We start from the raw sequence: 60948 nt of genomic DNA on the forward strand, positions 1-60948 counted from the left end.
CCAACGCGCCGGGATAATCACACAACGCGCACACGTCCGATAATGACACGTCCAATTCGCAAACTAATGACTCATTTGAACCGATTCGTTTTAATGAATGGTAACAACTTCTCTTTCCAACACTGAACTCACGGGACGTTTAATCAGTGTATAACTAATCGGTAACACTTTACAATAAGGTTCCATTTATTACATACATTACATAAAAAGTACAGTTTTAAGCTTTAAAACAAATAAAACCACTTGTTCGACTCATTGTTGTATGACTACTTCCACACAGTGTTATCAGAAATCGATAAGAGAATCGTTAAAAAATCGGATCGATAAGCAGAATCGTTAGTGGCATTGATATTGATAAAATCTTATCAATTCCCATCCCTAGTTCTTTCCCTGCAGTTTTTTGAAAACCGGGACATTTTCATCACTTTATAAAAAACAGCCAGGACGGCCAGGACAGGACGTGAAAACAGGATATGTCCTGGGAAAACAGGACTGTTGGTGACCCTAGTAGGCAGTTATCTTGGACATAAACAGTTATCTTGGACATAAACATTTCTCTCACCGGACTGTTGTCCTGCCAGGCGGTTCATAAGGTAGGATTTCCCCGTACGGTAGAGTCCCACCACAGACACTACCACTACCGGCTCATTTATCCCATCCAGAATGTCTTTGGCCTGTTTCCTAACACACAGCTTCCCATTTTCATCATTTTCAATGAGACACACCGGAGCGGACATGAGCCCGCCACACGCCATGACTCTGCGAAAGAAAACAACAAGACGCAAGATAAAAACAAAAGTAAAACAAAGCCATTCGCGCGATTTTATAACCTTCATATAAAAAATATTAAATCTGAATGTTTCATACCTTATTGATGGAGCAAGGAGACTGCCTGACAGCGAGGAGATTTGTTGTTTTAACAGTAGGCTAGGCTATGGTTCTTTATTTTTAAACTGCACAACCCAGTTGGACTGAGGCTCCTCCCGTTGTTAAATTTGTTATTCTGAGTCATTACCAGACACGCTCTCTTAGAGAATAATGATGCTGCCAAGTGAAAGTGAAAGTATGCACACTTGGGTGGGTTGAGTTCGCTCACGTTCAGGTTTCACAGAAATCACCCGTTTTATTTAACCTGCAAAACAAAGACTCTGGACCTGTACCATGTCAGGCACTGATAGGGAACCTGATACCTTTCGCTTTTTTTAGTAGCCTGCAGGAAAAAGAACTATAGGCCGATGTTATACTTTGCACAAAAATATTGTTCCGATGTCTCGAACAATTGCATTCAGTCGTATGAAGCTCGTTTATTTAAGTAAAAGGCAGCACTCTCTGTATTCCTCAAACACCAGGTAAACTACATTTTGACATCTCACTGAATGAATAATCTGCTGTCCTACATTTCTAAGAAGCTGCTCACTGCAGAGCAACGGGTGGGTCTTGTGTAGCCCCTCCTCGTTTGAGCTTTAGCGAGGAGGAGTGAATGTAACTTAATTTGGGCCTAATGTGGAGCTAGAATAACCAACCACACCTATATGGGCCTAACGCCGCCTTCACACTGGCAGTTGAAATCAGCTCCGATAAGGCTCCGAAACGACCGGAAGTCATTCATTTCCTATGGAGATTCGCAGACCGCATGCGAATGAGTCCGAAACGGTTCCGACCGAGCGCGGTGCGAAGAAAATCGTGTCCGTTGGTCATCCGGATGCGTTCAAAAAATTGAACTCTTGCGAAAAGCTACGGACGGTTCCTATCCGACAATTCCAGCGGAAGTTAGCGTTGCTATGATACTGATAAACAAACCTGAATTCTTTATATCGTTATAAATCGTTATAAATCGTTATAAAATCATTATTTATTTTATTAAAAGTTAAGTTGTAATGTCATTTTTTTATTTTCATTGCTAACGTCATTAGGGCAGTTAATACAATTAACTTTGTAGGCAGACATCGAACTAAATGTGATATAGTGGTATAAATTATACCACTATATCACATTTTTTAGCCGACCTGATCATGACTATGGAGGGATTATTGGGTCAGATTGAAAACTAAAAGTCTAAAACTAAAAGTCTTAAACGAAAACCAAAAGTCTAAGTCGAAAACTAAAAGTCTAAGTCGAAAATGAATTTGGTATTTAGGATTGGGCATTTGGTATTTAGGATTGGGCATTTGGTATTTAGGATTGGGCATTTGGTATTTAGGATAGGGCATTTCGTATTTAGGATTGGGCATTTGGTCATTTAGCCATTTAGGATTTAGGATTGGGCATTTAGGGATTTAGGATTGGGCATTTAATCATTTAGCCATTTAGGATTGGGCATTTGAGGATTGAGGATTGAGGAGTGTATGCAAATAAGAAGGCGTGGCCCAAATACTGGAGGCTGGGTTTGAAATGGCTGGTGCAGATGCACCTTATGGACAGCAGAGGGAGCTCCAGTGCTAAGGAGCACACTGTAATGAAACCGAACAGAGCGAGTGAGCAGGTCATGGTCTGGAGCGAGGACTGTACTTTATAATGTGATAACTTCAACTTAATGACAGCGTTGTATAGGGGTACTGGAACGGTACATGTATTCCTATTGAACCGAAACGGTAGCCTACGGGCGTCACGGTTCGGTGCACGAATTTACACGGAGAATATACGGTATAAAAATAAACAAAACTCTAAATAGCAATACATTTCGCTCTATTCGCGTTTGGTGTGAAGGCAGCATAATAAACAGGCTGCGATGTCAAGATTGCAATGCTGGAGTGTGTGTGTGCGCGCACGCGCGAGAGAGAGAGAGAGTGTGTGTGTGAGAGAGAGAGAGGGGGGAGGCGCGGGCGCGATCGAACTAGGTGTGTGTGTGTGTGTGTGTGTGAGAGAGAGAGAGAGAGAGTGTGTGTGTGTGTGTCTGTGTGTGTGTGTGTGTGATTTTGGTTGGGTGACAGTTGTAGGTTACAGTTTGACAAGATTTTAGAGTGTGACAAAGGCACAATGTTGTATTTTATTGCGAGTGTATACAAATATACACACTTTGCAGTTTGAACTTTGCGCACACACTCCAACATTGCAATCTTGACATCGCAGCCTGTTTATTATGCTGCGTTCACACCAAACGCGAATAGAGCGAAATGTATCGCTATTTAGAGTTTTGTTTATTTTTATACCGTATATTCTCCGTGTAAATTCGTGCACCGAACCGTGACGCCCGTAGGCTACCGTTTCGGTTCAATAGGAATACATGTACGTTCCAGTACCCCTATACAACGCTGTCATTAAGTTGAAGTTATCACATTATAAAGTACAGTCCTCGCTCCAGACCATGACCTGCTCACTCGCTCTGTTTTGGTTTCATTACAGTGTGCTCCTTAGCACTGGAGCTCCCTCTGCTGTCCATAAGGTGCATCTGCACCAGCCATTTCAAACCCAGCCTCCAGTATTTGGGCCACGCCTTCTTATTTGCATACACTCCTCAATCCTCAATCCTCAAATGCCCAATCCTAAATGGCTAAATGATTAAATGCCCAATCCTAAATCCCCAATCCTAAATCCTAAATGGCTAAATGACCAAATGCCCAATCCTAAATACGAAATGCCCAATCCTAAATACCAAATGCCCAATCCTAAATACCAAATTCATTTTCGACTTAGACTTTTAGTTTCAAACTTAGACTTTTGGTTTTCGTTTAAGACTTTTAGTTTTAGACTTTTAGTTTTCAATCTGACCCAATAATCCCTCCATAGGCTATCACCTGCTGTTAGCATCCCATTGACTCCCGTTCGTTTTGGCGTCACTTTGACAGCGAATAACTTTACATCTGAGGCGTCCAAAGACTCCATTTGTCCATTATTTATTTCTAAAGAAACACGACAATGTATAAAAGGCTCCATTACTTTGTATCTTACGTTATGGCCCCGTAGAAGCCATTCTTGTAAAAATAGGCTAACGATTGCGTCATAACCACGGGACGCTCTGTCGCACAGTAGAGAAATTACCGTATAGACAGAAGTAGAAGCTCGTAGGCAATCGTTTACTGTCTATGAGGCAATCGGGTGGACATGGAGGCATAAAGTCAAGGGAGAAGCCCATAGATAGAGAGTTCATAAAAGCAACGGGACAAAATATCTTAACAACAGATTTGTTTCAGATTTCAATTCAGATTTGTCCCGACACAGCTACTAGAAGGTCAGAACGGTTGCTCACGTGACAACTACGTCGTCAAGCTCAGTTTGAGCCTGCGCAGAACGCTTGGCTATCAGGAAGTAAGTGCCCATGTTGGGCTTCAACTCTCTCCGTTGAAATCAACGGGGTCGCTGTGTCCATTTCTTTTACTGTCTATGTTTTCACTGTGTAGTACGACGTCCGTTGGGGGCGTATTGCGTATTACGGAGCTGATTTCAACTGCCAGTGTGACGCCGCCTTCACACTGGCAGTTGAAATCAGCTGCCTACAATTTAATTGTATTAACTGCCCTAATGACGTTAGCAAATCATGAAAATAAAAAAATGACATGACAACTGAACTTTTAATAAAATAAATAATGATTTTATAACGATAAGAATTCAGGTTTGTTTATCAGTATCATAGCAACGCTAACTTCCGCTGGAATTGTCGGATAGGAACCGTCCGTAGCTTTTCGCAAGAGTTCAATTTTTTTAACGCATCCGGATGACCAACGGACACGATTTTCTTCGCACCGCACTCGGTCGGACCCGTTTCGGACTTATTTGCATGCGGTCTGCGAATCTCCATAGGAAATGAATGACTTCCGGTCGTTTCGGAGCCGTATCGGAGCTGATTTCAACTGCCAGTGTGAAGGCGGCCTGAAGGCGGCGTAACCCTATATGGGGAGAACTCCCACCCACTCACATTAAACTTCCGGGGTCTGAACTGGTTGCAGTTCCACTCTAGGTCCATATGAGGGCGCTCACAGGCGGAGTGCAGAATGAATGGAGGTCTATGGAGCAATACCCCTAAAAAATCCACTTTTCTCAGGATATAATTTGTCTAGTAATTTGAATGTTGTATTTGAAAGAAGATGCAACAAAATTACACATTACTGGGTGTTAGATTTTTTAGTCACTTATTTGCTTTAAAAAGTCTTTTAAAATGTCAATGACGTCATACACATCGTACGACCAGAAACCTGCTTTACGGCAATCCTTCATTCACTGGTGCTTTCGCGCAAGACAGACTTGAGAAGCCGCGAAATTTAAAAATACTACTGTTATTGTGTCACGAAATGTAGTTTTAATAGTTTTTCAGTCGACAATGTAGTTGTTTAAAGCTCAAATCTGTGGTTTATTTATAAAGATAGCGCCTATTTAAAAGTTTGATCTGACGTTTTCGGAGTTGTGAGGACCAGTCTTTCACCGGGTCTCAGCGCTCTGCACCCCGCCTGGAACAGCCTTTCCTCGGCTAGTGCTTCTGACGTTTGCCGCTGGCTCTGATGTCACTAGTAGTGGTTAAACATGAGATATAATTCGTCTTGTGTATCCCGGGCGATCTTTGGTATCATTAATCGTATCATTTGTTCCCTGGCAAATCGTTTTGGCTGAGGGCAAAGTGAAGTTTCATAACTTTATATTTTGGCTATTTTAACGTTGTATCCTGCTGTGTCTGAATGGTTTACTTTATTTCTTGTCTTGTATAACTTATTATACCTTTTAGGCTACTTATACTGTTATAATGTCTTTTACTGATCAATAAAACTGAAATTGAACAAAAATAGACAGGGTTGTGTCATTTTATTTTATATAGCCTTTTCATTACTATTTTATTTCCATCATCCGTCTAAATCCTATACTCTAAGTCTGCCAGTCTACAGTTGAGTCGATAATTCTAACTTGTTTTCTTCACTGCGCAGCTTAAATGACAGACAGACTTGAGTAATTGTCCTTTAAATGCTCTTTATTACGGCCGGGAGTTCTCGAGCAGTTCTCAGAATCTCAACTAAAAAGAAGAATACAACCAGCTTTATAGGATAAAGCCAGACACATCAAAATAGAATCACCATGACTAACATGTCAAGCTCTATCAATATGATTGGTTAAATTGTTTAAAGCCCCCCCTCCCCCTCCCCCCTCCCCCTTTATCATCAAAAAACATTGTAAGGGGTTAATATTTCAATCAATCATTTCACAATACATCCATTTTCAAAGTTCCTTTGAGCAAGGTTACATTGAGTCAAAAGTTTGTTAGAAGGTTAGATCATATCGAAAGTTCGTCTGATGTCTACATCCAATAAAAGGAAGTACGATTTATTTTGGTTTATTGTTAGATCTAGAATGGAAAATTAGTCACCATCAGACATAAAAATGAGAAGTGTGATAAAAGTCTATCATAAGATGCTTAATCTAAAATCAGATTTTTATGGTTAGTAACATCATTAATCTTATCTATTAAAAATCCACCACACGGGTCAACACTGTAAATATTGACTCTTCACACATGTTTTCCCAATAAAACAATTAAAACTTATGAAATCCGTTTTGTTTTACAGTAGACTATAGCTACTATAGAAATATGTGAAAGAAAAACTATAAATACTGAAGCAACAAACTTTGCCCAGTACAAAATTTATTTCACTGCATGGCGCTGCCAAAACTTTGAGACACCCCTTGCTGCAGACTGTGGCCCTGTCCCAAATGGCGCACTTCATGTGGACTTTCGGTCTCATGGACTTAAATTGCGCGTGCTCGCCGAGTCTACGAGTCCGTAGGCCGTCCCATTTAGCATTTTAACGGTCTGAAGTGTGCTCAGCAGCGCCCCCTTTGTACCCTTGAAGCGGTCTTCCGCGAAGCCCGCATAGATGCAGGCTCCACGCACTTTAACTACCCAGAAATCCTTGCGAAAGGCCAATCAGACAACGGATGGGAGGAGATTTCGCTCACGGACAATTGTTAACATGGCTGAGAAGAAAATATGTAAGTGTAATTATCATTACGGTTTTCATGACAAGTTTATACAAACATTATGATCATCGACAAGTGGTTGATGTCTCAAACATAGGCTAATAATAGCGAGCTGAATAATACGATCGCATTATGATTCATTAAATAAATAGAACAGAATGTCAGGGCTTTACTGAGTCATATGTAAACACAACAACAATTGGCAGCATATTTCCCCGAACCTGTAGCTCCTGTCCATAACAACAATCAGACCGTCTTCCTGTTTCTGGCGTGGCGATCGAGTCTGTCCCAAAAATAACTCTCAATGCACCCTCGCGCTAAGGGCCCTATAGGTCTGCACTACATGACGTCACCGAAGTGTGGACTCTGAGGAAGTCCACAAGTCCGGAGTGTGCCATTTGGGACAGGGCCTGTAGCGCGATGACATTACGTATTCACGTCATGTATGTGCTACCACGCATGCGCAAAGTATGACGTATCGTCTGCTTATAATACGCATGTGTGCACATGCAGTTCATTTCAATCACTTCCGGTGTTGTGCCGAATTTCGACCCCCTGCTAAATTCTTACCCCCCTCGTTGAAGTCAGTACCTGGTTGCCTAATCCCAACCCCGTCCCTAATCCTAACCCCTCCCCCACAACTAATCCTAAACCTACCAATGCTAGGGGGGTAATAATTTGGCGGGGGTCGAAATTCGACACAACACCGGGGATGGATTCGATGGGAGTAAGTCAATAAGCATTATTTATGCTGTTTTAACAATTGTGCTTTTGTGTTAATGGCTTTTAATTATAAGAGATGCCATAGAGCGCGTCATAAATGTTTTATATTTAAAAAAAGTTATGACATGTTTTATGATATATGTTAGCATTCAAAATGACAGGGTTTCAGCGAGTCTTAAAATGATATGTAAAAGTCTTAATTCGCCTTTAAACAAATTAAGGCTTGAAAGATGTCTTCAAATAGAGCAGAAAGACTTAAATTAATGAAGTCATGTAGTTTATTGATGCATGCATTGCAAAAGAAATGTTGTTCTTCAGTATCAGATCATACTGTAGTTACATTCCTGAAGTGTATGTACTGAAAGTTATGTTAAATAAATTTGTGGTAAAATGAATTAAAAAGTAATGGAGTTGATTGTATTTTGCTTTCACTGAGGTGCAAGATTCTCAGGGACGTTGTCAGCAAGTCCAAATTCAGAGTAGAGGCCCACTTTATATGGATGGACGGTATAATGGACGGAAGTTCTTTCAATCTAAGTTGTGATACTGTAAAAGGTACTTGAGAATGTCTGTCTTTCCGTCCATCTATTTATATCTGTCTGTCTGTCTGTCTGTGCAATCTATCCATCTATCTGTCTGTTCTCTATCTATCTATCTGACTGTCTACCCATCTATCTCTATCTGTCATGTCTATCTGTCTGTCTGTGTCTGATAGACTGTATTGCCTTCAAAAATTTCAGCTTGAAAACTACTTTGAGCTTCAAACCGAAAACCTTCAAACTTCAAGCTTTTAAAACTATTTCAAACTTTCATGCTAGGCTTTCTCAAACCAACCTCGACAAACTTTTTTTTAACTAGTTTATGTTGTTTATAAACAAAGTAAGTCTCTTAGGTACTTTACAGACCTATAATATGTTTAAAATATTTTTTTAAAGAAATTCCTTGTAGGACTCTACTATGTTAAAGCCTTTCTTCAAAATGATTCAATATTGTTTGTTCTGTAGTTTATCTAAGGTGTTGTGAACTGGAGTGCATTTTCCAGACAATATAAGCAAGAGTTCCGTGCACTGCCCTACTCATTCACCCTGTGCTTGCACTGCACTGCAATATACAAGGACTGCCCACCTGGGTATGGAGATGGCAGAAGGGGAGTCCTGCGTGGATTTTATTCCGATATGGAGGTTGAGGGCTATTGCTCAGTTGATTGTTTTTTGGGCGAAGGTATAATGCATGTATTAAATTGTATGAAATAATCCCGAAAAAAGCACAACCACGGCAGAGATGGCAAGTACAGCAGCTGCTGGAATTAGCTGAGGGTGACGTCAGGGGCGTTGCTAGACCCATTTTACTGGGGCACGTGCCCCAGTATAAATCTGCTGTGCCCCAGTAAATCTGAAGTTTGAGTTTAACAATTTATTTTATTTGTCGGTGTATTTAATAGAAATTATATTATAGGGTAATATAAATGATCAATTTGCAACGCAGTAATAAACCAATCAATGCTTGTAAAAGCAACGCAGTTTAACCGAAACAGAAGCTGACCCACGCGACAGAAATCCGCGCGTGTCTGTGTTTCCTAGCAACAGCAGCGCCACACATCTGAGCACACCGAAGTCCGGTGTTGGCACGCGAGGTAGGCTATGAAAACATGACGAAACAAAAGTTTCTAAGGGACTGTTCGTTATTTATTTAACTTGAGGAGATTTGAGATCTGTAGTCAAAAAAGACTTGACCCTCCCTTCGCCAGCAATAATTTTTTATATGACCCTCCAAAATGATTGTGAAAAAAGGCATGACCCTCCCCGATAATTTATTGATTAGGCTACTTTTCTGGTTTGCGCTTGGCAAAGATGTTCAGATAGCCATTCCATGATAAACGACTAAACTCCTGCTTTCTCATCTTGCTGTAATGATACACCAAACCTACAATTCGGTTCGTAGCCTATCACAATTTTTGATTTGGAAAAAATAATCATGTTTTCGGTGCTGATGCAGTGGTGACGCGTTCATGTAAAATGTAAGGGTGGCGCTGCTAATAAAGTATCTTAAAGCTGCCACAAAGAACCAGCAAAAGTAACGATTATGAATAATATAGCAAGGGGACATTTTAATTGTTTATTAATAAACAAGTCTTTGTCAGTGTCGGTTGCAAATATAAAGGTGACGATGCTGACTCGCGATCTTCACAATAGTGAAAGCGCCAGAGAGAAATGCACATTTCGGATTACATAAGCAGAGAGCAGTCTGTCTGTTTTCTTTCGTTTTGAATTGTTCTGTTAAAAAGTAGACATGTCAAGCTTTCTATATATTTATCAGATCTGTGAGGCAAGTAGCCTACTACAGCCTAATTTAATGTTTCGGTTAATTTATTTGACAAGAGTCCAGTTCACGCGCAGGCGCCTCCGTGTCATGATGATTTTCTACTATTTACTTCTTATATATTAAATCCAGACAATTTGTTGATGAAACATTGATTAAAATTAAGATATAATTTATAAAAAACGAAATTCACTTTAAAGAAAGGCTTTCTACAAAACAACACTTAATGAAGTGGTCAAAATCATGTCTGGCCATGTCTCCCGATATATTGCGTAGGCTATACTTTTCATAATTAACATAGATGGAAAAAAAAACATTATAATATGAAAATGCGCTTATTATGGCTACAACACATATACAGACTCTATTTGTACAAATTGCTGCACATTTATTAAATTCTGAATTTTGCACACAAGTTGAAAGGCATTTGTTTCTGCATATTAAAACATATCTGCAACATTTATCAAGTTCACTGATAATTGGGCATGCATTTATTAATCATTATGATACTAAAATCATAATAAAGTAGTAGGCTTCCCTTTCAATAGTCCAAATTCGCGGTGGCGCTGCCATTTTCGTCTTTCTTCTGTGGATTTCTTCAGCTCCTGGTTGGTCAAATTCAGATAGATCGACACATCGGCTCATTCAACCGCACAGCGGACACACCTCACGAATTAAAGCCTACAGCTCCCGAACTTTTTAGACATGTTTAAAAATTATCGTGAGGTCGAGAGGTTCGGCTCGGCTCGTATCTTCCTAGCACACGATATGAGCCGCAACATGCGAGCACAACCGATTTCCACGCGATTTCTCCCGAGTGAAAAAAAAATCATCTGCGAGCTCGTAAAACAGCAACAACAAAAAAAAAACGCACAGTGTAAGCCCGCATTGGAGTATGAATATATAAACAGGCGTTTCAGTATTAAATGCATTTTCTGATAATTTATATTTCATGTTTAGACAGCAAATGTGACATCCATAACGCTGGAATTGCCCAATTTTAAAGAATTTATCCTCAACTAGTTTTTTTGGTGTAGGTCTATTTTATTATGTTAACTTCAAATAATACTAATAGTAATTAAAAAATGTGGTAGCCCTATGTCCAACACATCACACTCCACTGTTATGGGGGCAATTTCAGTAGATTTACTCACTAACATTGTTGTGGAAACACAATAAGAATGGAAACTGAAATATGGTAGGATCGTGCTACTACAGCGCACATTATATCAGCTGCAGTTCTGGCGCCTCAGTCCCAATACTGTAAAACTCGACGTACATTCACATCACATGTTAATGCAGCGGTAGAGTTACACTCACAGGCTGCACTTATTCGCAATCACAAAAGTTCATTATTTGCTCGTGCTTTAAAGCTTTGCCGGGTAAACCATTACTTTGGCGTTCTGTTCTAATACACTTTTTCTGAGACCGTACTGAAGTGCGCGCGCACTGTCAAACAGCGCCAAACTAGATTTTTGTTGGATCAGACCATAGATAAAGCGATAGGGGGCCGAGACCGAGAGAGCTACATAAAGCTACATGGAAAAAATATGCACCAAACAAGCCACTTTGAAATGTAGCTGTTTTGATGAATACAAAAGTTGGGTGACCCTCCCCTATATAAAAAAGTTGGATGACCCTCCCCTCAACAAAGAATAAAAAGACATGACCCTCCCCTATTTTCCTCCGGTGGCCCTTTCCATAAATACCGAAAGGTCCCTAAATAATACAAATAATCTTAAAAGTAAAATTGAGTCAGAGTCAAGTGATTGACCGTTTTGCCAAAATGAAGCATAGGCGGTAGCCGTAGCCTACAGTTTAATGCTCAACAAATAAGTCAACTTAGTTTGGACTTGGCTGGGGAACTTTGTTTTCTTTTAGAATATACATGCTCTTTATTTTATATAGTATATAGTAACTCTTAATTGATTTATTGAAATGTTAATTGTAAATTCTTGAAAAATATAAAGGCTAATTATTCATTATTAACATTGTGTAATGTAGAAGAATGCAAATGTGCAAGAAAGTTTTCTCTCCGTTTTCAATTTTCTAAAGTTTTCTATTTTCATACAGTGTTGCCTTTTATGGCACAAAGAAAAAAGAAATTCGTGTAACATGATTTTAAAGCTATTGTTATCCAATTTGTTGGCATTCAAACACCTTAAAATGCACATATGTAGGTCCGAGAAATCCAAATTTTCTCGGGGGAGCATGCCCCCGAACCCCCCTAAGTTACTCTACTCAACATGGTGTTTTTGAAACAAACAAATTTACCTATCGGTAAGCCCCGCCCTACTTAGTTACGCATGCTATCTCAGACAAACAATGGGGGACCTGTGCCCCAGTAGAGCTTAATGTCTAGCAACGCCCCTGGGTGACGTTAAAGGGATACTCCACCCAAAAATGAAAATTCTTTCATCATTTACTCACCCTCAAGTTGTTGCAAACCTGTATGAGTTTCTTTCTTCTGCTGAACACAAAGGAAGATATTTTGGAACCAAACAGTTGTTTGGCACCATTGACTTCCATAGTAGAAAAAAAAAATACTATGGAAGAAGTCAATGGTTCCAAAGTTCCAATCGTTCTTCAAAATATCTTCCTTTGTGTTCAGCAGAAGAAAGAAACTCACACAACTCAGGTCCGTAGCCAGCCTATTGAAAGGGGGGGTTCTTTTTTTCAAAAAGTGGAAATTTTTGCAGTTTTTTTCCTCCTTTTGTATTTAATTATGAGGTTCAAATACTTAATTTTGGTGACCTTTTATGCACTAATTTGTGCTGGATTAGCTTGTCTGCTGGTTAATGAGCACGCTTTTTGATGCACCTAAAATATTTTATTATTATAATTACTCTACGTTTATATGGCTATTATATTGTAGTCTATTGAGTGGATAAAATATAGAAATCCTTTTAATAAAAAAAATAAAAATAAATACATATACAGTATATATAATATATATATATATATATATATATATATATATATAACTCCACCCCCAGGTGAGAAGGATATTACCCCTCTAGGGGGGTCCGGTATGGCGTTATATATGTGCCTCATTCCTGAGCGAGTAATTGTACGTTTTGAGCACAGAGAACTATATTTTGCAAGCACATTGCATTATATTTTGAACAGAAATCAACAATCGCAAAAAAAAAATTCGTTTGAGCAAAGAAAAAACGATTCCGTGCTCAATAAATGTATTTGCTATTATCCATATTAACGTGCAATAATAACCCCTCTCACGCAGTTTACTCAGGTGCTCTCTCACAAACTTATTCTCTGCGCTCCTGTCAAGTTCCTCTCTCTCTCTCTCAACCTCTTAATTCTGTGCGCGCTCAACTCTTGACACACGCGCGCTCAACTCTTGACACACGCGCGCTCAACTCTTGACACACGCGCGCTCAACTCTTGATACACACGCGCGCTCAACTCTTGATACACACGCGCGCTCAACTCTTGATACACGCGCGCTCAACTCTTGACACACGCGCGCTCAACTCTTGACACACGCGCGCTCAACTCTTGACACACGCGCGCTCAACTCTTGATACACGCGCGCTCAACTCTTGACACACGCGTGCTCAACTCTTGACACACGCGCGCTCAACTCTTGATACACACGCGCGCTCAACTCTTGACACACGCGCGCTCAACTCTTGACACACGCGCGCTCAACTCTTGATACACACGCGCGCTCAACTTGCAACAGCGTTACAAGTGTGCCACAAAATCAACCAATCAGAAAATTAAAGGTCAATTGTGATTGGCTGTGGGTCTCCAATCACCACTCAGCACAAAGAAGAACAAAAAAAATGTATGGACAGATGTCTTCTCTAGTATGGAATGCCAAAGCTGACTTAATTAAAAATAAATAAATACATAAATAAATAAATATTCGAAGAAATGCAAAAAAGCAAAAATACATAAATAAATATACAAAGAAATGTAAAAAAATTTTTTTTAAAAATGAGTATTTATACTTTTATTTCCTTATTTATGTATAATTGTATTTTTTTCACACATTTTTTATTTTTTATTTATACATTTATTTATTTCCACATTTATTTATTTATACATTTATATATTTTATTGTATTATATAATTGATTTCCAGGGACGTTCAGCATCATATACTGCATGTCAAGTTCTTAATATTAATCGATAAACTACCCAGTTATTATAATAATAAGGCACTATGGCTGTTATCAGTAAAATAAAATTAACAAAAGTCATTAAGTCATTAAAAGTCAAAATCTTAATACAGAGGAGAATGTTTTTACACTGCAATTACAATTGCATAAAAGTCGTTATGAGATTAATGTTAAAAATAAAACATTTGAATATAGAAATATGAAATGATGGAATCAATTAAATTGTATGTTTAAATATGAAACTAAAACAGCCAGTAGGTGGCGTTAAGTCACTGTCTTAAACGAGTGAGTCATATCATTAATTCAGACCGATTCATTCAAATACTGAACTTCAGGGAAAAACACCACGTTTTATGTTCAACTGTACAGCTCAGGTATCAAAATTATGGCGGGGCGACGTGGCACCAACATTAATAAAAAATGTCAGCATTTAAAAATGCTGTAAAAAAGCCCATGTATGAGACAATTTTATTATAATTTTTTCCCCGAACTGAATGAATCAGTATTTGAATGAATCAGTCTGAATTAATGATATGACTCACTCGTTTAAGACAGTGACTTAACGCCACCTACTGGCTGTTTTAGTTTCATATTTAAACGTACAATTTAATTGATTCCATCATTTCATATTTCTATATTCAAATGTTTTATTTTTAACATTAATCTCATAATGACTTTTATGCAATTGTAATTGCAGTGTAAAAACATTCTCCTCTGTATTAAGATTTTGACTTTTAATAAGGCCTTATTATTATAATAACTGAGTAGTTTATCGATTAATATTAAGAACTGGACATGCAGTATATGATGCTGATCGCCCCTGGAAATCAATTTATATAATACAATAAAATATATAAATGTATAAATAAATAAATGTGGAAATAAATAAAAGTGGAAATAAATAAATGTATAAATAAAAAATAAAAAATGTGTGAAAAAAATACAATTATACATAAATAGGGAAATAAAAGTATAAATACTCATTTATTTGTATTTTTTTTTACATTTCTTTGTATATTTATTTATGTATTTTTGCTTTTTTGCATTTCTTCGTATATTTATTTATTTATGTATTTATTTATTTTTAATTAAGTCAGCTTTGGCATTCCATACTAGAGAAGACATCTGTCCATACATTTTTTTTTCTTCTTCTTTGTGCTGCGTGGTGATTGGAGACCCACAGCCAATCACAATTGACCTTTAATTTTCCGATTGGTTGATTTTGTGGCACACTTGTAACGCTGTTGCAAGTTGAGCGCGCGTGTGTATCAAGAGTTGAGCGCGCGTGTGTCAAGAGTTGAGCACGCGTGTGTATCAAGAGTTGAGCACGCGTGTGTATCAAGAGTTGAGCGCGCGTGTGTCAAGAGTTGAGCACGCGTGTGTATCAAGAGTTGAGCGCGCGTGTGTCAAGAGTTGAGCGCGCGTGTGTATCAAGAGTTGAGCGCGCGTGTGTATCAAGAGTTGAGCGCGCGTGTGTCAAGAGTTGAGCGCGCGTGTGTCAAGAGTTGAGCGCGCACAGAATTAAGAGGTTGAGAGAGAGAGAGAGGAACTTGACAGGAGCGCAGAGAATAAGTTTGTGAGAGAGCACCTGAGTAAACTGCGTGAGAGGGGTTATTATTGCACGTTAATATGGATAATAGCAAATACATTTATTGAGCACGGAATCGTTTTTTCTTTGCTCAAACGAATTTTTTTTGCGATTGTTAATTTCTGTTCAAAATATAATGAAATGTGCTTGCAAAATATAGTTCTCTGTGCTCAAAACTTACAATTACTCGCTCAGGAATGAGGCACATATATAACGCCATAGCCTACGGGCTTGCAACTTGAGGGTGAGTAAATGATGAAAGAATTTTCATTTTTGGGTGGAGTATCCCTTTAAGAGACAGCAGACAAACGGCTAGCAGTGACAGCAGCCGCAATCCACCTGTCACTCAAGTGGCCGCGCCCTTAATTATGCAGAACTTTAAGGCTTAATATAATTTAAATGGATGAGTTGTAAAAAAATTCACCCCCCTCACAGTTGTCATGAAGGGCAAAATTAGCTATATAGACCAAAACCACTTTTTGCTCCAGGCTGTAAACATATTTTTTTCAGCTGTAAAGTTGGGCATTTTAACATGGAGGAGATACAGATTTGACTCACTTTTGCTGCCAGCCTCAAGCGGCCAGTCGATGAATTGCAGTTTAATTCACTTCCGTGTTGGTTTCAAGAGAGAGGTTGGGTTGCCGTTTGTTTGAAACGCGTGCTTGCCTTTGCCCACAGCTGAGGAAAATTACCGGTGACCAGGTGTGTTTCTGTCTTACTTTATCTATAATTAACCTTTTTGAGGTTTTCTTTTGCAAAATCTTTATTACATGGGTCATTATACGAAAACGTGCCATTTTGTGTCCCTCAGAAAAAAAATCTCTGTAAATCTTAATAAACCATAAAACAAGTAAAATATTTTATAATTTAGTTTCCATAATATGTCTCATAATATAAGAATAAATCAATTTCTGATTCTTTTAAAGGATTTTAATCACATTTTTGTGCAAAGCATCTTGCAGAAATGTTGAAAATGCCCTGTCCCTCAGTATGATTTTTCTACTTCTACTTGCTATCAATGCCAAAAAAAGTCAAACTATTATAAAAAAAACACATACTTATATAAAGTGTCAGTTCATTAGTTATGAATGGATTTTATTCTTAACATGTGTCAAATTTAGAAAAAAAACACAATTTAGTCGGGTACCTAGGTTCGCGTCAACCCTGTTACTTTTTATGAAAACACCTCTTTAAAGATAATGGACTATTCCAAAAGTTGCATCAGTTCCAGGAAATGACATCATCTGCCTTTCACGAAGTTGATGGTAGAAGACAAGTAAGTGTTCTCTTCTTTTAATGATTTTTTTTTAGTTTATGTAATGTCTGAAAGATGGGGACACGCTCATTGTGCCAGCCCTGTTACCAGAAAAGCATACGTTAAAACGTTATTTGTACATATTTAAAAATGTACATATATAACAACATTTAAGCCTCTCATTAAGGCACATTATGTAGTGTTATTACCTATACCTCATGGCTAGTAATGGCCGCCAATAACATTTTTCGTCAACCCTGTTACCATTCCAGGGTAACAGGGTTGACGAAAGTATATGCTTTGTGTGTCTTACCCATGTTGTATACCCAAGACGGGTTAAATCAAGGGCAACTGGACTTGGTACTTCCATATTTGAAGATATTTTGCCTCTCATCCAAGGGGTTTCTTCAGTTCTAAATGACTGATGGGGAGTGCCAGGTATTTGAACCTATGTGGGGTTGTCACCCCTGAGCCAACCCTTCTTGGATAACTATGACCTGGATAACTGAGAATTTTCACAGACGTACTTTTCTTACTAATAGTATTTACATAATATACATGTTTTTACAGTTTTCATCCCTAAAAATCATGTTTTGTATTTATCTATACTGATACACACAAGTGCATTGGGTTTTATAAATGTGCTTTATAAACCAAAAGTCATTATTATTTTTATTATGAGAAGTCAATAAATGAACAAGGTTGCTGTTAAAGTGTTTTATGTATTTGATTTGATTTTGTTAGGATGCCTCTTTCTGCAGCTGAGAAACCAACGCTATCTGACGACCAATTCGTACGAATTTGTACGAGTGATTAAAAGGTGGCTAATTCGTAAGAATTCATACGACCTCACGTGATGGGTAGGTTTAGGGGCGGGGTCAGGGGTAGGTCATTCGTACGAATTTGGCAACTTGTAAAATATGTACGATTTAGCAAAAATCTTACTAATTCACTCGTACGCATTGTTACGAATTAGCCACCTCGTAAAATTCGTACGAATTGCCGTGAGATTGGGTTGGAGAAACAGCGCAGATACAGACAGCGTAGAGATGCTGATCCTGAGAGACAAGAAGCATATTTAGGAAAAGAGAGGGCAAAATGGAGAAAGGACAGAGACACAGGGAAAAAGCGGCCCGAATAGATATTTCTGGCCAGCCCGTGAGGACTGCATCTGGTGATGAAATTTTAAGAATGATTCCTGCTCCTCTTAATGTGACAGCACGGCACGTAGAAATATGGAAAGACATCTGGTCAAAACTTGTTGGGTAGGCAGACAGGAATGTTAAATTAAGTGATTATTAGTGGCTTTTGTTTATTCTGTTAAGGCCAAACATCTTCAACAGTTAGCTTTTCCTTTACCGAGTCCTTTTTCTCCGGTCCTAAGCGCCAGTACTTAAAACGTTGTTGTGGACGTAGTTGAGGACTAACGACTGTCTGCTGGGCGGGAATGGTTAAAGGGTTAGTTCACCCCAAAATGAAAATTCTGTCAGTAATTACTCACCCTCATGTTGTTCCAACCCCGTAAGACTCTGTGGGCCTTGAGTCAGTTCACGTAGTGTAACTGCGCAGCGCTTCTGTTTGAACGTCACACGCATCACACACATGACCAGCGTCGGCCAACAGTGAGCCTGCGTGTGACGTACAGCAGCACAGAAGCGCTCTCGAGGCCCAAAGAGAAGGAAATGAATAGTTAAATAAATTCGTTATTTTTGTTTGTTTTTTTACGCACAAAAAGTATTCTCGTCGCTTGATAAACTTAAGATTGAGCAACTGCAGTCACTTGGACTATTTTAACGATGTCTTTCATAACTTTTCTGGGCCGGCCAGTTTCGATCCCTTAGAAGCATGGGGGAGATATCCAGCTCTCAGATTTAATCAAAATATCTTAATTTGTGTTCCGAAGATGAACGAAAGTCTTACGGGTCTGGAACAACACGAGGGTGAGTAATTACTGACAGAATTTACATTTTGGGGTGAACTATCCTTTTAACAAAATAAATCGCTGCATCACCACTCACCCTCAGGATAGAAGCAGGAAATGGCCACTATGAAATGTGTCTAATCTTTAAACCCAATTTCTCTAGACATAAGATTTTTAACCAGTTTACTTCCTCTATTTTACAACACACTCACCAAATGCCTACATAATCATTATATGATCTGCATTTTGTTTTTTTTATACTTTTTTATAGTGGCCTTTAGTAAGTGATCGTTAGTGGTTTTTGCTTATTCTGTTAAGGCCAAACATGTTCAATTGATCATTTAATTGCAATGTAATTTTAATGTTTTTTTAATAAAACAATTGGTTTAGATTTACATTAGCAGAATCATCATAATTTTGCATAATTTTTATGCTAAAATATCTCAATAGATCTGTCTCCAAAATATGCTGATTAGTCATGTTGAATTAAAGGTTTATGAATGTCCAATTAAGACTCCATTACACCCATAACTGTAACTCAAACAAGCAGTAGAACCAATACGGTAACTCTTGTCAACCCTGTTAGTGATGTGTCAACCCTGTTACTTGTATACTATTCTAATATCATTTAAAAAATGAAAATAAAAATGTAATCAACTAATTGTATGTTTAGTAAGAGAGGCTAATAATCCACTCAAAGTTGAATTGAGGTGTTTTATTTTTGTTTCCATACATTTTTCTTAAAGGGGTCATATAATGGTACATGCACTTTTACAAGTTGATTGTACTGAAATGTGTGTTGGCAGTGCCTGTACACAAACATCATAAAATGATAAAAATCCATCCAGTGTTTTTGTTTTAATCTCCTTATGTGTTTTCCCCTGCCTCAAATCGAGCCGTTCGACCGTGTGACGTCACACGGTCGGACGCCCCTCCCGCGATTGTTGATTGACAGCCGGGTTTCAACACAGACCCGCCCTCGCTCGTGAGCCAGCTGCCAATCATAGTCTGCGCGGACCGGCGCGGTCATTGTTGATATGCTGGAGCACTGTCTATGAGCAGAATGGCGTCTAAGCGATTGTGGTGTTCTGTTCTTGGGTGTAATAACGAACACAGCAGTCATTTTAATGTTCCTTAATCCGAACCGCTGAAGACGCAGTGGCTGAGTTTGTTTTCGAAGGGAATATTCCCCACGAGCAACGTCAATGCTCTCATGTTTGCGCGAATCATTTCACACACCAGACTGCTTTATAAACAAGGAGGGTCAGTATAAAGCTGGTTTTGCTAAGAAGCTGCTCCTGGACCGGTACCAACTATTCGTGTTCCTGCTGAACCTCCAAAATAACTGAAGTGAGTGTAACGTTTTATTAATCTTTAATATTTATATTAATCTTTGCAAATCGCTAGATGCACGCTTCACAATGAATGCGTCTAAGGTTTACACTCAGGGTACATTACGGCATGTTTTCTATGTACAACGTTCTCAATATAATTCATAATCCCACGTCTACGCGTTATGGTTATTGTGTTACAAACGGTGTACGCACAGAATAGAGAGGCGGGGTGAGCAAAGCTCATTATCATTTAAAGTCATATGCACTGAAACGGCGTGCTGAAAACAGAGCTGTTTTTGACCAGGTAAAATAAGTGTTCTCTTACGAGAGGTTCTCTCGTATTGCGTAAGCTAGCTTACGCTGCGGGAAAGATTCATCTTTGCTGAGATATTGAAGCCAAAAATTATTTCATAATTTGTATCCATACACAACGCAGTTCCTCTGCGGCAGACCTAGAGCAGGCTAGCTAGCAGCTCATTGGTTCGCTCAGAGAGAACTGCTTAAGCCTATGGGAGAGCGGGGCTGAACCCGCTTCCAATGAGAGGCGCCCGCGCGCTCATTGCGTCATGGCCCGCCAGAATGGGCGTGGCTATGGTGTATATAACAGTCTCTCCCAGGCTTATATGTTGATTCATTTCATCTTCAGCAAGCTGCACGCTTCTGCTGTCCTGAGAAAAGCCGTCGCCGTCGAAAAGGCATCACTCTAGCGAGCTCCCGGACCCTGAAGAAGCCGGCCGTCTTCGCCACCTTCAGCCGCCCTGCAAGCTAGCGCCATCCGACGACTGTATCCTTCTCTATTATATCTAAAAGAGCCGAGCTTCTTTTTAAAGATGTCTCGTTTTTCCTGCGGCTCTTGCCGCGCTCGTCTCGAGGACGGAGACCGCCATGTCATCTGCGCTCTCTGCCTGGGACTCGAGCACGCAGAACTCGCCCTCGCGGATGGAGGATGCGACTTCTGTGAGAGCCTGCCGTTGTCGTCCCTGCGGGCACGACTTCTGGCAGCAAAATCCGCTCCCGCGCCGCCTTCCTCTTCGCCGCGTAAGAAAAAACGCCGCTCCCAGAGGCCGCCGGAGCCCCCAGCGGAACAATGCGGGCTGCCGCCTCCCGCTTCCCGCTCTCCCTCCCCGCCCCTGCCGGACATACAGTTGCCGCCGAGTGGCCGCTCTGTCGCTTCCGATGACGCCGCGGAGGAGAAGGACTCCTGTTCACTGCTCGCTTCTGACAGTGAAGAATGGTCATCTCTCGGATCCACGAGAGAATCGGCGGGGATCCGCGCCGGGATAGAGGAGGAACTAATGCGCCTCCTCGCACAGGCCGTCGAACGCCTCGGTCTCGAGTGGTCTCCTCCACCCGAGCAGGCCCCGAACCGGATGGACGGCAGCTTTTTTCATCGGCGCTCGACCCCCGCGTGCAACCGGGCCGCTCCATTCCTGCCTGAACTTCACGCAGAGCTGACGAAGTCCTGGAATGCCCCGCTCTCGGCTAGAAACCGCTCTGATATATCCGCCTCGCTGCGCTCGGTGGACGGAGCCGCCGAGAAAGGCTACTCAGCCATGCCGCCCGTCGAGGACTTGGTCGCCGCACACCTCTGCCCGCCCTCTGCTAGATGGCACTCTTCCCCCACGCTTCCTTCGAAAGCTTGCAGAGCGACCTCGAGCTTTCATGCTCGCGCCTACGCCGCCGCCTGTCAGGCCGCCGCAGCGCTACATTCAATGTCTGTCCTCCAAGTTTTACAGAGCGATATTCTCCGTGAGTGGGCCGAAGGCGGTAGAAACCCCTCCCCCGCTGTCACGGATCTGAGAAGTGCTACGGACCTCGCCCTTCGCGCCACTAAAGCCGCCGCACAAGCTCTGGGGAGATGCATGGCCAGCCTTTGTGTTGCCGAGAGACACTTATGGCTCACGCTCGCCGACATGGGAGATTCTGAGCGCGCCGCGTTTCTTAACGCGCCCCTCTCCCCGACGGGCCTTTTTGGATCTGCTGTCACGGGAATCGTCGATCGCTTTTCTGAGGTCCAGAAAGCTACTCAGGCGATGAATTTGTTTCTGCCCCGCCGCGCTAGCTCTTCCGCGGGCCGCTCTCGCGAGCCTCCTGCCAGAGCTCCACCACAGCGCCCCCCTCCGCAGACTCAAACAGCCCAGCGCAGACAGGGCGGCCGCCCTCGCTCTCGCTCTGACAGCCGCCGCAGACCGCCGCCCCCACGAGGCCCGCGACCTAAGATCACGCTGAAGCCTGATCATCAGAAGTCTGCCTAGCAAAGTCAAGAAAACGACGGTGCTCTCCCGCTGCGGCCGGACCGCCGTCAAAGCTTCGCCCTCTGCCAGTCCCCGTTATTTCGCCGACTGCTGTAGTGTTGACCGCCACAAACAAGCCGGTGTCCCAGCCCGCTTGCGAGCGACAAAAAGCCGTTTTTACGGCTACCCAGAGAAATCTCAAAAAGAGAAAATTTGCCAGTTGTGTAGAAAACGTGCCCACAATCATGTGCTCACCCATACACACAAGCATAACATACCCCGTGTCTCTATCAGAGCCCCATCACATGAAACGGGCACAGCCCGCTCTAATATCAGAGAACATAAACACGCCCACGAGCTCGTGCGCGTGTCCCCTCTCTGCTCGCTCTGTTTCACGGCCCATAGACTCCTCTCTGAGTGCAAATCCCGTTGCCACACACATTCAAAGCGCGCCCACACACTGTGTCCAGCCCGCTATGTGCAGCAATCAGGGCGATATAGCCATTCGGCCACTAGCCGCATGCTCCAAAACGTGGGAAGCCATTCCAGGCATTTCCCCGTGGGTGCTAAGCATTATAAAGAACGGCTATCTGCTACAGTTTTCGCCACCGCCCGCCTCGTGCGCGCGCGCGGCTCGAATCTACTGTCAGCCCGCTGGCCGCCGGCACGCTCCGCTCAGAAATTGCGACGCTGTTGCAAAAGGGCGCCATAGAGAGAGTCCCACCATCTATGACCGAGTCGGGGTTTTACGGCCGTTATTTTCTGGTTCCCAAGAAAGACGGCGGCCTCAGACCGATTTTAGATCTCAGGTCTTTGAACAAAGTGCTCATGAAGAGACCGTTCAAGATGCTCACTACCAGGAAACTCCTCGCGCAGGTGCGTCAGGGGGACTGGTTCATCTCTCTAGACCTGAAAGACGCCTATTTTCAGATCCAGATAAATCCCCGTCACAGGCCATTCTTACGTTTCGCCTTCGAGGGTCATGTTTATCAATACGCCGTTCTCCCGTTCGGCTTATCTCTGGCGCCCCGCACATTTACGAAGTGCATGGATACGGCGCTCGCCCCCCTGCGGAGCCAGGGGCTGCGCATATTGAATTATCTGGACGACTGGCTGATTTTGGCCCAATCACAGACGGAGCTTCTGTCGCACCGCGCAGTTCTCCTCGACCATCTGAAAACGCTGGGCCTCTCTGTCAACTGGACAAAGAGCTCCCTTCAACCCAGTCAATCGATTTCCTTTCTAGGAATAGATTTGAACTCGGTCACGATGACGGCTCGCCTGTCTACACAGCGCGCGCGCAGTGTACAGCGACTGGCCGCCTCGTTTCAGATGGGCACCCGCTCACCTCTGAAAACGTTTCAGAGGATGCTGGGTTACATGGCCTCAGCCTCCGCTGTGCTTCAGCTGGGCCTTCTGCACATGCGTCCGCTTCAGCTTTGGTTAAACAGCCGTGTACCCCACCGCGCGTGGAACACGGGCCGCCAGCTGATCAGAGTTACGCAGACATGTCTCACGGCGCTGCAGCCATGGACAGTAGCAGAATGGTTCCGACAAGGCGTCACGATGGGGACCTTTTCTCGCCGAAAAGTCATCTCGACAGATGCATCCAACACGGGTTGGGGTGCAGTCTGCGAGGGCTCACCGGCCTTCGGCCATTGGTCGACACAGGAAAGCCCCTTACACATAAACTGTCTGGAAATGCTTGCGGTCGAGAACGCGCTTTCGCGCTTCCTCCCGCTCATTCGGGGACACCACGTCCTGATCCGTTCGGACAACATGGCTGTGGTCTCCTATCTCAACCGTCAGGGCGGTGTCAGGTCCAGGAATCTCTTCCTACTGACACACCGCATTTTAGTTTGGTCTCAGAGCCGCCTGCTCTCGCTCAGAGCGACGCATGTGCCGGGCCATCTGAACGACGGCCCAGACATACTGTCCAGGAACCTCATCTCCTCAGGAGAATGGTCCCTGAACACACAAACGGTCCAAATACTGTGGCGGCTATTCGGCAGAGCAGAAGTGGACCTCTGCGCTAGCCCAGGAATGGCCTCGCCGCCCGCTCTATGCATTCCCTCCGATCGCTCTGCTACCACAGGTAATTCAGAGGATCAGGGACACACGCCACTCGGTGCTCCTCATAGCCCCGCGTTGGGAGAGTCAGAATTGGGTTCCGGAGCTCACTCAGCTGTCGCAGACAGCCCCTTGGCCCATCCCAGTCAGAGCAGATCTCCTCTCTCAGGCTCTGGCACGATCTGGCACCCCCATCCACGGCGCTGGGCGCTACATGCATGGGTGATCAACGACTATTCGTTGATTTGCCAGAAGGAGTAAGAAACACTATCATACAGGCTAGAGCACCTTCCATGAGAAGGCTCTATGCGTCTAAATGGTCTGTGTTCTCAAAATGGTGCACCGACAAACATCTGGACCCACGGTCATGCGAGGTGCCGTCTTTGCTTGTTTTCCTTCAAGAGATGCTGGACAAGGGCAGGTCCCCCTCCACTCTCAAGGTTTACGTGGCAGCCGTCGCGGCGTTCTCTGAACCCCGACGCGCTCAGTCCCTGGGCAAAGACGAGTTAGTCATCCGCTTCCTCAGGGGAGCTAAGAGGATGAACCCTCCCGCCCCCCTTCGGTTCCTATCTGGGATCTTTCTATAGTTCTCGAAGCTATGAAAGCACCCCCGTTCGAACCGCTCGAGTCTGTGGACCTAAAATACCTCTCGCTCAAAACCGTTTTTCTGACGGCTCTGTCCTCAGTAAAACGCGTGGGGGATCTTCACGCGCTCTCATCCAGCGCCGCGTGTCTCGAGTTTGGTCCGAATGATTCTGTTGTCATTCTCAAACCTAGACATGGCTATGTCCCGAAGGCGATTGGTACCCCGTTCAGGGCTCAGATTATTTCCCTATCGGCTCTGCCTTCATCCGATAGTGAGCGCGACGCCAATCTCCTCTGCCCGGTGCGGGCTCTGAGATTGTACACTACGCGCGCTGCCGCGTTCAGACGCGCTGAGCAGCTTTTCGTGTCGTTTGGGGGGCGCACCAAAGGTCTGGCCGCCTCTAAACAGACACTGTCTAGATGGATAGTGGACGCTATCGCCTCTGCTTACGCATCTAAATGCCTGCCCTGCCCTCTGGGCATCAGGGCGCACTCCACTAGAGGCATGGCCTCATCGTGGGCATGGTCCTTTGGAATTTCCATTCATGACATCTGTGTGGCCGCGGGATGGGCCTCCCCGTCCACTTTTGTCAGGTTTTACAACTTGGAAGTTCCCGCCTTGCAGGCAAAATTACTAGCTGTCTAAACGACCAGCTCCCTAAGAAGCTGCATTACTGGGAGTCCCTCACACAACCGGTTCGCCCCTTGTGCTCTCCTTAAATGCTTATACACTTCATGTGCCCGCTCTGCCGGCCTCTTACATGCTTATGTATACACTTCATGTGCCCGCTCTGCCGGCCTCATAATACATTCACTCCACGTTAAAAATCCCCCGGTATCACCCTGGGATTCATGAGTGGATTCATAGCGCGCACGGCGTTGACCAGGTGTTCCCGCAGCGTAAGCTAGCTTACGCAATACGAGAGAACCTCTCGTAAGAGAACGAATCGGTTACCTAACGTAACCTCGGTTCTCTCTAGAAGAGGGAACGAGTATTGCGTTCCCGGCCGTGCTTGCGCTACTAGCGTTTCGCTTCACGCTGAAATAAATCAACATATAAGCCTGGGAGAGACTGTTATATACACCATAGCCACGCCCCTTCTGGCGGGCCATGACGCAATGAGCGCGCGGGCGCCTCTCATTGGAAGCGGGTTCAGCCCCGCTCTCCCATAGGCTTAAGCAGTTCTCTCTGAGCGAACCAATGAGCTGCTAGCTAGCCTGCTCTAGGTCTGCCGCAGAGGAACTGCGTTGTGTATGGATACAAATTATGAAATAATTTTTGGCTTCAATATCTCAGCAAAGATGAATCTTTCCCGCAGCGTAAGCTAGCTTACGCAATACTCGTTCCCTCTTCTAGAGAGAACCGAGGTTACGTTAGGTAACCGATTCGTTTTCTTACAATACTAATGAGAATTTTTAATTAAAGTATATTACAAAGTTTTAATTCAGACTCTAAAGAATCATATTAGCTTGTACAAAAATGGCATTATATGACCCCTTTAAAACAGAAGATGCTGGGAGAGTGTCATTTGCAAACGAACGTATTCATCCACTAAAAAAATAAAACTTTCAATATTCTCAATTCACAAACACTCTTAATGTAACAAGGGGGGGTTTATCTTTCACGGTATATCAGATTTGTTCTATTTATGTATTTAAAACCTTTTCAAAAAGTAATTATTATGTCGGTAACAGGGTTGACCAAACACACACATTTACGTTGGTTATATGAAAAAAGTAAAAAAAATAAGATAGCCTGAGATGGCACGGCATATTTTCCTGAGCGGTAATGATCTACTTCATCCAAAAAGGGGCTTAAAGATTTTCAAAACAGTACTTTGAAAATCAAACATTAAAAGTGGGAAATGGCACGTTTTCGGATAATGACCCACATATCTAGACAGAAATCCACATTAGCACAGTAGCACTTCACTTAGGGCCTATATTTAAAATACAATATATAATGTTAACAAATGTTAAATAATCTTACTTAGTATAATTAATTGGTTCAATTTAAAACAGTTAGACGAAACGTTAATTATATCCATATTTAAATCAATATGGGACCAACTTTTACCTTAAATTCTCCTACTCCTTCACTTTCTGCAGACCTGCAGCATCATGATTTCCCGGAAATTCCCCTCATTAACTCTGGGAGGCAGGGCACTTTTGAGACGGAGCTGCCCACTACAAACACCACCCTTAAATATTATGCCCACTGCTCGAAGTTCAGTCAGAACCATCTGAGACACAAAGAAACAAGCAGCGGTAAGTTCTATATTTTTTTATAATCTTTTTTTTATTTTTATTTACTTTAGCAGACACAGGGTGTTTCTTCAACTTGGCTAATATATTGTCTGAATATAAACGTCTGGCTTTCTAACTCAAATAAACGTATAATCTTTGTAATTTACAAGTTTGTAAAATGCCTTTCATATTTCAAGATTGATTTGAATATTTTAAGACTGAAAGTGCACAGGCCATTAGCCATTAAAATCTTTTCATACATTTGAAAAGTTGCACACAAAAAACTGCAATTAGTTTTAATAAAATACAGTCACTGGGACACAGAATTGAGCAAAAAACTGAAGAAACACCCAATATTTTTAGTTTAGTTGTTTGAATGATTTTATTTAACTTAGTAAAAAGTTATTTTAGAAATATTTATCTTTTGAAAGAATAAGCCAATAACATCTCTTTGGTGTTTCAGGCCAAACTCTAATGATAAATTATACATGTTCATATTGTAGCCTATGTCTCTGTTTTGAAAACAAAAAGTGCTGTAAATAAGACTGTAGCCAGGGAGCAGCACATACACTATTAGAGGTGAAATATAACATAAACTTCCATAACAAAAAACAAATGAGTAACTATAACTGTGGGAAAAAAATTCTGTCTAAATAAATAATGAATAATCGTGCGCTTGTTTAATTATTCTACAGAGCCCATGTGCAGGGTTTCTGCAGATGCAGATTTTTGTTGTCAGCAAGTGAACGGAATCAGAAAACATTTTCACTTTCACTCTCAATGACTGCATTGCAGATAAGCCAGTGAGAGTGCATTTTTGTCCAATCTATACCATGCATAGAGCAGAGGATAAGAAGCTGATGGGCAGAATATGTGTTTAGCTGTGTCTCGTTAATTGTATGTGGTTGCAGTTTTACACAGGCCTAAAAATATGCAATTTCTCTTCAATATAGCAGCAAATTTACAGACATCCTACACAGACTTTTAACTCAAAGGAATTTGTGACTTCACCTGCCTCTCAACAAGGTAATCAATAATAAAAATATATAACATGATATACCATGATGCAGACTTTATCAGAGCTATGCTTAAATTCAGACAGTGGTGCGCTGTATGGTAAGTGTGTGTCTTTTTAATTATATGTGTATGGTTTTTACTTAGGATCATGTCTTGTCGTGAGTATATGCCAGCTCCAGCGTGTCTCATCGAAAATGATGAAAATGGGAAGCTGTGTGTGAGGAAAGATGCTAAAGTCATTCTGGATGGGATCAAGGAGCCGGTGGTGGTGGTGTCTGTGGTGGGACTCTACCGTACGGGGAAGTCCTACCTTATGAACCGCCTGGCAGGACAACAGTCCGGTGAGAGAAACTGCTGAAAGTCTCATGTGCAGTACATACTGATATGATAATGAGTACAGAATCTGAATGTGTGAAATATTTGAAAACAGTAACTGCATCAAGTGTTTGAATATTTTACATAATAATAATGATGATAATAAATTATTGGCTCAGGCTTTGCTCTCGGCAACACCGTTGAGTCAAAGACCAAAGGCATCTGGATGTGGTGTGTCCCTCAACCCAAAAAAGAAGGACACACTCTGGTGCTGCTGGACACAGAGGGACTGGGTGATGTGGACAAGGTGAGCACAGTCACTAACTACTAAAACTAATTTCCCAGGATCAGTTGCCATTTGTTTCCTGGGAAGGTACAGTAATGGTTTAAATGGCGCTCTGAGTAAAACTGTTCTAATAACACTGATCCGTGTGTTTCAGGGAGACTCTAAGAATGACGGCTGGTATTTTCTCTGGCCGTTCTGCTCAGCAGCACTCTGGTGTACAACAGCCGCGGCACCATCGATAACAATGCAGTGGAAAATCTGCAGTATCCTTTAATCGGCCACATATAAGACCATCTTTCATTTATACAACCTTTGTAAGATGCTGTTATTTCTCAATGTGCTGCAGCTACATAACTGAGCTCACCGAGCAGATCAAGATCAGATCGACAGAAGCTGCAGACGAGGAGGAAGAGGAGGATTCTCAGTTTGTGCAGTTTTTCCCATCATTTATCTGGGTGGTTAGAGATTTCACCTTGGAACTGGAAATTAATGGAGAAACAGCAACAGAGGATGAGTACCTTGAGTTTGCCCTCCAGCTGAAGAAAGGTATTTTAGACAGAATTACATTTAAAGGGTTATTTCACCCAAAAATGAAAATTATGTCATTAATGACTCACCCTCATGTCGTTCCAAGCCCGTAAAAGACCTCCGTTCATCTTCGGAACACAGTTTAAGATATTTTAGATTTAGTCCGAGAGCTTTCTGTCCCTCCATTGAAAATGTATGTATGATATACTGTCCTTGTCCAGAAAGGAAATAAAGACATCATCAAAGTAGTCCATGTGACATCAGTAGGTTAGTTAGAATGTTTTGAAGCATCGAAAATACATTTTGGTACAAAAATAACAAAAACTACGACTTTATTCAGCGTTGTATTCTCTTCCGGTTCTATTGTCAATCCTGTTCAGTGACGCTGATGACGTAAGACGCTGCTGACGTGTTATCTGGTGCGCCCGAGCTTCGTTTACAGTCTGAGGGAGACGCACGCTGTAAACAAAACAATCTTCGCAAACATGTCTAAGGATTTTCGACACAGAGGAAGACTTGCATTTTTTTCCCCAGCCATATTTATTTGAACCCGTATACACGGACACACCAGATAACATGGCATCAGCGTCTTGCGTCATCAGCGTCACTGAACGCGGATTGACAATAGAACTGGAAGACAATGCTGAATAAAGTCGTTATTTTTGGACCAAAATGTATTTTCGATGCTTCAAAACATTCTAACTAACCCACTGGTGTCACATGGACTACTTTGATGATGTCTTCATTTCCTTTCTGGACAAGGACAGTATACCGTACATACATTTTCAATGGAGGGACAGAAAACTCTCGGACTAAATCTAAAATATCTTAAACTGTGTTCCGAAGATGAACGGAGGTCTTACGGGCTTGGAACGACATGAGGGTGAGTCATTAATGACATAATTTTCATTTTTGGGTGAACTAACCCTTTAAGCATTTGGCAGATGCTTTTATCCTAATAAACTTGCAGTGCATTCAAGGTGTACGTTTTATCAGTTTTTGCTTCCACTGGGAATCAAACCCATGAAATTAGCGAGCCATGCTCTAGTAGGCTCAATGACACTTGATACTTATTCTGGGAGGTCATTGAAATAACCACTGATGAATGCCATCTAGACTAGATTCTGAAATGGTACAATTCATTTTCTGACTTGACCACATATTTGTCTGCACACACAGCCTAATGTTAATAATTGTTGATACTGCAATACATTTGCATAAATTAATTTTGTTTAAATTATCAAAACTTAAATGAAATGCCACTGATTTGGGAAAATGTTTATTTCCCACAAATTACCTTTTTAGGTGTGGGTAAGAAAAAGAGTGACTACAATCTGCCCCGTGAATGTATCCGACAGTATTTCCCTAGCCGGAAGTGTTTTGTGTTCCCGATTCCTGTTACCTCCCAGAAAGACATGACACACCTAGAGAGCTTACAAGAGCAGGACCTTGCTCAAGCATTTCTGGAGGTCACAGGTCATTTCTGTGACCACATTTTTTTCAATAGTGCTGTGAAAACACTGAAAGGAGGACACAGAGTTACTGGTAAATGTAAGTGTATTACCAAATGATCATCAAAAACTATGGAGCATTTACTATTAAAATGCTGTTCTCTATAGTTGTTTGTGTGTGTTGTCAGTGCTCGGGCACCTGGTTGAGATTTATGTGGATACAATCAGCAGTGGGAAGGTGCCCTGTCTGGACAATGCAGTGGTTGTTCTGGCAAATGTAGAGAACCAGGCAGCTGTTCAAGAAGCTATGAAAGTGTATCAGACTGGGATGGAAGAGGTAAGACATGCACATTGTGATTGAGTATTTTTTTTTATGTTTCAAAATCAATTTTGTTTTATCCTTCGCTGTACATATCTGTGTTTTTATACAGATTAATAAACTTATCCAAAGTCAGAAAACCAAACTATGTATACATTTTAAATATGTCTATGAAAGCTGAACCACCGATTTAGGCTCGAAAGTCTTCACTGAATGCAGTGTACATTCAAGTAAACAAACAGTACTGTATGTTTTTACAGGTGAAGAAAACATTCCCAGTCACTATAGATAATAATACCTGTGAGCACCAGAAATTCAGCAGTCTAGCCATTTCTGAGTTCATGAAATGCTCATTCAACGATGAAAAGGGGCAATACCTGAAAAAAATGGAGGTGAGCTTTAAATATAGAAGACACATTCGTACTTGCGCACAATGCATACTAGCATATACACAGATGAGCTAAAACTTTATGACCACCTGCCTAATATGTTCCTCCATGTGCTGCCAAAACAGCACTGACCCACCAACCCATGGACTCTACATGACCCCTTAAGGTGTCTTGTGCTATCTGGCACCAAGACGTTTGCAGCAGATCCTTCACTTCCTGTAGGTTGTGATGTAGAGCTGCTGTAGATCGAACTTGTTGGTGCAGTACACCCTACAGATGCTCAATCTGATTGAGATCAGGGGACTTTGGAGGCCAGGGCAACACCTTGAACTCTGGGTTTGCAAGCAGAACATGCCTTAGAGCATCACACTCCCACTGGCTTGTCGTCCTCCCACAGTACATCCTGGTGCATCACTTTCCCAGGTAAATTACGCAGCCGTCAACGTGATATAAAACAAAACGGGACTCACCGACCCAGGCCAGCTCCAGTTCCGACGCCTGTGTGCCCATTGTAGGCGATTTTGACGATGGACACCCCAAATGTGAACATGATGAAGAGTTCAAGGTGTTGCCCATCATAGGCACGCTGTATGTATCGACACATCATAGGCACTACACAGCCCCATACACAGCAGAGTGCACAACACTGTGTGTTGTGACACATACGTACCTCCAATAACCATCATTTAAATATTTTTGTGATTGGTGTCACAGTAGACATTCTGTTGACTCAGACCAGATGGAAGAGCTTTTGTTGCACTCGTCCATCGATGTACCCTGGGCGCCCAACACACCGTCGCTGGTTTGTGGTTTGTCCCTCCCCAGACCACTGTTGGGAAATTCTCAGCACTGCTGACCACAAGCAACCCACAGGCCTTGCCTTTCAGAGATACTCTGACCCAGACGTCTTGCCATAACAATTTGGCCCTTGTCAAAGTCCCTCAGATCTTCATTCCTGCCTATTTCTCCTGCATCCAACACATTGATTACAAGAACTGATTTTTTTGCTTAATCTAATCTACCCAGACCTTAATATGTGGCCTTGTTAGGAGATGATCACTGGTATTTGCTTCACCTGTGACTGGTCATAATGTTTTGGCTCATCAGTGTATATGGAAAATTCATGTGGCATTGAAATGATGTCCAAGTACTATATACTGTCAGGTTGGAGATTGTTTTGTTAATATTTGGTGACCACATAAATTCCTACATCCATCAGATTGATACAGCTAATTCACACAACAATGCACAAACACAGTGTCCAATACATTCAGACTTTGTACAAGGGTATTTATGCATGTTTTTATATGTTTATAGGAAGCTGTAAACATGTACTACGTACACTTGCTGGAAGAGAATAAGACGAAATCAGAAAGAAAGTGTCAAGATCTGCTGAATAATCTGTTCTCTGACATGAATAAACGGCTGCAGAATGGAGAGTACAGTCAGTCTGGAGGACATGATTTCTACTGCAGAGACAGAGACGCCATTGTTGAACAGTACCGCAGAGAACCCAACAAAGGTGTATCGGTGAGAACACTTTCAGTGTGTATTTGATAGTGTAGGCATTTGTATATCTACACCGCCATTGAGTGAAATATATTTGTATAATAGGGCTCTCTTTACATCTTGCACTAACAAATGTTTTGTCTCCGCATAGTATCTGTATTCTGTTTACACTGTCATTCCAATTTATATCCAGTATGGATGGATAGAAATCTGATTATGCTTATCTAAGCAAAATGCATAACAGTGTTATGTATTTCATGACATTTACCAAATTTTAAAAACATCAACATATAATTCAAAGTGCTTTCCTTTTTTCTTGCATTTCTTTTCTTTATGGATCCCTTAGTAAAGGATGCAAAAGTGAAGGAAAAAAGGAGATCTCAAGTGTAATCTAAATGCGCTAAAAAAGTGCAGTGTCTGTTGTGAAATCAGAAAAAAACATACAGACTCAATCGTGATGTATATGATTATTAGCAGTGTAACCTCATTAAATATTACTTGTATAACAAGCACATTTGCATTTTAATCTTCATTAAATGTGTTCATGATCCAATCTACTGGGTTCCCAGGACTGGATTTAAAAACCACTGGTCTAAATTAGATATGTTTATATGCAGGCTGAGGCTGTGCTGACTGTGTTTCTGAATGAGCGAGGAGCTAAAGCAAACACCATCCTCTGCGCAGACACAAAACTCACTGAAATTGAGAAACAAATTAAAGGTAATTTTATTTTAAGTACAACACAACGTCAGTGGATTTTTGAGGAAAAGGTTTTGAGGTTAATTTATCATATCATTTATCTCTCTCTCTCTCTCTCTCTCTCTCTCTCTCTCTCGACTGAATGTTCAGAGGAGAAGGAGAATGCGGCTCTGTTGAAACAGAAATGTAAAGAGGAAGAGGAGAAACGAATTGAGAGTGAACAAATGAATGCGGCAGAGAATAAGCGACATGAGGACAGGGTTAGGCAGATGGAGGAGAAGTTCAAGAAGGAGCTGGAACAGCGGCAGCAGGAAAAGGACAGAGCCATTGAGAGCAAACTGAAGGAGCGGGAGGAGATGCTAAAAAAAGGCTTTGAGGAGAGAGCTACAAATCTTAAAGAAGAAATCAACAAGTTACAAAATGAAAAGAAACACCTAGGTGCTGGTGGCGGTGCCATTTTTAAGGATTATGTGATGCCATTTCTCTGTCCTCTTTTAGAAATGGTTCCCAACCTCCTTATGCAGAGATCAATGATTAAATGCCTCAAAGGTAAACGTTAAAAACCTGATACAAAACAATCTCTGACTGATATTTTCCATTCACTGACAAATCTCCATTGTAACCTTCAAAGACTAACAAAAGCATGAGCTTTATAGGGCAGCTAGTAAATGAGCTGATAATTCTGAACAAATGCACCCTTGAAAGTGCAGTGTGTAATTTATACACCATTAGGGACACCTATTGAATTAGCAAAAATGTGAAGAGCATGTTATCCAGTTCACCTTCCATCATTTGGACAAACGGGTATCCCTCCCGACTCGAACTTACACAGTTTAATGGTGTAGAAAATATGCATTACATTCACAAAAAAAGCATAAAGCATTCACTGGAGTTGGTGGTTTGAATCCAAAATATCTGCCATTGATCGGACAAAAAATTGAGTAATGTGAAAATGCCGTTTGCTCGGGTTTAAGAAACAGCTGTCAGTTCTGTAGAAAATGGTTAGGGTGCTGTTAATATTTTCTTATTTTTTAGGCTCCGCTTTTGTAAGACTGTCCTTGTGTAACTTCTTTCCATTATGTTATGTGCACATCATGGACACACCTAGACAAAACAAGAACTAGGCCTTGGACACACTTATACATGTTACTTTTACACTTACACTTATATGATTCTTCTTCCTTAATAAACTTGAGAAGAATGTTATGGTACTACACTGTCTCTGAGTCTGCTTGATTATTCTCCTGTGAACTCGCACTGCTGCTGCCACACATCACAAGAGTTGAGGCGTCTGTTTCCAACAAATAACTGATAGCTTCGAGGCTGCAGATAGTATGCCTGAAAATTAATCTAACAGGTGCTTAAACTGGGAAAGGAATTTGTTCAGACTCAAAACAAGATTTGCAGAAGGTTGTTGGGAGGGACATGATGAAGTGACCTTGAACTTGACAGCTTGAGTTTTCAAAAGTGATCTTTTCTAGTCTTTTTGAGTCAAAATGCTGAATCCCTTAGACTAGAAAAGCTCATAAGAATGTGGCTCAAAGTCATTCATAGATTGTTACCTACAGGTGTCGGAGAATTTCATTTGTCTCATACATGGGTCTGAATATAAAATGCTGTAATGTGAGAGAAAACTAGGTCTGAGATTATGGCCAGACAAAAACTGTCAGAAGACAGAACACCAGGTCAAAGGGTATATGAAATATGAACTTGAAAAACTGGAAAAGTACCCAAAAACAACCTTGTACGAAGGATTTGCCACACATAAGATCAGGACATCAATGTAGGTGTTTTTAATCGTGGCGAGGTGACGAGGGGGAGCAAAAAGATAATAACTGTGTAAACGATAAGAAAAAGGTATAAGACCAGAGTGCTGGCCTCGGTGAAATCAGATGCCTGTCTACCATCTCACTTTGTTGAACTGCTCAATAAAGTTATTCTTCTGAGACCTGAGACTTCGACTCTGAAAGATTTCTTCTGAGACCTGAACCAGACTTTGAAGACCTGAACCAAAGATCGAGAATTTGCCACTACACAGGTAGGGTCACTGAACTAACTAGTGATGACATTTTCTTGAGATATTTGCGATGGATGAATGGATTTGGATATGTGATGGAATTTTTTATTGATGGAATTTGAACGTTTATTCTCAATAACAAAAGGAAATGTGTAAAAGGAAGTGTTTTGGAAAGATGGAAATAGTTCCTATTTTTGCTTTGAAAAAGTGCATATGTTGCGATAAAGAAATTATGGCCAAGAAGGGGTTCAAAGGGAATTTTAAAGTAGCAAGCTGCATGAGACGTGCAGACAATGTGCCTTTTGAACCATGTACATACCATGTGATCAGATGGTCTTGGAAAATGCTTAGCACTAGAACTAACAGTCATTAGCTTAGATCATTATAACCAATCCCCAAATCAGTATTCTGTAACACTTTTGTTGACCTAACTACAAAGTATAAATGTGTGTGTGTATCTTTTTGTTCTGGGAGTCTTGGTTGTTGAGTGCTCCCAGCCGGCTCTCAATAAACCTTTTTTCCTGAGCAATTTGAGAGTTGGATCTTGAATGCTGCAACTGGAAAAAAATAAGTACTAAAGATTCTAAGCTCATATGGTCAAAATCAAGACAGTGAGCGATCAGGGAGCGACAGTAATATTCTGAGTTAGTATTAGGGCTGTAATAGTGTAGATGCAGACCTGGCCTTCATCAATGAATTGGGGGTAGCATCTAGACGGGACGCTGTCTGTCACTGTATTATGTATTGTATTGGCAACGGAAAGTTGCACGAAATATTGTATTGGTAACTGAAGGAATAGTCAGATTTTGTTCCATATTAAACAGTTTGAATTGTGTATCGAGAATTTCCTTTTTCAGAAGAAAAAATGTCAAAAGAATCGAAGCCCTCCACTGCTTTCTTGTCCAGGTGTGTCCAAACTCAGTCCTGTTGGGCCACTGTCCTGAAGAGTATCTCTAACTTGCCAACACACCTGCCTTCAATTTTCTAGTATGCTTAAGAACTTTATTAGCTGGTTCGGGTGTGTTTAATCTGGGTTGGAGCTAAACTCTGCAGAACAGCGGCCCTAACAGGATTCAACACCCCTGTTCAAGTGAAGTCCAATAAAAAGGCAACAGTAAAAGGAACAATCACATAAATTACTTGTATCACATTAATTTATTAATGTAATTTAGTCCTCAAAACGTTCATCATATATTCTGGCATATTCCAATATCAAAACAAAAGTGTTTTTTTTTCAATTAGAGCATCTCTGATCTGTTGTTTTCACAGTGGTTTGTTGTAGCCTAATGGTTTTTCAGACAACTGAATGTTCTCACTTTTATGCATCAGAGAGGTGTTATAATCAGAACTTGTCAATTACAACATTTAGTTATATTTAGAAATACTTTACTGTTCTGATACTCATTTGAGTCATATCTTTTGATTTTATTATTGTTCTTAAAACAAAGTTCTTTTATAAGATTTTGTTATTACCTAAACATTTAAATTCATCTTTGAAATAATTAGAAATACAGTATATTTTGTGGTAGGTATGTAAACATGTACCAGTCTATTCATTGTAGCCTACAGGAAAATCACGTCTGCATATATTCAACTTTTCAATATTTTCTATCAATATTAGAAACCTTTGAAGTATGTTATAAAGAAAGAAAGAAAGAAAAATAATTGTACATGCACCACCACTTAACAAGATGATAATGAAATAGCCTAATTGTGACAAGAATTTGGGAATGAGCCAAAAAATGAGGTCATTGGTGTATTAAAATCGAAGAAGCGATTGGGATTGGTAGAAGAAAAAAAAAAGAAGAAAAAAAAGGGACGTGACCAACGACATCGTCACTTCTCACTGCCTCAGCCCAGGAAATCGAAACTCAAGTAAGCGGCTGAGGGTAACTAGAGGAACATGAAGTTTGGTTTGCGTTGTGTGCACTTGATTGAGATGGTTTCGAGTGCAGGTGACACCACGTTTCCCTCCTCAGAGATGTAAAGGTGGGTTCAAAAGTAAATGTTTTATTTGTGTGGAAATTCTGGGTGTTGTTCCGCAGAAGGCTACGTCAGGCGCGCGCTGTTCTTGTTTTTTCATTAGAGAATTATAAATTAATATTTTAGTGTTCTCAAAGATATCACGGTCTTTAATTACTTCTTTTAAACTATGTAGGTTTAAGATTCTTTTCATTTACCGTGGTTTATTTCAAAGCCAATTTTCAATATTGTCGTGTTGCATTGGCCGTTGGGTGCGACGCTGCTGTAACGTTACCTATAATTTAAATTTACAACAGAAATTTACAACAATGCCCTTTGCCATATTCATATTAATAAAAAATTTACTCTTTTTGCCATTTTGTCGTAACGATCAATACAAGCATCCCCCACCTGACGTTTGACAGCAGAGGGAGGATCTAAGATAAAAAATAATATGCTCCTGCTGTCTACGTGTAAGATTAACATTTAAAAGACCAGAATTAACAAATAATATTTTAGACAGAACATTTAAAAATTGAACTGCACTTTTTTTTCTTTGTACAAACCTGGGTAAACACACATAGGAAATAATGAATGAATCTAAATGGTCATTCATTACTCTACCCATAAACTCTAAATGGTATGCATGTGTGTGTAATGTGATGCATAGGAAGATATGGGGCCATTCTTAGTGTTTAAAGTGACTGCTAATTTAAATGGCATATGAGAGCTCAAAAGCAGTCAAGCCTGTCACATTTCCTGCTGCCACCACAAAAACTTCTGCGTACTTATGACTCAGGGCATATGATGGTACTGTTGAGCACTGTTAAAAAATAATAATAATTATAATAATTCAGTATTTTACTCTAGGCAACTAGTCTGAAGCAACCACCTCATTATACGGCAGGGCTGCCCAGCAACAGCCTCTGTGCTTTGATACCTGACCTCTCTCTGTGTACCAGAAGATAAATATGCAATGAAATTAATCCTTATGTATATGTGCACATTTTGTGTAATGCATTTGTGTAATATTTACATAGGCAATTTACATAGTTTTCATTACATAGACCTTTTCATTACATTTTGATCTAAAATAATCCTTACATGATCTGAAGCCAGGCTTCAGTTTAAAGAGGTTTGTGGTTGACTAACAACAGTAATCAGTCTGAAAGAGCAAAAACCTGTTCTGTGGCAGTTCACATGGAGTTAATATCCCTTGTTTTCGTGGTTTTCTCTGGTTGCTAGGTTGCACTTGTCAAATAGGAAAATAAGTCTTTTGTTTTGTCTTCTGTTTATGATAAGCTTAACCTTGTATTGTACCCCCCAGCTTTTCTTTCTCACATAACCTCAAGAACAACAGCTCTGGCCAACTATTACAGAATGCCTGTCTTTCTACAATGTAATCTAATCTTAGCTTACCACCAGTAAAATAAAGTAAAGTACAATAGGCAAATTAGCAAAAATGTTATATTCTATTCTTTCAAATGTGCAGTATTCAAACAAAAAAGTGACTACCACAGCACATTTGCATACAGTATGTGAATTTTTTTTTTATGTGATCCAACAGCTCAGCAGTTATTATCAGACCAGTTTTATCAAAGTTTATTTAACAAAACTTTCAAAAAAGCATGTAAATTTTAAATAAAATGAAAAATCATCTCTAAAATAGTTCAAAAGCCTATTTGACAGTTACCAGCAATATCATTTAAAGAAGCAACATCTGAATAAATGGATCTCTACCTTTTATAAAACATGAGATACTGCACAATATGAGCAGTATGTCATGTAGAAAGTTAATTGTTATGTCCCTTCATAGTCATAATTCATCCTTTATACTTCCCAATAGCTGTTCAAAGGTCTAAGTATAGTAGTAATGTGATTCTGTTTTCTGTGGGGGTTTATGCTCTTTTGAATGGTATTTGCATTCTCCCTTATGTAAACAAGTCATCTCATGAGCTGTGTTCTTCTCTTTCCTCACATTAGGTTGAATTTACTGCAGTATTTGAAGCTGTGGGTGCCCAGCTGAAGGTGTTCATGTCAGACTTAATGCATGTTATGGCTTGAATCTGTAGAAATGTCTACAGTAAAGGCTAGAGATGCTCAGCTGCAGGAGTTCATGCAGATGTACGAGCTGACAGCTGCTTGTAATGTCTGCACTCATGAATACTCTCGCATTTCCTACTCCATCATTGCAACGCCTCACCGTTGCTCTCACAATCTGCTGCTTGTCAGAGCAAAGGTCAGAGGTCACAAATGGAGCCCTGTGTTCTCTCGGCCCTCTCATCCACGACCTATTCGATATGAAGTGTGTTGGTATTTCCAGGAGGATGTCGGGTGCTATGTGCATCATGACCGCTGCACGTTTGCCAGTAGTCCAGAAGAAGCTGCGGTGTGGAACTTGCAAAAAAACACAAACCTAGACCACAAGACTTTAATTCATCTGATCACGCAAAGAGAACGACTGGCTGAACAGAGCAGACAAGGAGATGGTCAGTCAAGCTCTCATGAGCTTTCCTCATACCAGGAGAAACTTCTGGAAGAGTACAGAAGCAGCAGCAATGAGATTCTTATCGTGAGTACAATGAAATCCTGCACAAGATTGCAAATCTGCCTAACTTCGTCCATGTAACTTTAATGTTTTTAAGACATATGATATCTATCTTTATGAGTATTTGAAACCATGTAAATTAAATGTACACACACACACACACACAAAAGATTTGTCACACAAAACATTTTTAAATATTTTTCATTTTAAGGATGTAGGCTAATACACTGCACAACTTACGCACAGATTTTTGATTCAATTTACAGTCTGGACGAGTCAATGCTAGTTGCCAAAAAATCATAGCCAGTCTCCAGATTTTGGGCAGGTGGAGTTGACAAATTACACAGAAAATTGTGTAGGCTAGTGTATCATGGTCACAGACTCCAATTTTTGATTCCATCCAGTCAGAGGATATCAAACATGTTTGTTCATTTGAGCTGATTTTATCAGCAATGAGGTGCATGTTTCTGCAAACGTTTGTGGACAGACTTGAAAGTCTGGTATGTTTTGTTTTTCTTTGGAACCATTTACAAAGTCTGCAAGTGTATGGTGCCAAGATTTTTTAAATCTGTTCTAATTTTAAAAGTCGTTTAGTGTATTCCTCTTTTAGTTGCTAAATATGCTGACATTGATGATGTTTGTTCTTGAAATGATTATACATAAAATCACAATATACCAGTCAGAATCAAGCATATGAGAGCCATATAATAGAGAAATGAAAATGTTGTTCGTGTATTTATGGTAACTTTTAAGTTAGTAGCCTACTAACATAAATCCACAAATATGGACACGTGTGTGTATTTTACAGATTTCTGAGCAGGTGGATGATGTGTGTGTTACACATGATGAGAATCTTTGTGTAGACTGTTTTCAAGAAGACAGTGGAATCAGATGGAAATTCACAATCACCACTGAGGTCAGAAATATACACTAACCTGCATCATTTTATATTCAGCCTTATTGCACACTAGTTATTGATAACCTTGTTTGTTTTGTCTGTGTTTTTGTGTAGAGGTCCTTGGCTCATGTGGCTCTACTGAAAGTGGAAAATGGGGCTGTTTTCTCTTTGAGTGACAGTTTACAGAACACCTTTCCCCCAGTCACACACACTGCAGGCCACCACCTTCGCTCCTCTCACTCCACCTACCAGCTGAGTGTGTCTTTTCTGTCGTTCCGCCCTGGAGTGTACGAGCAGTGGTTGGTGTTTGACTTCGACATGCGACCGGTTCTTCTCCGGAAACTGAAGGTGAGAGTCGGTCAGCAGTTCCATGTCCAGCCAGTTGAGGCAGAAGAGAGTGAATGTGCCGAGCTTCTTTCAGATGAGCGCTGGAACAGAGGAAACAGGGTTATCGTGCCCTTCTCTGCCAGAAAGGAGGAGGACGAGCAGTTGCTTAGTAAATACAAATCACCCCAGCTGAACTTACAGTTCAATCCCTATGCAGATCACAGTTCCCCAATTCACCGAGACAACTACAGAGAGAGAGCTCACCACTTTCTGTTCAGAGAGGAAATTGCAGAGGAGAAGCTCATTAGCAGGTACAAATAGCTTATAGAAATAGTACACCACTTAAAATGTATGCTAAAATGTATGCAGAAGCTTCCCGTCCGAATGGTTTCTCTTTGGGCTCTGCGGCTGATGTCATTTGCCTTGGTTTTGGGGAAGCCCCGCCGGTTGGTGTGTATAGTGCCACACGCTAGTGTCTTCTTTGAGAGCAAGTCCATAAAAAGGCATGGGCTCCTGTAGAAATAAAAAGCTGGTAGCCTTTGCCGAGAAGTGACAGATGTCACTTCTGTATGAATGCGTGATTCAATCAAACTTGTGTATGAATGCGTGATTCATATAAATATAGTGCCCCTCCAAACCAGCGCAAACCCCATCCCACCCCACAGCTGATTTCATTGGTCAACCATCACAGGCCCTGTCCCAAATGGCAGCCTTAACACTTGCGGTCTTCCTACAAGTCCGCACTTTTGTGACGTAACGCCTCTTTGACTGTTGGGAAGAAGTCTCCTGCAGAGCTCGCACCAGTGCAGGCTCAGCAGAAGGGTAGGCTAATTATTTTATAGTTATCAAACAAGGACACATTATGTTTTAGCTACCCATTACCATATTCACTTGTTTTTAAATGTGAATTCAAGCCAATAGCTGTTCTCATGTATGAAACATGGGCAAAGTTGTTAAAGTCAATGAATCTTTATGTAATATACAGATAAAATGAGTGCAGAAGTGGATAAACAGGTTTGGGTTGGGGTTCACACTGAACAGGTGGATTCTATTATTATGATTGTTTTTTTTAAGTTCTAATGGAGGTTATATCCTCATATGGTAGAGATCCCAAATGTAATTGTAAACAGTGTTAAGTGCTGATCTAAGTCCAAGAATTTTTTTATGTCTACAGGCCACACCATCATTAAGAGATATAATTTATCTAATGTCATAGTATCAGCCACACCCATAGACATATTTTCCCTAGCAGATAAGTTTCTCTCTCCCTAGGTTCTTATATGGTCTGCATACTGATGAGTCACAGATTTTGGCTTAGTGTGGGTCCCATGGCAACAGTGTTTTACCACCTAGATTTTACTTTTTGAATATAATTTCTACTACTAAAATAGTGTATTTTAACATTACTTATTTCTCATCACATGCACTCTAACTCTGGAATTTGAACTCATACTGGGATCAGAGGCATTCCATGTTATCATAGCATTTAATGGCCTCTGAGTCTGATAGTACTAGGCAGGTATAATCACTGAATTGAATATAAACGTAACTGAAAGCAAACAATGCAAAGATTAAAGGCATTATTTTCTAACAAGTTAATTGCGGTTTCAATGAATGGATGAAACATGGGCAGGGCAGTTTAAAAAATCAGCGCTATTGTTATGCATAGCTAAAATGGTGTTGTAGTAAAATATGAAATTATGGCAGAAAGGAAAGGTGGATGAATGGGTTGGTGTTAAGGTTCAAACTGAATAGGTGGAATGTTTTATGAATACAATACTGTTGTCACTGTTTTGAACTCAAAGAACAGCCAAAACACTGTGATTGATCCAGACAGGACACTTGCTACCGTCTGTTAAATAATTAGGTGGCACACATATTGGGTTTTTAGCCATTATTACATTACACTGTTATTGTAATTTCTTTTTGAATTTTTTTTCCATAGATGTCTATGGTTGGCCATATTACTGTATCTGGCATACTAATCAGTCTGAAAAGACAAATAGAAATTCCCCTACGCACATGACTTAAATTAAACCAGGTGTCCCCGACACCTTCAAAATTATCCTCAAAGGCCCCCCCCACTCTGACCACGTTGGTAACCCCTCACACAAGTATAGCTTCTCTGAAAGCATTAGAAAAACCCAGATGCCTAAGAATTCTGTTCTGATCACATAAGGTGTCTAAGATATATAGCTACCTGACCCCAACGGTAACCCTGGACGCCTAAAGCCTGGAACACACCAAGCCGATGGTCGGCCGTCGGACAGTTTTTTTTGTGCGTCGGCCGACTAAGTCTTCTCAGTGTGTTCCGCACGGTTCCGCACTGTCGGCTGAAATTGGTCCTCGTCGGCTTTGTTTCGGCCGATTCGACATGTTGAATCGGCGTCGGGCCATCGGTGAAAGAGCGAACTCTGATTGGCTGTTCAGCTTAAGCCTAGTTCACACTACATGATTTTAAAACGTCGGGCTGAACTGTGTGGTTCACACTACATGACTTGCTCTCTGTGAAATCAGGAGTGTTCAAGTTGTTGAGCTAATTCACACCACACGACACAACGTGATTGATCCGCAACAGGAGGTAACACGAGTTGACAACAACTCTGTCACCCAACGATTCTCTCTTGTCTACAAACCACGTTTTGTCACGAAAAATCACGCGATAAAACGAACCGGAAATGACGCGAAACAGCAAGGATACTGACCTCAACCCATGCCTTGCTCTGATTGGCTGTAGCTCATGACATCACGTGAGGTTGAGTCGTGCGACAGCTCTGGATATCTGCTAGATATTTTTCTGGGCTCCGCGACGCGTCTGCGAGGCGTCTGCGAGTGTCTTTGATGCGTTGTTGGCTCTTTCATACTAACAGATTGGCGAGCGTTCATCGCCCGCTAATCCCCGCGATTTGCACGCGATAACACCCTGACCTGTCGGCGAGCTCAACGATTTGCAAATCGGGCTTAAATCGGGCTTAAATCGGGCTTAAAATCATGTAGTGTGAACTAGGCTTTAGTGAATAATTGCAAAACAGCGAGCAAAGAAGTCAAAACGGTACAGATAGAAGGCTGTTCATATGTTACATCATCTTACCTGAGTGTTCCTTGGCGAATATTTCAATATTAACATGAGCGGAGTGGAATAAAGAAAGTGTTTAGCAGGATTGATATTCAAAACGGTTAGCATGCACTGCTTTGTTTACGGTGTGTATCTGCAGCCTGGAGCGTCGGTTTCCCTTTTTGAATGACGAATATATCTCCAGAAATAGACAGGTGTCTCATTTACACGCAGGTGCAGAACGCGCATTCTAGCTTACAGTCGGCAGTAGTTCTCTCGGTGTGTTCAAGTGCAGCTTTTTACCCCGACACGAGGCGACAACACAGTCGGCTTTCATCAGCGCTATCGTCGCGTCGGCTTGGTGTGTTCCAGGCTTAAGAGCCTCACTCTGAGATGACGTCTCGCATCCTATGAACACTATTACTTGGGAATAAAGGTCTCCAGTGTTCCACTAACCTGCTGCACAGCAATAACCAGCCTTTGAATATGCTTTAATCACGGCCGGGAGGATCTCGGATAAATTTCAGAGAATTCCCCCTGACAACAGTTTTTATAGAATAGTAGCGTGGCAAAGGTGACATGATTCATTATAATTTTTTCCAAATATGGAAGCAAATATGGACTTCTTGATACTTCAGCTTGTTGCTAGGGTCATATGAGGTTAAATGTATGTTTCCTCTTATGTTAGATTCAGACGCACTAACTTTGGCCCAAGTGTTAGGGACATTTAGTATTCAAAAGCGTTTAAATGTTAACACTGCAAGAAAAAGAAATGATAGTTATGTTTAATTAAAAATTGTCTTCACATAGTCCTACAAATGGTCCAATCTTCATTTAAGTTGGTGCTATATAATCATCAGATCACAAACCAAATAAAAGTAAACAAATGGTTTAATGAAATACACCATACATCTGTAGCATATTGAGTTTTGTTCGATATTAGAGATTTTTTAATTTATCAGTATTGAGAATTCTATTTTCTCTCTTTTTACAGGTAGATGAACTTTGCCATGTATTTACAGTTGCAAATGTTTTCTTTTTTTCCCCAAACTTGCAGATTAAACGTTACTGGTAGTGTGTCTCTCTCTGACCAGTTGAGTGATGGCACATCACGTTTTTACGCTGCTCCAGGGAAGCTCTTTGGCACTCTGAAGGTGTCCTGCTCGCTCACACTAGACTCGCCTGAAGGGCAGATGCTTAAACGAGGGGTGCAGATGGCTTTGGTGAATTGCATACCAGCAAACGCCAGTGTGTCAATAGAGCACAGAAACCACACATATGAGGCATTGGTGCTCAAACAGGCTGCTGGCGAGGGTCACATCGGTCTTCAGCTGTCTGCACAGTGTGTGTCTGAGCTACAGCTGAGGAAAACAACCACGAGTGAAATGGAGGTTCAGTTTCAGCTGAACAGACTGTCATTTTGTCAGATGCACCAGGCTATTGATCACCTACCAGACTTGCACATCGTTCTACCAGACCTCAGTAACTGTTGTATCCCTGTGGACATAACCAAACAGTCTGAATTGAACAACAAACAGCAAATTGCCTTGAACTTCATCCTTGGCAAGTGCGAGAGCAACAAAGTGGCTCCTCCCTTGCTAATATACGGACCATTTGGCACCGGAAAGACACTCTGTCTCGCCTCAGCAGCCAAAAAGCTGGCCTTTCGTTCTCAAAACAAAGTGCTCATCTGTACATATACTAACAGGTAAGTTATAAATAAATGATAATGTAGTTTTAGCCAATCATTACCAAAAAATAAACCCTACAGAGGGATCAGGATCATGCATCAAACAATGTTTTTTTTTGTTTTACAATGAAGTATTTGAGACATTAAAGTTTGAGTTATTAATATTATATATTTGTTTTCAAATAAATTTCTTCAAAAAGAAATTGAGAAGTAATATTAGACATTATACAAAAAATACAGTTTAGTGGCCATTATATAAAAATATTTGACCACAAAATTGACCATAAAATGCACAATTATCAGTTGTTATTACCAGTTATTTGAAACAAGAACAAATGGGAATTTAATTTGTATTAAGATGCCTTGCAATACTTCTCCTGTAAAAATAAAAGCTCCTGTCCATTTAAGAAATCTAACTTTGAGTTTTGTTCCTTATAGCTCTGCAGATTTATATGTCAGAGAGCACTTCCATTCATACATTACAAATGGACACCCAAACCTCAAACTACTCAGGGTAAAGGCAAACAAGGGTGGAGCCTCGTTCGTGGCAACCGATAACATCACTCTGAAATACTGTCTCTGCTCTCCAGACAGACAGTCCTTCATCTTCCCAGCACGCTCTGATCTAGAGTCACACCGCATCATTATAACCACCACATCGATGGCACGGCATCTCCGTAAGCTGAAGCTTCCTGAAGGTTTCTTCAGTCATATCCTGATTGATGAAGCATCTCAGATGCTGGAGGCTGAAGCGCTCATGGCTCTGGGTTTAGCAGACAAACACACTCGAGTGGTTTTAGCAGGAGACCACATGCAGATAGCTCCAAAACTTTTCTCTGTAACTGATGACAAACGATCAGAACACACCCTGCTCAATCGTCTCTTCCACTACTACCAGGATGAGAGCAGCAACATTGCCAAGAAAAGCAGAGTCATCTTTAATGAGAACTACCGTTCCAACACAGAAATAGTGGACTTTGTATCCACTTACTTTTATGTAAGTGATGGCATCAAGGCCAAAGGGGATGTCCCACCCCACCCAAGGCTACACCCTCTGATCTTTCAGCATGTCAGAGGAGAATGCAGTCTGAATTCCACCTCCATGTCCTGGTTCAATCTTGCTGAGGTCAACAGTGTGGTAAACATGGTGCAAGGGCTTCTGACTGATTGGCCAATTGAATGGGGTGATAGAGAGCCAAAGCAGATCTGTGTTCTCAGTGAAGGCCGACAGGTACTTTTTTGAGTGATAAACAGCATTTATCACTCTTGACATATGACAAATATGTCATGACTCATGACTAAAACTAATTTATGCTATACCATATAAGTTTTGCATGGTGACTTGATGAATGAATGATTATAATTAAATATACATTTTTAATTTTATAGGGATGATAGGGATAGTAATGAGAATTGTAAATAATTTAACAATTGTGATTCCTTTTAATTATTCTGGTTCTTTTAACTGTTTGATCAAAGATTTTGTAATTTTGAGGAAGAACTATTTTTAAAAAAAAGTTATTGATAATATAATACATAGTTTTTAAGGGCTTGAATTCAATTACCATCACAAATGGTAAAGTCACAAAAATACAATCCACATCCTGTTCCACAAAATCTCCCTTTTCCCCCCTTCGATTCTTCAGGTTGAGGACATCAGAGTTCATCTCCGTCAGAAAGGAGTTTATGGAGTGTCTGTTCAGAATTTAGCAAACATTCAAGGTACTGTGGGGTTCAGAACATCATTGTCTACTGGAGCTCAGGGCACGTGTTTGATTTATCAAGAAAAAAAATCTGAGTTACATTTGTATTTTAGCCACAATGTGTGTCAATATGTATATCAATTTTAAAATTATTTATTATTATTTTTAAATAACAACCTCCCCATTCAAATTCTGTGTCCTTATAGGGAGGCAGTTCAGGGTCATCATCATAACAACAGTTCAGACAAGAGACAGACTTCTTCAATCAGAGTCAAGCTGCCCAGAGTTTTTTGATGACATTCGAGCACTAAACACTGCCTTGACCAGAGCCCAATCACTGGTGGTTGTAGTTGGAGATGCTGGTGCTCTTTGTTGTTTTGGAAAGTGTTCAAAAATCTGGAGGTCCTACATAGAACGTTGCATCAGCAAGGGCAGCGCTAAACCAGATAATTTTACCAGAGATGTCCTACAACAGGAAGTATTGGAAATTTCTAAATTTCAGAAGACAGAAAAGTTAGAAATTTCTGAGAATGATGTACCTCTCCAGGCTGAAACTGATACTATATTGAAAGAGATGGAAGACTATGAAAGTGATGTACAGGACTCAGATGAAGAGAATGAACAAAAGAGGCCTTTATTCTTTTCCTCTGAAAAGGAAAACCTCTTGGAGTTGGTCAGGGAACAGCCTGGTATCTACAAGCATGGCGAATTGGTAATGAACGAATACCAATCAGGTTACGTAATACCTTACGATAACCCATCCGAACACATTAATATTAAAGGGAGGAAAAACATTGGCATGTCTTTCCCTGGTGATGAAGTTGTAGTTGAGACCAGACAACATAATACTGGGAGAGTTTTAGGTTGTACAAACAGACTACCAACATCCTCTGAATTTGTGTGTTTATTAGAGGCTGAAAATTACCACAGACGAACACAAAACACTGACAAATATTTGGTGCCAAAAATGATGATACCCCTCAACCACAACACCACCAAAATACGTATCTTGGTAAAAAAAGAGACTCGCAATTGTATTCCAGTATACAAGTTTGTCAATGGCAATTGGACAATAACAAAAACTTTTGCTGTGGATGAACAAACAAAACAGAACTATGTTTTTGTTGTTCAGATTTTGGGCTGGAAAGAACACTGTTCCTTTCCGCTAGGCAAAGTTACAAATATTGTAGAAATTGAGACATCTTTAGAGGATGGACTTGAGATTTTAAAATCAGAGTTCAAACTAATGTCTACTCCTCAGATGCAAGAGGACGCATTTTCAGAGATGAAAACTGATGGAATTGATGACAAGGAAAGAAAAGATTTCAGAGATTTACAAACCTTCACTGTTGATCCACCCATGGCTGGAGATTTGGATGATGCCATTAGTGTTAAAGATCTGGGAAGCTGCTATGAAATTGGGGTTCATGTTGCAGATGTGGCTAGTTTTGTGTCTAAGGATAGTTCACTTGATAGTTTTGCAAAAGAGAGGGGAGCTACTTTTTATGACCCAGGAAAAGAACCTACATTCATGTTCCCAAAACATCTTTCCACCACCGTTTGGAGTCTTCTCCCTGGCCAAGATCGTAAAGCCATTTCATTAATTGTCAAAGTGGAAAAGCAATCAGGCATTATCACAGAAAGGATCTTTGACCTCTCTGTGATCAATTCTAAAAAGAAGCTGACCTACAATGAGGCTGAGGATATAATAAGTCAGTGTGATGGTGAGCAGAGATTTTATACCTTGGAGGACTGTGTCAGGGTGGCTTACCGTTTTGCCAGAAGCCAACGCAAAGCACGGCTTAAAGAAGACTGGAACTATGCCCAACCTGATAAACACCGGAAGCCAGGGGAGAGAGAAGCAAATCTAATGATTGAAGAGTTAAACATAATGTTTAGCCATGAAGTGTCAAAATTTTTGACAGAGAACACAAACACCAAACTCTGCACTCCTCTGAGGTGTCAGGCTCCTCCTAATGCAGACAAATTACAGATGATCAGTGATCAACATATGGAACTCATTCCTTTTTCCTCACACCTGACATTTCATTTCGACAGAAATCGATTGAACCTGAATAACACAATCACCTTCAATGTTTATTCTCTAGGGTCTAGAGATGTCCACCCTAACAATAATCCTAACTCTGATGATAACCAGAGCCCATTATCAAGCCACCTACAAGATGCCATCTCCGTCAGTGACTCTGAATATCATTTTGAAATTGGAGTTCACAAAGCAGATTTTTTTAGCTATGTGTCTGGGGACAATATTCAGAACTTGGGTGCACAATCAGACATGTGGAGTCTGACGCCAGGCAAAAATCGTCGTGCAATCTCTTTAATTCTGAAAGTGGAAAAGATAAAAGGCAAACTAGTAGAGCAAAAGTTGGTGCTTTCCTGCATAAAGTCAAACAGGGCATTGTCCTACAGTGAGACTGACAGCATCATCAACCAGCCAGGTACAAATGAGATGAAGTTGGATTCTCTAGAAGCCTGCATCCTTGTGGCTTGTCGTTTTGCACTTAATCACAGGAAACAAAGACTTTCTGGACAAGTGGACAGTTCCAATCCTGCTGATCTTAGATCATCACAAGACAGCAAGTGCAGGTTAATGATGGAGGAGCTGAAGTTGATGTTTAAAAGAGCTAGTGATCAGCTGACTGATCAAGAAACCCTGTTTCCAAACCCCTTTAGCTGTCCAGTGACAGCTTCACCTGAACTGGTGAGTAGACTGAAGAATGACAAGGAGTCCCTACAAGCACTGGAGGAACATCTGGATTCAAACAGTGGGCAGAATAATGGCAGTTTTATCATTCTGACATCTGTGTGGAAAATGATTGAATTAGCAGCTTCGTCTTGTAACTTTTACAAAATGGCTGACCTTATTTCTACGGATGACATTCATCCACAGTTGGCTCCAGCAGTTGTTCAGTTTAAGGCCAGTTTCAAAAAAGCTTTGTTCATTCGTTCTTTCTCATGCAAAAATGCTTTACTTGGGCACTATTCGTTGAATCTGGACTCATACACACATGCATCCTCACCCATTCGCCGTTACATAGATGTGGTTCTTCAGAGGCTCGTGCATGCAGTTCTCAGCGATCGTCCTGTTGAGTATTCACAGACAGACATTGATCTGTTGTGTGACAAGTGTAAAATAGGAGAAATGAAGGCACAGAAGTATGAGAGTAAAGCAGAGTCACTTCATCTGGCAATCAATCTACAAAAACAAAGCACATACAAAGTGGCTTTTGTCACTGTTGTCCAACGTGACAGCGAAAGTTTCAAATTATCATTTCCGTTTGATAAAGGAACTTTCCCAGACAAGCTTCCTGTTAAGTACAGAAATTTACAGCTTGAGGATCAACCGTTATTTAACAAAAAGCAAGTGACACTGACTTGGAAAAAACGGATATATTCACTGAGCATGACCCAGAGCCCACTGCAGAACTTAAGATTCTGTTCAGAGATACATCAAAACACCTGGCACGCCATTGTTGAGGCAGTGAGAGACGAACAGTGGGAAGAGGCGAAGTCCCTCATATTGGCAGCAGACGTGAGAGATCACAGTGAGATCAATGAAGTGCAGGATACATCTCGATTGGATCCCGAACACACTTTTATGTCAGAAGATGATCATTACACTGACTTCACACTCTATCTGAAAGCTGGAGACACTGTCCAGGTCCAGCTGACCTCAGAAAGGGACAGGGGCTACTGGGCGCCAACTGTACAGTTATTGAGCGTGACTTCAAGCATTGAGATCTGTGTGGAACATACTGGCAATCCTATTAAGTGCTTTTCCAAACTTGCAAAGCACCCATCCAAAGGTCACTACAAGGATGAAGAGGAGTATGTGCAGATATGGAAGCCCCTCTGTGAAATGGAGTCTGCTGCAACTGCTGTGGATGACAGTGATTGTGTAGTGATAGAGAATGTGCACATAACTTTTTATCCTTCCAGACTCTCTGGAACGTTCTCTCTGCCTGTAGAATGTGTCAAAAAATGGGCAATTGAATTTGACCTGGCCAAGTGTTTGCTCTGTATCCGAAAGAGAGTTTTGAAACAGATCCAAGCAGATCAGTCAGAGCTGGATCCGAAATACTTTACTTGGGTGGCCCATGGTGTGACAACTCTGTGTTTAGATCCTCCAGAGAACAGTGTGAATAAATCCAAAATTATTCACTTTCGCATACAATGTGTACCCATGAACACCCCAAAATTCAAGCGGAATGACACATTCACAGTGGAGGTGATCCCAAAACTCATTCCAGACATGTAAGAATACAACAGACTCAATACACATTACATCACAACCATATTATAATTCAGTACACTACAACTAATACCATTATGCTGCAAGATATTGCATTACACCAGTCTCATTACATTACTTACATTTTGTATATTCATCAATCAGTTCATAAATATATTTTGTTCAATGTATAGAGGCAAAGTCATGACAACCACTTGCAATGATGTGTTATTTTTGTTTTTCTGCTTGATTTATCCAGACGGAAGGAAAGTGCAGTGAATAATTTAACAGCAGCCAATGAACTCGTTAAGAACATTGCACTCAGACACCGGATTGGAAAAGAAAGTATGCATTAAATTCATAGTATGTCATATGTTGAGTGAGAGAATGTTTTTTTAAATACAGAAAATTTGGCTCTGAGAAACTATTCAGTGATTTATTTTTTAATCTTCATTTAACACCATTTAACAAGTCATTATGTGAGCTTAAAATTATGTATTTACTGTAGAATTTAATGACATATACTTTAGTTCATTGGTTTTTAAAGTACTTTTGTTTGTATCAACCCACAGGCTCCAATCCAGCTGTACAATCATATGTGCTTAAGAGAAAGGAACCACCAGCAAGTCTGCCTCCACTGAATGAAAGCCAGTTTAAAGCTTTGGAACAAGCTCTGAATGGCAAATTCACCCTCATTCAAGGGCCTCCAGGTTAAACATTCTGTACATATACAGTTTTTAGTTTAGCCTTAAAGACTAATTTACACTGCACAGACAGATGCTGACCAACGACAAGACGTTTGTTTTGGTTTTGTTGGATGAGTGTGTTTCCCCTGTATGTTGGTGTTGGTCAGCAGATTGTTGCAGATTGAACATTCAATTACCATTTGCCGGGTCATGTAATGTCTGAGTGAAGTGACGTACTGTAATTTGGTGATTGTCTGCGTTGATCGGCATCTGTCAGTGCAGTATTAATTTGCCTTAAATCACAAAAAACTTCACAGACTGTTACATTTGTCACAGGGATTTTCCCTTTTTTCCCCTCAATGTTTCTTAATGCAACTGAAAAGATTATTTTGCATGTTTGTCCTGTATAGGAACAGGAAAAACAGTTGTAGGAGCGTATATAGTGTACTGGTTCTCTCAGCTGAACTCCAAGCATCCTTGGAAGCTGAAAGACAAAAAGAAAAGAGAGGTTATTCTTTACTGTGGACCCTCAAACAAGTCGGTGGATGTAGTTGCAGGTACGTCGAGGTTTGTGTTCTAGGGAACTAGTATTTGTGTGAAGAAGAAATGAATGGATTTATATGCTTGTGTTGGTTGTACAGAATACCTGCTCAAGTTTGGAGAGCAGCTGAAGCCATTACGTGTGTACAGCAGACAGATGGAGATGCAGGAGTATCCCTACCCTGGCAGCAACATCCAGTTATCATACAAATCACTGCGCCAAGAGCGGTCTAAATCTGAGCTCAGGTACTACCAATGAATAATGCTATTGCAAAAAACTAATAAAATAATATTAATAATCACAGATCATTTTATCATTACAATACTCAAACTCATCACATTCCTGTGTCTAGGAACATAACACTTCATCATAGAATCCGAGACAACTCTCACAACCCTGATTCCCAAGCAATAAAGGACTTTGATCAAAGAATTGTCTCTGACCCCCATTCACTGACAGACGAGGATGTAGAGGAGTACGTAAATGTTTCTGTTGTATTAATGCTATTTGCTTCCATTTGAAAATACTAAATTGTCATAAACAACTTTAAATACCTGTGGCTTAATTTCCATCTCCATCATCATCTAAATCTGCCTAAAACACATCTCTGCATCTAAGAGTGTGTCTACAAGTGTGTGATTATATGTGAATGCATGTCTGCATGACACTAAATTGTGTGTCCTCAGATATAAGAAGCTGCTAAATTCTGCACGTGTGTATGAACTGGAAAAGCATGATATTATTCTTTGCACCTGCACGGCTGCCGCCTCACCCAGCCTCACCAAGACACTCAGTGCACGACAGATCCTCATCGATGAGTGCGCCATGGCTACAGAACCCCAGACGCTTGTCCCATTGGTCAGCTTCAAACCGGAGAAGGTCAGAGTGACTCTTGACACATCTATAACAAACAAGTCTGTCAATAACATATAAACATATACACAAATAAAATGGTCATAAATTGTACAGAAATGTTAAGCAAAACTTAAAATACCAACATATAACCTAGACAAGACTTTCAAATAACCAAGAGCCTGCACAGCCTAAATAATTAAAGCACTGAAAATAGGGTTTGGAAGAAAGCTAAACTTAAAGGAAAATTCCGGTATTTAGCACTTTGAGTCTATTGTCTAGTTTGCTGGATGAACTAGAGTGGTGGACACAGAAATTTTGACAATGGGTTCTGTCTCGACTTTTTGACTATTTTAGAATCGCCTCTGACCGCTTCAGAGTGGCTGTCTATGGGCATGCACAAACATGTCCTTAAAACAACCCTTAACGTTCGTTTTCAAAACTGTGCAACTCACCGAGTGGTTAGTGGTGTTCGTTGATGTTCCAAAACAAGTAGCGTAGCAAAATACAGTTTCTGTCGTGTTTTATTTGGCATTTTGTAAAATCGCATGATTTCTGTTGGAGGACTCATTGCTCGTTGATATTACTGCGCTACTGGAAACGGAAAGGGGTCTGTTTACATTTGGTTGTAGTCTTTTCGCTCGGTTCTCCGTCTCTCAGAAGGCTAGCGTGAGCAGAGCAACTGCGGCAAAGTGGTTGTCGCCATCAAGTGGTCGGGAGTGTGCTAACGCTTCAGACTCAAATATCGAGCCGAAGTTTATACGCGGTTGTGAGGTATCTGAAAAAATAGTTCCACTATAGCAAATAACACGGATTGAAATCATACATTGCGCCGATAAATTTGTTTTTAATCATCAACGAACACCACTAACCACTCGGTGAGTTGCACTTTTGAAAACGAACGTTAAGGGTTGTTTTAAGGACATGTTTGTGCATGCCCATAGACAGCCACTCTGAAGCGCTCAGAGGCGATTCTAAAATAGTCAAAAAGTCGAGACAGGACCCATCGTCAAAATTTCTGTGTCCACCACTCTAGTTCATCCAAAACAAACTAGAAAATAGACTCAAAGTGCTAAATACCGTAATTCTTCTTTAAGACTCTTTATAGCAGGCTAAACAAATAGGAAGCTGGACACAAAGAATAAGTATATTGAACTCCTTACTGACTCACCTTTGAAATCAATACAGCAGAAAGAAATGTAAGCAGAATACACATAATCCGAATTTTTCTAAGCAAAAAAGAATGACAATCATGCATTTTTACCATGATTTACTGAAGACACCCAATACTATAATGTCATTGAGTGTAACAATTGTTTATATACCAAAAAATCTTTTTCAGGCATATTTAAAACGAGAATCATTTGATGACACATTAAAAGACTCCATTTAAGGATCATGTTGCAGCACCCAAATACTAATTAATTGTATTTTTTTTAAATATATATTTATACTTTGCTACTATCCTTCAAACCACTAGGTTTTACTCATTTGTCAGCAAGAAGTTCCATATTTAATAAGTACAGGTCAGAATAAGTCGATTGTTTCATTTTTACATAAATATATCCATTACGCTGACTGACCATGGTTTGTTACTCTGGATGACATTTTGCCAAAAAGGGAGAGAATATTGGCATTGTTCCCATAATTGAAATGTTTTTAGTAGTAGTCTATATCATTAAATTAGATTTAATAATATTCCTGAGGTAATGACAAGCAGATGTTGAAAAAATAAAAAGCATTTACATTCTACTGTTCTTATGCTCCCTGCCATGCTTGCTTAGCTTGTCACTTTGTTTCTGACTTGCTCTGCCCCAAAAATTACTGCTTGCAGCTATATTTACATTCTGAATACTTTCTGTTTGCCAACATAAATGACGTTATCAGGATGGGTATTTGGGGTGGAGAATCCCCTCAATGGCCTCTTTTGAACTTGTGACATAGTGAGGGGGGACTCTCTGTTCAGAAATATTGGTAAGCATTTATATTAACAATTGCAATCCTCAGTACCTTTCTTGTTTCCTTGCTAACCTTTCTTGAGGCCCGTTCACACACCAAGTAAACTATAATGATGATAATGAGAAGTATATAGTTCTAAAAACTGTTCTAAATATAAAAGAATAGCAAAGTCCACATCACAACTATAACGATAACGGCACACTGGCACAGAGAAACAATATAGTTGGAATCGCTTTCAGAGCGATTTGTTTCAGCAGATGAACACTAAAAACATTGACAGCCAATCAGAATCCATCCTCATTTAAAGCAGTGGATAACAAACCTACAGCACATGCTTGGAATAAACAGCGTTATAGTTGGATGCTATCGTTATGATTATCTTTATAGTTATCGTTCTTGGTGTGAACGGGCCTTAAGAGTGCTACATTGTGTCTGCGTTTACTTTTCAGCTTCTTGGCTTTTTACAGTGCCTAGCAACTAAGGGCATCTAAAATAAATTAATAACACAAATTAACCAATACAAAAATGCAATAAATAGTAATATTTATTAAGTTGAACACATATGTCAATGCTAAACATTCCTCATTTATCTGTAATATAAATAAGATGCTAAAATTGTTATCTATACGGTGATACTGTCATTCACAGAGAATTCGCATTACAGTGAATGAAAAAAGCATTACTTTGAATGACGAAACTTCTACTTCAGCTTATATTGCAGGCTATAAACTGACCACCTATGTCAAATAGTGAGCTTGACCAGTAAAGTAAATCACAATTCAAAACATTCTTCAAATAATCTAACTACGTTTTTTTTTTTTTTGGTATTTCACTGAATGTTTTTGTAATTTAAGTTACCACACCATGAAAAGGTGAAATTATCAAATATTTAAGAGCAATAAACTCACTTTGCAGCAGCACCACACAATCTTCAGGGTGCCTTTTGATGATGTCACAGACTGCTGAAAGAGTATCAGTTTTTTATACAATTTCAGAATGGTTACTAATTAGGGTGACCAGAGAGGGAGAGAGCGAGAGACCTTGCGTGTGTGTGCTATAGTACGCATTAATACGCATGCGTCTTATACCATTTATATTAAATTGAGTTAATGCCTAAATAATATATTTTTTAATAATAAAAATAATATACATTTCTTTACCTTATTAATATAATTTAATTTAATTTTAAAAAATGATCTATTTAATATTGTCTCTCTATATTTTAATATGTTTTATTCAAGTAATAATGATTACTAAAAACTTGAACTAACATGAAATTAATGTTAAAGCAGAAATTAAAAAGATGTAAAGTAATCTCTGGTTTAAACTCGATAGTTCACTTAGTCGTCTCCACATTGGATTTTGGAAAATAGTGTTTCAGGAGTGTGTACACGGAATGTGTAAAGTAGTGAATGAATGTAGAGAATGAAGTCGCTCACTCAGAATACAGCCCGACACCCGATACAGTGCCTTATATAGTGGGCAGAGAGTTTTGGACACAAATAGTCCTTTTAATATAACGCAGCCAACACTGCATTTAAAAATGCTAAGAAAACAAACATATATTTTTAACTTGGTATTTTGTGTATATTTAAAGATGTAATGGTAAAATAGCAAAGTCCGACCACTATGCTAAATGACAATTTTACACTTTGGAACATTATTTCACCCATATTTTTATGTATATGAAATCATTTTAGTAAATTTAATTTGATGCGGACACCAAAATGGTGACGTCTCGTCTTTGACCCTAAAGCATTTAAACACAAAATAAATATTATATAATATAATATAGTATAGTATAATATAATAATCAAAAAGGATGAAATGTGAGACCAAATAGTGACTCAAGACATTGTTTTTTCCATCCAACATTCTATAACGTTTTCAACCATGAACAGTTAACTAGCATAAGCAAATCTAAATCAGGGACCTACTTCTTGCTACATTACTCTGACCTTACAGATATTTGCATTCACAACCTTCTGTGAGGCTTTTCTGATCTCATATACTCATCTTGCAGGTTGTGCTGTTGGGGGATCACAAGCAGTTGCGTCCGATCGTGAAGAATGAGCATGTGCGGAGACTGGGCATGACACTCTCTCTGTTTGAACGTTACATGGATAGAGCACTAATGCTTGACACCCAGTACAGAATGGTACATATATGTGCTTCACACACGGTATAGCCTTAAACACATTTATTACTGTTTATTACATTAATTACTCTTTCTTTAGCATGAAGAAATCTGCAAATTTCCATCAGAAACATACTACCATGGTAAGCTGAAAACTATTGTGCCTGAACGAATCAGCGTGCTTCATGCTGAGACCGAGACAACAAGACAAAGCAAACACATTCTGTTTGGAGATATACGTGGAGAAGAGATCAGTTTGGTTGTTTCAACTGCACGGGGAAATGAGAACTCAAAAGCCAACCTTGAAGAGGTTGAGAAAGCTGTAAGTAAAAGATGATGCAAACAAACAAAAAAAGACTCGATTTACAACCAATTTTTTTTAAACTATGTTCAAACTGCATGTTTGCACTTACTGAACACCCCGTCTACATACAATTTTTAAATTAACAAAATATGGCACCATTATTGAAAAAAGTACCCCTTCCTGTTCTACATACCACATATTCACATATTCATATATTGCTTCTCCTATAGTCCACCAGTAATTTGTCCACTGATCACATTCTGAGGACTTAACTCAGTCTATACATTGTCATCCAAATAACACATTATTGCCAGCAGGTTCTTGTGCTAATCAGCTTTCTCCTACACAAATCAAGCCTAGATATGTTTTTACGCAGGTTAAGATTTGCAGTCAGCTGGTATCAGTGGGCCGTGTGAAGCAGGAAGGCATTGCCATTCTGTCACCATATAACGCACAGGTGTCCCGGATCAGAGAAAGACTGTCCAATGACTCCCAACTGAAGAGAATCACTGTCACCACCATTACAAAGAGCCAAGGTAATACTCTAAAATCATTTATAAATGTCTTTGTTCTGCTGTACACAATGTAAGATATTTAAAAGAATGTTTGTAATCAAGCAGATCTCGCCCCCCAACTTTTTTTCCTACTATGGTGGTCAATGGGAGGCGAGATCTGCTTGGTTACAAACATTCTTCCAAATATATTCCTTTGTGTAAAGCATGAACAAATACATTTATTCAGGTTTGGAACAACTTGAGGGTGAGTCAATTATTTTTGGGTGAACTATCCCTTTAATGCTGTTGAATAGTGATTTATCAAATGTTTGGGACTGTGTCACTTTACAATAAGGTCTCATTTGTAAACATTATTTAACTAACATGAACTAATAATAAGCAATACATTTGTTGTATACAATAGTATTTATTAATCTTTGTTAATGTTTGATGAACAAACAATTAACGACTGTATTTTTTATTATGTTAGTTCACAGTGCATTATGTTAACAAATATAACTTAATTTTAATAATGTATTAGTAAATGTTGAAATTAACATTAACTAAGATTAATAAAGGCTGTAAAGGTTTGTTAACTAAAGTAGTTAACTAATGAAAGTGTTTGTTTTTTTCCTAAAAGATTCTTATGTTCTCATACAAAAATCTGATGACTAAGAGCTTTATAATGATGTGACTGCAGGTAGTGAGTGGCCTTATGTGATTCTTTCGATGGTTCGCTCCTGCCCCAGCAACGAGATTGAATCTACCGGTATGCCTTCAAGGGAATGGCTCTCCAAACACATTGGCTTTGTGGGTGATGAAAACCAAATCAATGTTGGCATCACAAGAGCACAGAATGGGCTATGCATTTTGGGTAATCCCTACATCACATTCATATATTCTTAACAAATTACTAAATACATATCCCAGTGTACTGAATCACAATGTTTTATACAAAAGCATTTGATTTTCTATATTTAATATTATAAGATACTAATATATATTTTTTAATGTTGTGCTTTAGGCAATCAGGAGGTACTGAACTGCAGCCCAGCATGGAAGAAACTACTGAAACATTATTCAGCTCACGGCTGTGTGTTCTCTGCAGACCAGATAACAGTACACATTGTCCGGTCCGCTAAATCAGATTTTAAATGAAGTTGGATTGATCTTGAATCATTTTACAAACAGTGTAAATACTTATTTTTTAAAGGCCCCCTGAAATCAAAATTTAAGTTTTTTAGTTTTGAGTATGAATATGTTTTCTTTAAGGTTATGAATGGTGAATGGTGCTGGTGTGTTCCAAAACAATGACAAAATTCACATTTAGGAGATATAAGCATTCAAAACTTTCAGTCTCTCACTTCCGCTAAAATGGATCACGGATTTTTATGACATCACGCGGACTCATCACATCTTCTGTTTAATCAGATGCTCTCTAGAATCTAAAGCGTCTAAATTCAATTTGAGGTGAACTAAACGCTATTGGCTATTTGAAAAGGGGTAGGAGCCATTCAATATGTCCTGCCTTAGCTTTTCTGTTTCAGTGGAAATTATGTCAACACTTTATACAAAGCTGTGCGTTCTAAAGCGTTTCATTGGGCCTTTAAGATTATATTTTTAATTATACATTCCAAATTTCTTGTATCATTCCAAACCATTTTAAAATGGTTACGATTATATTAATGAA

At 40.3% G+C, this 60948-nt stretch overlaps 3 protein-coding genes across 4 annotated transcripts in view; 2 read left to right on the forward strand and 1 right to left on the reverse strand.

Moving 5' to 3' along the window:
* The window catches only part of gbp2 (guanylate binding protein 2), a 10465-nt gene extending 9695 nt beyond the window's left edge, over positions 1-770 (reverse strand). The window contains exon 1 of the mRNA XM_056234578.1: positions 563-770. Within this exon, the coding sequence (XP_056090553.1) occupies positions 563-755 (193 nt within the window). The 5' untranslated portion in view covers positions 756-770. The remainder of the gene's footprint in view (positions 1-562) is intronic.
* Positions 771-28101: 27331 nt separating this feature from the next.
* Positions 28102-39800, forward strand: LOC130070260 (guanylate-binding protein 1-like). Its single transcript, XM_056234580.1, is given in 13 exon segments — positions 28102-28346; positions 28482-28678; positions 28832-28959; positions 29093-29114; positions 29117-29201; positions 29285-29484; positions 30772-31017; positions 31106-31254; positions 31497-31628; positions 32943-33155; positions 33752-33854; positions 33984-34382; positions 39796-39800. Coding segments are annotated over 12 exon segments (1875 nt in total). The 5' UTR covers positions 28102-28346; positions 28482-28485.
* Positions 37709-60646, forward strand: helz2b (helicase with zinc finger 2b). Of its 2 annotated transcripts, XM_056234581.1 has the most exons (19): positions 37709-37839; positions 39796-40384; positions 41169-41276; positions 41373-41896; positions 45698-46348; positions 46769-47561; positions 47977-48052; positions 48240-52308; positions 52545-52630; positions 52858-52995; positions 53382-53528; positions 53613-53757; positions 53865-53987; positions 54199-54391; positions 58347-58481; positions 58561-58782; positions 59141-59300; positions 59959-60132; positions 60283-60646. In XM_056234581.1, exons 2-19 carry the CDS (start codon positions 39863-39865, stop codon positions 60414-60416), a joined length of 8400 nt encoding a protein of 2799 aa, XP_056090556.1. In that variant the 5' UTR covers positions 37709-37839; positions 39796-39862; the 3' UTR covers positions 60417-60646. The 2 variants fall into 2 exon arrangements, with proteins under 2 accessions (XP_056090556.1, XP_056090557.1); XM_056234582.1 differs by lacking the exons at positions 58561-58782; positions 59141-59300; positions 59959-60132; positions 60283-60646 and adding an exon at positions 56252-56338 and having other exon boundaries at positions 58347-58442.
* The last annotated feature ends 302 nt before the right edge of the window (positions 60647-60948 follow it).

The sequence above is a fragment of the Rhinichthys klamathensis genome, unplaced genomic scaffold, assembly GCF_029890125.1.
Source record: "Rhinichthys klamathensis goyatoka isolate OS25496 unplaced genomic scaffold, OSU_Roscu_1.1 h1tg000398l_1, whole genome shotgun sequence".
NCBI classification, from domain to species: domain Eukaryota; kingdom Metazoa; phylum Chordata; class Actinopteri; order Cypriniformes; family Leuciscidae; genus Rhinichthys; species Rhinichthys klamathensis.

Excerpts from the sequence above, each read along its gene's own strand:
- helz2b (XM_056234581.1), top strand. The coding sequence starts at position 39,863 with ATGTTATGGCTTGAATCTGTAGAAATGTCTACAGTAAAGGCTAGAGAT. Across the intron at positions 40,385-41,168 it reads GCAGCAATGAGATTCTTATC|ATTTCTGAGCAGGTGGATGA; the intron begins GTGAGTACAATG and ends TGTATTTTACAG. Across the intron at positions 58,783-59,140 it reads TTGAAGAGGTTGAGAAAGCT|GTTAAGATTTGCAGTCAGCT; the intron begins GTAAGTAAAAGA and ends GTTTTTACGCAG.